Consider the following 72,089-nt stretch of genomic DNA (forward strand, 5'->3'; position numbering starts at 1 on the left):
TCAGAAGAGATCTCTACCCGTCGTATACTCTTACGGATTTATGGAGAGCCCTGTAGGATTCATGGTGTCAGTTCCCTCCAGCAGTCAGACACTAGTCGAGACCATGCCACGTCATGCTGCGGCACTTCTGCGTCCTCGCTGGAGTTTTACACAATATGAGGCATATGTACCAGTTTCTTTGTCTGTTCAGTGTACTACTTTTAGAGTCTCATTTTATAATCTAATTCACCTAGCATCACCTCATTTAATTCGGCTATTGTTGATTACTTCTGTTGATCTTATAACCTCTTATATAACTAGTCATTCCGTTCAACTGCTCTTTCAAGTGAGTTGCTGAGAGAATTAGAATGCAGTTGGCAAACTACGAAGTTTTCATTTCTTCTACCTGAGCTCTGACTCCTTCTTCAAATATCTACCTGGTTTTCTTTACAGCCTACTCAATGTACAGATGGAATAACATCGGAGACAGGCTGCACACCTGTCTCACTTCCTTATGAATGAAAGACTTCCTTTCATGTCGTTCGACTCATTAATGGAGTTTGGTTTCTGTTAAAGATAATCGATAGCCCTCTGTTTTCTGCATTTCAAAGCGTCTACTCTTGTCACTATTCAAATGGTGATTTTTTTTCCCAGTCATTAGCTAATTTTTTTTAAACGGTTGTTGGAAGGATTGTAACTATTATTGGTACAATAAATCTGGTTAAGTTTCTTGTAGATAAAACTGAAATTGTTTTTCTTGCTTAGTAATCAAGCCTTTTTTAATCAGAAGTCACGCGTACTGTTTATACTAGGAAAACAATTATCCATTTTATCTATAAGAATAACCATATGATACCTACAAAATGTAGGTGTCGTGCAGCAGATGCAGATACAAAATGATGAACGATTGGTGGGAATAGATTTATTGACTGTCGAAGTAAGCATGCTGTTAGGAAAATTGTTCCCATAAAAACATGAGGTCTGTGGAATACTGTAGCAACAAAGAATGTTCATACAAATGTGATACCTCTGCTGGTGGCCGCTTTCGCCGACTCACGGCACCGGCAGCCCAGCACGACGGGAAAGTCGAACCCCATAGAGTGCGCACCAGAGACGCATTCTGCAAACACGAATGGCGGTGGCCTGGTGGGTGCCCTAGCCCCACTTAAGAAAGTGCACCTCGTGAAGAGCATGAGAAGTGTGCGGAAAATTGATGGACTCCTGCAGCCTCTAGGATTGAGCATAGGCACAAAAGCGCTAAGAATGCACATGTGGAGGCTCGAAAATCTTCCGACTCGCAGCAAGAACGCCCACAGGCACTGAGACAGAGTAGCGACAAAGTACCATTGTGTGTGTGTGTGTGTGTGTGTGTGTGTGTGTGTGTGTGAAGTATAATGTTTGTGTTATATGATGATGATGATGCGAGAGGTAAGAACTTGCACAAGGAGTCATTTGAAACAAAAGAGCTACAGAAGAAATATCCCTGTTAAAAAAAAATGTTTGGTGGACAGTAAGGAGGTTAATTATAAGTAATGAATGGCAGCAGAGTCTTAGGCGAAGCACAAACATGAGACTGTCCAGGTCTCACACAGAGGTAGCAGTTGCCGGGAAGTGTCGTGTGGCTGCTGTCTCAGCAACGCAGGAATGCAGAAAACATCGCAGCAACGTGCCACCAACGCTGGGAACAGCCTTTACACTGAAAAAGTGAGAAAGACGCCCAGTCCCAAGACACATGACAGTACACAAAAGACAGAAAATTTCCTCCCTGCACTGGATGTGCAGCTTAGAGACGGGAGATAAATGAAGGAACGGTCGGATAAGACATTGCAGAAGCAAGAGGACATGGGGGCTCTCCCATCCACCTCTTACATCCGCCTTCCGACACCGCGATATCGCTGCTTCGGCTACTCAACGAACTGTCAACGTAGACGCCGCTGCAGGCCCCCACAGTAAAACCGCGCATCGTCCATGAGAGCGGCCGACTCACGCTTCACAACTCTGAGGCGACTCGACGTACCGTCCGAGCGCCTGACGCCGACATCGCCACATGACAATTAACGACGAGGAATGGTGAGATGATTAATTTCCCATCCTCCCCATTAATAACTAAATCGTGTCAATATCCAGCCAAACTGGTGTTCAGATTTGTAATTTTTTGGTTCTGCCTTTTATATGAAAGGTACTGAAATAAATGGAGTCATTTGTCTTATTCATCCAAACAATCTGCTCCATTCACATATCAACCCCTTAATCTCCTGAATTTTTTTTTTGCTGTCGAAAACAGTCTTGATCACAATTTATTTATTACGGTGACCGGTTTAGACCACTACTGTGGTCATATTCAGACCTACAAGTCGTATAGTGATTACCACCATGAGGAGGTTCTTACTCATTGCGTTGTATACGACTTATAGGTCTGAAGATGACCACAGTAGTGGTCGAAACCAGTCACCGTAATAAATAAATTGTGATCAAGACTGTTTTTCATAGTAAATATTTGTAACACATAGATCACTGTTCACTTCCACAATGTATTCAAAAGTAATCCTGAATTTTTGCTTTTTTAATTCACTTAATTACTGATGTCGCTTAATTTTTGGCGCCCAGTGTGGGGCAATATAAGTAATCTGCACGTCAATTTATTCAAGAGATGAAGGATCCTCAGCTCACTACGTTTTAGGCGCCCAATGTGGGGCGATTGCATTAGTCATCTACGCGTCATTTCAAGTGAGGGAAAATAATTTTTCTCGAGCACTACATTTTCGCGCCCAGTGTGGAGCCATTTCATTATTGATCTACAAGTCATTTCATGTTATAGAGGAGAATTCTCAATACATTACAGTGTCAACAAGAGCAAAAGGTGCTTCTCAGTATTCATCTGCTTGTAATATAGTGTCATGCACTGATCAAGTTGTATAGAACAGATATTTATCCTGAAGGAACTGACAGAACATAGGGCCTTAAAAAGAAAAAGACAGTAATAACCTTCGTGGACTTCACAAAGGCATATGACTCCATCGACAGACAGACTCTTGTTAGGATCCTGAAGAACAGAGGACTTGATGGAACCACACAAGAACTGATAAACGAAATTCTGACAGACACAAAAGCAAGAGTGAGATTCAGAGGAGCACTATCAGAAAAACATGAGATCAAGACTTGTGTTAAACAGATGGATTGTCAGCATTGTTGTTCAGTATATCACTGGACGAAGTGATAAGGCAGTGGATAGCAATAAACGAGGAAATGGGAATACCAAAGACCCATGTGGGGGACAAAAAGGACAACAGGGCTCAAGTGGATTGCCTAGCCTTTGCAGACGACATAGCAATAGTGAGACGGAAGAAGACGCAAAGACGCAACTCGACAACTTAAGTAAGGCAGCCAGAAAGGTGGGACTGAGGATCGCCTATAACGAGACAAAGACATTAAACACCACTGCAGACTGGGAAACACCAGAGGGCACTGTGCAAATGGTGGCCAAATTTAAATACCTAGGAGAATTTATAACAGGAAGGAACAGGAGCAATGAGGGAATAACAGAGAGGATAAAGAAGACGAGAGAGATATACAATAAAAAGAATATATCCACAGAGTCAAAGATAAGCCATTACAAGGCTACGGTGAGGAATGTAGTAATATATGCTGCTGACACGATGACACTAGGAAAAAATGGGGCAGAACCACTAGAGAAATAAAAATACTGAAAAAATACTAGGTCCCAAAAGAGGTGGAGAGAGGTGGATGCGAAGACCTAGGGAAGAATTGTACCGGAACATGAGAACAATATCCGGGGAAATCAGACTCGAAAGGGCAAGGTTTACTGGACATGTAGTTAGGATGAGTATGGACAGAATGACGAAGAGAGTGTGGGAAACAACAGGAAGGACAAGGGGAAAGGCAGGAAACAAGTGGGTTGTTGAACTTCGCAAGGACTGGTTGGAATTGGGGATCACGGTCGAAGGAAAGGAAAATAGGAGGAACAAATATACACTGACCAATATGCCGGAGATCAACGACAAAGAAGAATACAGGAAAAGATTAGTGTGTCACCAGTGGAGCCGACGGGAGAAAAGGACACTGAAGATCTCGGAAGAAGAGCTGGAGAGGAGAAGAGAAAGAATGAAGAGGTTCTTGGAGAAGAAGAGGAAAATGCAGTCCACGAAGGGGTCACCCGTGGTCCTACAGAGGCTGTAACGTAAGAAGAAGAAGAAGAAAAAGAAGAAGAAGAAGACATGCACTGATCAGTTAGAACACTGTGATCACCGACCTACTATCGATATGAATCCATCCAGGCGACAGTAGCACCCCCTGATGAGGAATGACTGCTAGCCAGCCACACCCAAGTTGCACGTATTTTATCAGTGAGCGTGTTGTCCGTGTGCAACATGGAGAAGGCGCGCGATCTGTCTGATTTTGACCGGTGTCTGAGTGTGATGGCCCGGAGCCTCGGCACGAGCATTTCAGAAACAGCAAGACTTGCCGGGTGTTCGAGGAGTGCTGCGGTGTCTTCAACACGTGATGAAACCAAGGTGAAACCATGTCCAGACGTGGTGGGGTTGGGCAGCCACCCCTCATGTCTGATGTCGATCGTCGTAGGCTGGGCAGAGTAGTAAAGTGGGCAGATGGCGGACTGTGGCGGAACTAACATCACACTTTAATTCTAGGCAAATTACAAGTGTGCTCAACACACAGTGCGCCGAACACTGCTAACGATGGCCCTCTTCATCCGATGACCCATGCATATTCCAGTATTAACACCATGACATAAATGGGCACATGGCCGTCGGCGCTGGACGTTGGCTCAGTGGCATGGTCTGATGAATTCCAATACCTCCTTCATCTTAGCGATGTCGTCTTCCAGGGGACCACCTCCTCGACACCTGTACTGCGGGACGGAGAGAGGCTGGCGACAGTTCCATTTTGCTTTGGGAAACATTTACGTGGGCATCTATCGGTCCACTGGAGCTTGTGCAAGTCTTCATGAGGGCCAAGTTGTATCGTACACTGGCTGCAGATCACCCCTTCACGAGGATAATGGTTCCCGACGGCAGTGACATTTACAACAAGATAGTGCGCCATGTCACAAGACCAGGAGTGTGATATTGTGATGGAGTGGTTCGATGAACACATCAGCGAGTTCCAATTGATCAATTGATATGCTACTCCCACCTCGCCCCCTCCTCCAATTCGCCAGATCTGAACGCGATGGAGCCACCCTGCGCCAGCCTTCCGTGAAATTATGGGAATTAGATGACTTGTGTGTGCAGATGTGGTGCCAACTCTTTCCAGCGGCTTACCAAAGACTCATTGCTTCCATGACATGACCGGTCGGCGCTATTATCCGTGCTTAAGGTGGACATAGCGGCTATTGGATAGCTGATCAAAATGTTCTGGCCGATCAGTGTACAAGCCTAGTAATACTGTGAAGAATGTGACATGTCTCTATGCCTATAAATTGTGTGAAGAGTAGGCCGTGTCTCTAAGTGTAAACGCAGGTTTGCCTAACTTATGTCTAAGCTAAGTCGTAGTGTTAATACTGCCTCGTGTATTCCTACATTTCTCTGGGACCTAAACCTGTCTTCACTGATGTCGGCATTTACTTGTTTTCTATTATTGAGACTGACTCAGTAGACACAGGGAAGAAGGCCGCACGAAACAAGAGGAACGATAACCTAAACAAGGTCTTATTACTTTCTCCGATGGCACTGAACCGGTCTGATACGAAGGCATATTTTGATGTGGTCCTTATTGGGAGTCGAGAACACAGCTAGGTGTCACCTGAATTGATTTACGTGCGTGGCACGCTGCCGGTAGTGACGTATTGACAAAGTGGCGGCGGACAGATGTCTAGGCTGTCGGTGTGTCGTTACTTGCAGCTGTGGCGTGGGCGGATTGCTGACACGAGCGTGTTGTGCGGGCTGCCTGCACTGAGGGGCAACCTCTACCCGTAGCAGTACTGACCGTCTCTTCTGCAGAGCTGCATCCGTTCCACTTTATTGCCCGGCACCATGACCTTCTTATTCCAAATATAAAACTTCCATCCGGCGTCCCAACGAGAATAAGAGATTTATTGTCAAATTTGCTGTTGTAGACATTGCTGATCTTTCTCGTCTTTCCTTACCATTTAGTTTCCACACTATTTCAGTTTCGTGTAAAAATGTAATCATTCAAAATTTCTTTTTTAAGACTTGTGCTCACCAGTCTCCTGACTGATTTGATGCCACTTGTCACTTCACTGTTAATAATAAAAGTGCGGACGTCTTACAATTGTGTTGGCAATAATTTCAGCGTGTCGCAAGCTTCCACTTCATCCTTTTGAATGAAACATATATACTTCAACTACCTTCGTTATTTAGTTAGGTATCTGCTTTTCCCTTGTATCATAACTCCCGCCTCGGGCTCTGATGCACAACAAACCATTTTACAATTCTACTATACCTATGCAGCGAAGAATATGGGTACCTTCTGACCACAGGCATATTTTGTTTTGTTAATTTACAGTTTTTGTAAAAGTATGCAGTGATTTATACTTGACTATGTTCATTTTCTCTCTCCCTGTTTTCTGTTTTAACCTTTTTTGTGTATATGCAATGATTTATACGTAACTGTTAACTACTTTAAATCTCTTTTTCCCTCGCCTGAGCAAACAAGCACACACACACATACACACATACACACACACATGCATACCATATTGCTGCTATACATGTAGAAATTCTCCTGTGGAGTAGAAAGAGGTCAGAAGCATACATGATTTCAGTTTGTATTTGAATGTCAATTTTATGAACTATGAGATGGTGTATATCACAGTATGTGTTCAAAGATTTTTGCGGCTAAATGCATACACTATTTCTGTGCTGTGCAACAAGAACTCTTTCAGAGATCAAGCTTACATTCGCCTCGCTGTTTTGTGGAATATCTACTGATAAAACAATAGCTCGACTTCACTGAAGTCAACGCTGTCTTTCTGCCAGGCTGAGGACTTGCCGAGTTGCACCATTTGGTTTGGAATTATGCTGTCGAAACTGTGAACAACAGCTTCTGAAACTTGTGGAATCAATAACACGAAATGAGAGTAAATTATTTCGAAGCAAAGATCATACCCTTCCATGCTTTTCACCTTTGAGGAAAACTTAGAATTTTTTTAAACGTTAGGTGTCTGACCGCCCTCATTTCATCGTATGTATACCAGAAGCAAACAAAGACTTCAATAATCAAGAGTAGTCGTCTTCGGTGGCATCATTGGGGAGTACCTTATGTAGAAACATAGCCTGACGTTAATGGAATCGGGGATTTTAGAAAACACCAAAGAAAAATGCAGAATATAGCTTACTAGGTCGAAATTAGGGATAGCAAAACGTCCATATCGAAAATTTACGTACTAATTTAGTGCAGATCTTGCGTAGTCATTTCAAAAAATTCTACACAGACTGTGATTTGTATACTTCTTTCATTACGAATGGTACAACTACATCAGGGATATCTAGTTAGTAGGCGAAAGCTGTCACATAATTAAAGACATGACAGTATAAAATGAGTGTATCTTGGTTATTACATTTACTGTTATCAAAAACGAATCCACTTGTTACATGTAGGAGGGGACAAACAGTCTTATCAGGACTTCAGCATGCACGACTTATTTGATGCCGTAATGTAGGAGGCATGTTGTAAATAGAAACTTCCAGTCGCCCCATAAACATGGTTTAAATATTGATCGACTCTTGAGGCTACAAGGATACAATCGCAAATCAACAAAGACTTTAGTACGTCACGTATGAAGCACTGCATTTACAAAACACACCGCCTCAATAATGCGAACATATTTATTATAATCCGACCAAGAGCAACTCATCATAATAAAGTAAGATATGGAACCTTGATGCGTCTACTTCACCGTATATGGAGGCTGGATGAGTAGGAGTAATTTGCTAAGAAAGAGTCTCTTTACTAGCATGTTTTGTCAGCGGCATGGTAGCGTTATCTTTTGTTTTGCCTTTACAGTGTAACATCTCTGAAAGTGGGAAACACTGCCGGCCGGTGTGTCAGTCTGCGGTAGATGGCGAACTGCAGTTTGCACGCAGTCCTCTTCTGAAACCGCGGCGGTACTTGTGAATATTCTTGAGTAAGCCTGTACGGGCCCATCCCTGCAAAACCGTACAGCCAGATCATCTAGCTAAAAGTCGGCAAATAGGCTCACCTCTGGTAAGATAGTTACCCAGACGGACAGTGCCACGTCGTGTGGAACAATAGTAACTGTCAAGAAGTCGGCTGTCGTTGCAACCTCTCTCGACGCAGCAGCAGAGAGGAGCGCGCCGACAGCATTACACCTGCCAACAACAGTGAACAAAAAAAGTGGTACAACGATACATAGAGGCTCCAAGGAGAACACATGTTACCAGGCTGCATTCGTCATCACCTGACGTGATATTGCGGGAGCAGTAGGGTGCACAAGACGTTCACATCCGGGCTGCGCAGCCGGTAATTTAGACGTGAGTAGTTACATTTACGACGTGCGACGATTGTAAAGTCTCCATGTCATTTTTGAATCAGGGAACACAAGACCACTTATTTGCCCGTGCTGTCCTGACCCACTTCGACACAGAGGGTGTTCGAGTGTTGCCCTGGCCAGCACATCCTCCAGACGTCTCTCCTGTTGAAAACGTAATGTGGTCATGTGTTGGCCAGAGATAGGCACGCCACCATTCGCCAGCAGTTACCATTAATGAACTCTGGCGTTAAGCTGAAGTAGCATGGAACGACCTACACGTAACTGACATCTAAGGCATCTTCGAAGTGATGTCCGTGGTAGTTACTCTGCGTATTACTTTTCGCGCCCTTTATCTCCACAAACCCCCTACAAATTTAATCATGAAGTATTAGCTCTATTCTTCACAGTTTCCGATTCTGGCCCTGTTCCATTGGATGTTTTAGATTTATTGAGAAGCGCGTAATGTACGTTTCAAACCTAGTGCACAGATAGTGATACTTCGACTATATCATTTTCAATCCTCAGTGTTATACGAATGTTGACAGACTCATCAGAAAAATGATTCCCTTTATTTCCCTAATTGTTTGGTCATGTATTCCACTGTTGTGCGAAACAACGCTATGATATGTAGTAGAAACCAGTTTATTAGATCTCTCATTAGCCAAACCTGTAAGTGCATACAATTCGTCGTCTGAAGTGGTGTAAACAATACTGACGCTTCTTGAACAAAGATAAGATAGATCGTACAGACATACCACTACCGGAGCCGTAGGTTCGAATCCTGCCTCGGACATCGATGTCTGTGAGGTTAGTTAGGTTTAAGTAGTTATAAGTTCTAGGGGACTGATGACCTCCGATATTAAGTCCCATAGTGCTCAGAGCCATTTGAACCATACCACTAACAATGACAAATTACGGATGAATTAACTAAATATTCGTTAAATACAAACTGATATGAAATTGTTCAATGGAGTCTAGGTCTATAAATACTATAAATAAAAGGCCACCAACGAGTTTTTCTGTCTATATGTAAAGGGTAATCCCAGGAACTACTATAGGTATTTTGGTGCGGTTTTCACTAATAGATAGACTGATTCACAAAATAGGTCTGTGTGTATAATTTATTACCGTTACGTCAGGTACTTAGTGCTGTCCATGTGAAGCCGGAGCGCCTCACTAGTCACTGTCTTTTACATCGCTGGTATCTCAAATGAAGCATTGTGGACCACTATTTACGTTCTGAATGTATTCCCCTCAGCAGGATGTTAAATACCGTGTTTCATCTGCACGCCTGGATCGTGATGTTTACCAGAATGACATCTGTCTCTTTTGTATCAGAGTATCTTGAGCTGAATTTGTGGTAAGGACTATGGGTTCAAATGGTTCAAATGGCTCTGAGCACTATGGGACTCAACTGCTGAGGTCATTAGTCCCCTAGAACTTAGAGCTAGTTAAACCTAACTAACCTAAGGACATCACAAACATCCATGCCCGAGGCAGGATTCGAACCTGCGACCGTAGCGGTCTTGCGGTTCCAGACTGCAGCGCCGTTAACCGCACGGCCACTTCGGCCGGTAAGGACTATGGGACCTAACTGCTTAGGTCATCGGTCCCTAGGCTTACGCACTACTTAATCTAACTTAAAATAACTTATCCTAAGGACAACACACACCCATGCTTGAGGGAGGACTCGAACCTCCGACGGCGGAAGGCGCGCGAACCGTGACAAGACGCCGCAGACCGCACGGCTACCCCGCGCGCCTCAGAGTATCTTCCCAGAGAAAGAACTCGATATTGTTCTACACCCTTCTCTAGCTAAAAGAGTATTCCCTAATGCTAACAAATATTTTCGAATGTTATAGAATACTCTCGAATGTCCTCGCACACAACCTGAAAGGTAGTGAAGACAGAAGAACACCTCACTGAAAACGTGTATCAGCTTATAGAGAGAAACTGCATAAATGGCTCTGAGGACTATGGGACTTAACATCTGAGGTCATGAGTCCCCTAGACCTTAGAACTAATTAAACCTAACTAACCTAAGGACATCACACACATCCATGCCCGAGGCAGGATTCGAGCCTGCGACCGTAGCGGTCGCGCGGTTTCGCACTGAAGCGCCTAGAGCCGCTCGGCCACAGCAGCCGGCTAAACTGCGTAAACAAAGAATACTTGTGTGAACGAATAGCTGTAGTAAGAAAAATGATGTAGTTAAAAAAAAAAATCTGCGAGTACAGAATATGATACCAAGGGAAGAAGAAAATATTTAAATTTAATGATGGATTAGGAACGAAGACAAAAGCGTAAACGTTCTAAATCTGCCCAAAGATCTCGGTATGCCCTCGTAAAAAAGCTTCGAATAATGTCATAGATTCGCAAATGGTAACCAGAAAGGAAACGGCAACTCAGTAATCTCACCACGAATTCCACTATTTAAACCAACTTACCATTACGCTCTAAAACGCATCAATTTCCAGTAACATTAAAGTACATTATGACTATAAATAAAACATTCCATTAGTGTTAAAAGACTCCAATGTTGCGGGGTCAATTTAAAAACCGAATTTTTCGCTCGGGTAACTATATGTAGCATGTTCATCTGTTGGACAACTACAAAGTTTATTTGTCTTTGCACCCAAAAGCAAAAGACCAAATTTAGTTTATAAGAGTGAAGTGCTAAGAATGAAGCGGTGAGGGTGGTGAGGGGGGGCGGGGAGGGAAAGGGGGTGTGGGGGAATGAAACCAGGCCTGGAAAGTGTTACAGCCTCCAGCCTCCTTAAGGGGCTCCGGAAAGGCTCAAAATCATGAAAAGTTCAATTTTTACTTTTTTGCGTTTTCTGAATCTGCAGACTATTACCTTTTAATAGATATATAATTTATTCAATTCCGAAGACTACAACTATTTTTAAATTTTTTTGAAATGTGTTCTACATGGGCGTGACCCACTGTGGCGCTGTTAAACTGCTGTCAAATGGTGTTATTATTAACGTCCGTGTTCATCAGGTACATTTTAGTGATGTGAGATAAAGTATGTGTTGTGGCTAACCTGTGATGGTTCAATATATATCGCTGGTGTGATTGTCGATTGTTTCATGTTTATTTACTCTGTCGTTATCTCGAAAATATTCGTAATTAATTCTGTTTCTTGAGTCTCTGTTTTGTTGAAGTATAATAATGAGTAAAAGTAAAGTTATTAGAAATCCTCTGAAGGCTTTTAAGAAAAGGAGAAATGTTGGAAAGCCAAAGGTATGTGTTATTACTGTAAACAATAAAGACGATGAAAATCCCCGACATAGCTTGTGTCCCAAAGAAGAAGACAGTTGGTGTAAATATAACAAATGATTGCTAACTGGTGAAGTGTACACTCATAAGCATAGTCTGCCTCATGCAATAATGGAGGTGATAAACCCTATTTTCAGAGACTTAGCAGCACCTGAACTGTTGAAAAAGTGTATTCACGGAAAAACTCAAAACCCCAATGAAAGTGTAAATAGTGTTATATGGTCGAGAATCCCCAAGACTGTATTTGTTGGAATAGAAACACTTCACTTTGGTGTGTATGATGCTGTTGCGACTTTCAATGATGGCAACATTGTAAGGTGCAAGGTATTTAGAAATATGGGAATGAAGATAGGTTCTAACATGGTACGAGCGATGCTTGCTTTAGACAAGGAACGCCTTCGGGCTGCAGACAGGGTTGTAAAGAGTCTAGAAATACAAGCAAGAGTAAACAGGAGGAGGAACAAGAGGAAGCTGGAGGAGGAGTTTGCAGAGGATGAAGATAATCCATCCTATGGACCTGGAATGCACTAAAAAGTTAATCCAATCTTTGTCGCTCGATTCCCAAAACTTTTATTTTCTCATACTAATTACATCTTTTCTAAGGATCTTCCAAACATATTTGTTTCAAACTTTCAGTAAATGTTACACAGTACCTTCTGCATAATTTAACACAGCCTTTTTCCAAAAAACTGTATAATTTTGAATATATAAATAAAAAATTGCAAAAAAATGTTGTGAATTTTCATTACAATTGAAAAAAAAATCATCTTTAATAACTGAACTAAAATTTTGTAAAATCCCTGTGTTAAGTTGTAGCCCATATTCCAATAAATAATCTGTAAAAAGTTCAACTTCCTACCTCAAATACTTTGTGAGGAAAGATGTAATTTATAAGCGTTATTTTAACATTGCAAGTATAGGGCGTTCCGGAGCCCCTTAAGACAGGCAACCCAACTTACACCTGGTTGCACATGTGTAGACCAACACATTTCAGAAAAATTGAGTGATTTATTCAAGAGAAAGAGCTTCACAAATTGGGTAAATCAATAACACGTTGGTACACCTCTGGCTCTCATGCAAGTGGTTATTCGTCTTGACACTGATAATTACGATATTGCAGTGCCTCTGTTGTTCAGAAATACGTTGCAAAGTTTCTTCGGACATGTAAGTGTTATAGTGGAAATGGAAGATTAGGGAAGGTAAGCCTTCCCTAGTGGATGTACACAACCACTAAAATAATCAGTAAGAGCTTACCATAAACTGAAAAAAACGCATCCACTGGTGAAGGTGAACATCACTGTACTCGGCTAGGGAAAGTGTACAGTAGCATATTATCCACTAGTGAAGGTGTATCATCGCTGATCCCAGGTTATTAATGGTGCGTCCAACAATGCAACCACGCATCACCATGACTGTAATTGTCGTCAGCTCATTGTTATACAGCAGTGCAGTTATGATTGACAGTAGTGCAGTTACGATTTACAGTAGTGCCACGGTGGTTGACAGTAGTGCAGTTATGGTTCACACCAGTGCAGCTATGGTTGAATCAGTGAAGTTCTATGAGCATCTTAGAGTGTAACAGGGAAATCTCAGTTATAATTCTGTTTTCATGGACAGAGAAAAGTGTGAGTCACGTATCCAGTAAGGCCAAATCACTAAAATCTGGACGAAAGAGGGACGGCAACTACTACAAGTTTTTGAAGAGATATGAAGTGCTGGAAGTGACTGGAATAACCAAATTAATACGACCTGTAACTGAATAAGGTAAGATTAAAAATTATGATGAAGAACTATGATATTGTGCATGATGCTCATGCAACGACTGGCCACAGTGGACGCGGCCGAATGATGAAATGCCTGAAGTCAAAGTTCTGTAATACAACATACAGAGATGTCGAAATTTATCTTAGTTTGTGTGAGCCTTGTGTGCAAAAGCAAAAAGGTTAGAAAAAAGGAGTAGTAGTGAAGCCAATGTTGATCAAGGAGCTAAATTCCAGATGTCAAGTTGATCTCATCGGCTTGCAAATTCGTAATTTGTTCATCAGGACCACGTCATTAAATTCGTCGTTCTCAGGCCACTGAAGTCCAAAACAGCTGAAGAGGTACGCGATACCATTAGTGACATTTTTACGTTGTTAGGCGCTCCCTCAGCATTGCAGTCTGACAATGGCAGAGAGTTCGTTAACGAAATAATGAGCAGCTTAACTGAACTACGGTCCAATTTTAAGATTGTCCACGGTAAACGTAGACACATTCAAAGCCAAGACAGCGTAGATCGAGCAAATCAAGACATAGAAAAAACTAACTACATGGATGCAGGAGCCATGCATTAAGATTTGTGCAGCTAATGAAGAATAGCGCTATACATTTTGGAATTAAAAGACCTCCATACGAAGCGATGTTTGGCTGCCCTCCTAAACATGGTTTGTCTTTAACAAGTTTACCTCCTGACGTAATGATGAATGTTCACTCTGAGGATGACCTTGAAAATGTAATTTAATCGAGTGAGTGATAGCAGTGAGACAGAGACTGAAAAGTTGCACGATAATGATCACAGTAAATCTCCATTGCAAGAGGATAACATATCAACAGAGAAAGAGTTTGAGAACAGAGAGAAATAAAGTATTCCTGACAATAATGTATGCTGCCTGACTGATTTAGACGAGTCAACTGGGGCTATTAAGAAACACAGACCTGAAGCGTAGAAGTGCTTAGAAGAACAAGCGCAAAGAATGCGGCAGTGTTCAGATTGCTGATTTTCAACGGAGGAAAAGGGCTGAACTGTGAGAGTTCCAGTTCCCGACTTCGAGAGGAGATACTAGGTCGACCTTGGGTGTCTACCGAACCTGGACGAGAGATGTTGTGCTGAGAGAACTACAAGCAAGGTAATAAATTGTTTGTTTTTAAATAATTATGGAACTGACGATACTATATGCGAGTACAAGTACAACATTTTTTTCAGGTCCCAGTTCAGTACTCTAAGAATAATCTGAGAGGAGGAAGTTCCAGCAAGGAAAACAGTTGTGACGTCACAGTCGATGGGAAGCGGCCAGGAATTCTTCAAATGCAACTTCCAAAAAAATGTCAGACTCAGAGATGCTTTTGCAAAAAACAAAAATATGTTGTGCCACTCAAAGTGGAGCACGTCCCTGCTGCAATAAATGACAATAAATGAATTTTGTATAATATGACTATGTTTTCAAACTACAGGTGATAAATGCAACTTTCGAAGTACGACTGTTTTGTTATTACAGCCATGATTCACATTCCTTATCTCTTGGCAGTGGAGGTATACATTCACTAGTGATATTGTACTATCCCTAGTCAATGTGTACTGTTAGACAGAACTGGAATCAGCAATCCACTTTCACTAAATGCGCCAGTGGAGGTGTACTGTCACCAGTGATGGTACACTTTCCCTGAAACTTCCACTTCCAGTATAACATACCCACGTATGCACCGTGTTTCTGAACGACACTGGCTCTACAATGCTGTTTTTATCCGCCGACGTTGGGAAAGCAACCTTCTTTTAAAATGTCTCCCCTGTATGGGAATATACATAACGACATCACCTTGAACGTAACTGATCTTTTGCGCTTCAGTCCATGCTCTTGGCAGTATTCCACGAAATCCTTGTATAAATACCACTGGGATTATGGATTTTCGGTCAGGTGAGAACCTCTGAAACTGTCTATGTTTCAACAATTTTTCCTCCATTAGTACTGCAGCGTACACATTATTAGCTTGCGGCTCTGCAGGCCTTCCGTTATAATCTATATTTCCCTCTGGCGAAGCATGTCCGTTACCATAACATGATACATGGCTTGAGCCCTGCGTTCGTTCTACTTCACGCAGCTTGTTTCTACAGTTTTTTACTGCCCCTCGCATCTGTTCCATATCTCTAGATATATTTTCAACAGAATGGACTGTTTTGTCCTTCCATTGTTTAAAATTCGCCACTAATTGTTTTTTTACCTCTTTAATGTCTTCTTTAATTTTATTCTGCAGTTAGTAAGCTGTCAATAGGCAATTTGCTTACCGCTTCTTTTATACTTGCGTCTACACATAGCATCACTTGGTTTTCTTTAGCAGATGCCCATTCATCTAATTTATTTGAGAAATCATGTTGACGTTTACTGAAATTCTCTCGCAGCAGTTGATTACATCCAGAAGCTATGGTAGTCACAGTTTCTTTTAATTCCACTACGGAATTTTCTACTTCCTCCTGCTCCGATTTTCATGTTTTGCATTTCTTCGGTAATCCTTTTGATTTCCAAAGGAAACTGCTTCTGCACATCTCGCAACTCGGTATCTCATTCAAGATTTGTTGTTGCTGGCTAACTAATGTCTGAATTGCAGCTGACATGTCTGTTTGCTTTTGACACAAGTCTGCTTTCTTTTCTCATACTGTTTGTGCCACCAATGACATATCAATTTGCTTCTGTACCATGTCTTCCTGCATTTGTGATACTGCTTGTACCGCAACTGACGTAGTCGTTACCAATACTGACAAAGTCTTAGTTGTTCTAAGGATTTGTCTCCTGTTGAGACGAAGATGCTATCTCCTCTACGCTCGTATTTTCACCAATTTTCTGAACATCTAACGCTTCTTCTTTATCTATTTTAAATTGCGATCTAATTTTGATGATAACAAAATTAGAAAACACAAAATACCTATATGTTTGTGTACACTTAATTGCACTATCTCATATAAAAATTCCTCCTGAAAAGAATGCACCAAAGAAATTTCTATGACTACTTCTGAAGAAAATATGGAAATGATGTGAAAATATATAACTATATTACACTATAAATATCGAGACTACTCAGGTTAAAGGACCAGATTGAGGTGAGATTTCTGATAGTTATATTTGCTTGCCCTATCCAGCTTACAGCGATGTCAAGTTCTGCACTAGTACAGGTTGTTGACACATGGAAGTTTGGGTCTGACAGTGAGTCGTACTGGCATAGCTTCCGACAAGCGGAAAATACGGGTTCGAGAACGGGTCCGGCACAAATTTTCTTTGTTGCCGTTCCATTATACAGTTGCTGGTTGTTCATATTCACAACTGCGAATACATTTCATGTGTGACGTTGGCGCGTTGTTGGATGTCCGCCTTAGTGATGTTGTTGTTGTGGTGTTCAGTCCTGAGACTGGTTTGATGCAGCTCTCCCATGCTACTCTATCCTGTGCAAGCTTCTTCATATCCCAGTACCTACTGCAACCTGCATCCCTTTGAATCTGCTTAGTATACTCATCTCTTGGTCTCCCTCTATGATTTTTACCCTGCACGCTGCCCACCAATACTATATCGGTGATCCCTCGATGCCTCAGAATATGCCCTACCAGCCGATCCCTTCTTCAAGTTATACCACAAATTTCTCTACTCTCCAATTCTATTCAATACCTCCTCATTAGTTATGTGATGTACCCATCTAATCTTCAGCATTCTTCTGTAGCACCACATTTCGAAAGCTTCTATTATCTTCTTGTCTAAACTATTTATCGTCCACGTTTCAGTTCCATACATGGCTACACTCCATACAAATACTTTCAGAAACGACTTCCTGACACTTAAATCTATACTCAATGTTAACAAATTTCTCTTCTTCAGAAACGCTTTCCTTGCCTTAGTGATACAGCGCCTAATTCTGACCAATTGGCGCCTTAGATCGTCAAAATCCCGATACGGTTGGAAGGCCCTGCCCAAATGTTCCATAAGTTCTCAACTGGGGAGAGATCCGGTGACCATGGTGGCCAAGGTAGGGTTTGGCCAGCACGAAGCAAGCCCCGCGTACGGGCGGGCGTTATCTTGCTGAAATGTAAGCTCACGGTGGGTTGCCATGAAGGGCAACAAAACGGGGCATAGAATATCGTCAACGTATTGCTGTACTGTAAGCGTACCGCGGCTAAAAACCAAAGTGATTCTGCCGTGAAATGAAACGACACCCCAGACCGTCACACTTGGCTGTCGGGCCATACGGAGCGCTACAGTCAGGTTCGTATTCCCATCTCTATTGTTGCGTCTCCAGACACAGCTTCGCACATCGCTGGTGCGCAGTTCGAAACGGGACTCATCAATGAAGACAGTTCTACTCATATCAACGAGATGCCAGAGCGAACGTGCCCAAAACCACTACAGGCGGACTTGTTGGTGTACAGAGTCAATGGTAGCAGGTGCAGGGGGCGCCTTTCTGAGAGCCGCCTGTTAACGGCCCCTGTGGTCACTGAAGCACCGGTTGCATTCCGGATTGATGTCAACCATGAATCCTGGGCTCTGAGTGCCCTGCTGATGACTGCTCGATCCCCTCGTTCTGCCGCCTCGCTCGGAAGACTGCAACCTTCTTGACTCTGTGTTTCGCCATGGTTCGGCCAATCCTGCCACCATCGTCAAATAACGGTATCACTCCTATTCAGATGTCGAGCGGTTCGTTGATTATTCCAACCGGCTTCTTCGAGCCGACTACACGTCCTCTCTCAAATGCTGACGTCTGCGTACGTTGTTCACGCGCCTGCCTGCGAGGCATATTTACTGTTCATCTGAGTTCGCAGAATGACATTCTTAAAGACTTTTTGTCCTGGTCTCGACATATCTCCTGTTTACTATCGTTGCTAGTTGCTAGTTGCGCGCTGAAATGGCGCCGTAGCGTCACACATTCATCCACTGGCTGCCAAAAATTTACAGATTTGCATTTTCCGTCGATAGCTGCATCAGTATCGATTTGTGCTGCGTCGTGTTTAGTATTTTCCAGGTTGGTTTTATTTTGCCAGCCTATACTGTAAGTAAGTTGGTTGGTATACAAATGAGATGATTAATAGCACATGTTTACGAATTCAGGAAAGTGATGGAAGAAGTTGATCAAACGAAGCCTGTCCTTTTCCGCTAGTAAGAAGGAAACCATTAATCAAGTAAACCTTTTGCCAGAGTGCATCATCGCTGAGAGAAATCTGCAGACACACTACAGTGCTGTTTTAGACTAGACTAGAGATCACTGCCACCAGTGTAGTCTACTGTGTACTAAGTATCAGAAGCCAGAAGGAAAAATCTGTGGACCCAGGAGGGTTGCTGGTTGAAAAGCAGAAGGTAAGAGATCTGGGTGATTAAACACAGCTAGCAGACAAAATACAGAAAGACATGGTTCGTTGAAAATTTAATTAGATAAGTATACTGATGACGTCTGAAGTATGATGTGGTCGGCAGAAGCTATAAGCTATGCACCATAAATGTATGGATTGTAAATTATGTTACTGTAACAACAAAAATAAGAATTAAATAAATAAATAAAAATATACTTACAAGTGAAATAGTTGTGGCGTTGTATTGATTTAGAATTACGTCGTTCGCACACCAAATTGTCGTTGTCCAGTTTGTTGTTGTGACAGACACAAATGCGCTAGGCGTATGTCGAATCATAGTCTCTGGTGTTATTTCAATACTGATAATTCATTAATCAAATGTCTGCAAACGCTTTGAGGGCAGAAAAGGTAAATTGATGGATAAGGACGCACATAAAAGAACTGTTATTTGTCATAAGAAAAGTGCTGCTACGATTTCCATTGCGGGGCTCAATATAGTTATCAGTAACACAGCTTCAACTGAAGGGGTGGTACGGGAAATGCACAAACAAAATTAATGGTGAATGAAGTCTGTTGCCAAGCGTCTTGTATGCAAGGTGAATATGGTGAAGAGGATTCCGTGGAGTACGAGTGCAAGACCTGGACACAGTAGAGTACCTCACACTTAGTTACGTTCACATAAATTATTTTACATTTGTTAAATAAGTATAATAATCAACCCCATTTTCTTCAGTTACCACGCTTTGCGCGAAATTCATAACATACGCGTTGGCATCTGTAGTTCGTCAAAGTAGCTGCAACTATATAGAAAGAAAATTTCACTAAAGGATAAAAAAAGCACTCCGTCTTCAGGCCACGAGTTGCCTACCAGGACCATCCGACCGCCGTGTCATCCTCAGGGGAGGATGCTGATAGGAGGGGCGTGGGGTCAGCACACCACTCTCCCGGTCGTTATGATGGAATTCTTGACCGAAGCCGCTGCTATTCGGTCGAGTAGCTCCTCAATTAGCATCACGAGGCTGAGTGCACCCCGAAAAATGACAACAGCGCATGGCGGTCTGGATGGTCACCCACCCAAGGGACGACCACGCCCGACAGCGCTTAACTTCTACATCTACATCCATACTCCGAAAGCCACCTGACGGTATGTGTCGGAGGGTACTTTGAGTACCTCTATCAGTTCTCCATTCTATTCCAGTCTCGTATTGTTCGTGGAAAGAAGGGTTGTCGGTATGCCTCTGTGTGGGCTCTAATCTCTCTGATTTTATCCTCATGGTCTCTTCGCGAGATATACGTAAGAGGGAGCAATATACTGTTTGACTCCTCGGTGAAGGTATGTTCTCGAAACTTCAACAAAAGCCCGTACCGAGCTACTGAGCGTCTCTCCTGCAGAGTCTTCCACTGTTTATCTATCATCTCCGTAACGCTTTCGCGATTACTAAATGATCCTATAACGAAGCGCGCTGCTCTCCGTTGGATCTTCTCTATCTCCTCCATCAACCCCATCTGGTACGGATCCCACACTGGTGAGCTGTATTCAATCAGTGGGTGAACAAGTGTACTGTAACCTACTTCCTTTGTTTTCGGATTGAATTTCCTTACGATTCTTCCAATGAATCTCAGTCTGTCATCTGCCTTACCGACGATCAACTTTATATGATCATTCCATTTTAAATCACTCCTAATGGGTACTCCCAGATAATTTATGGAATTAACTGCTTCCAGTTGCTGACCGGCTATATTGTAGCTAAATGATAAGGGATCTTTCTTTCTACGTATTCGCAGCACATTACACTTGTCTGCATTGAGATTCAATTGCCATTCCCTGCACCATGCGTCAATTCGTTGCAGATCCTCCTGCATTTCAGTACAATTTTCCATTGTTACAACCTCTCGATATACCACAGCATCATCCGCAAAAAAACCTCAGTGAACTTACTATGGCATCCGCAAGGTCATTTATGTATATTGTGAATAGCAACGGTCCTACAACACTCCCCTGCGGCACACCTGAAATCACTCTTACTTCGGAGGACTTCTCTCCATTGAGAATGACTTCGGTGATCTGATGGGAACCGGTGTAACCACTGCGGCAAACCATTGCCTGATAAAGCAGAAAGCGCTTATGAATATTTTTTTAGTGTTGTGCACTTTGACTAAACATTATTCTACTACTGTAACTAGAATATGTACAGGAAATTATAAGAAACCAGTGTAATGTGTAACAGTTGCGGCCGCTGCCTATGGAAGTTCCGTCATGGTGACGTAGCGAGACGGCGCGGTGGTGAGTCTCTGGATTTGCATTGAGGAGAGCGAAGGTTCGAACCCCTATCCAGCCGTCGAGATTTAGGTTTTAAAAGAAAACGCCGGGGTGGTTCCTTTGAAAAGAACACAGCCGATTTCAGCATCTGCAGCCTTCTCCAGTTCAAGACGCTAAACTCGAATCTTTCTTCCTTCCAGTTCCGCTAAACTGGTACTATGCAGTACGAGAAGAAATAAACGCGAAGAGGTAACCAAAACAGCAAGCGACAGAGGTACTGCGAATTTCGTTGCTGCAAGAAAAGCGCGACTCTGCTGTGTTGACGAAGTTGGACATGTTCTGGGGAACACCGCCGTATCGTGGAAGTGGATCGTGTGTGCAGCTAATGCCCTGAAGTAAATGGTCCGACAAGGACCGCTTGCTGACGGCCCAGCGCGGCGGAATGCCGCCGCTCTCAATGTGCGGCGTTTAATTTGTGTCGCGCTGAAGGCATTTACTTTGTAACGGCAGCAATATGTCAGCCTGGACAATCACACTCGTACATTTAGTTCTTATAAATGTACAGGGACTAAATGGACTTCATTCCTGCAATTAGTTCACGGTAAACACCACTGTGTACTTGACTTATGAAGGAATTCTGCCTACGTGAACAGATTTTAACTAGAATCGAGTCCAACAGTTGCAAGTTTCATTATCTTTCGCAGCAGTACGCACTGGTTGTCGTATACAGATACCTGTGTACCGCTTTTTAACAGAATGCGTTCATATCAAAATATGATGGCAGAAGCTGACTTACCAGCTGATTTACCGCTATTTTAGGAGACAATGAATCGAATGTAGTTCGTTTTTTAAGCTTCTGTGTGATATCTAACCTACTACATAATTTCTTAGACAGAAAATATTAATATAAAAGAAAATAAAAGAAAGGTTCAAGTGGGATTAAAGGGTGGGATTAAAGGTGAAAGGACATCAACGTTAAGATTCTCTGATGACATCGATATTCTCAGTGAAGGTGAAGAAGAATTACAGGATCTATTGATGTATATAGATTACGGTTTGAGAGTAAATCGAAGATGAAGTGTATAGACTATGGTTTGAGAGTAAATCTAAGAATGACCACAGTAATTAGTAGAGGCAGAAATGAGAACGTATAGAAACTTAACAACAAAACTGGTAATAATCAAGCAGATGAAGTTAGGGAATTCTGCTATCTAGACAGATGGGGCAAGGAGGACATAAAAAGCAGAGCAGCACAGGAAAAAAGGGCATTCCTGGATAAGACAATTCTACTAATATCAAAGAAAGGTCTAAATTTGAATAAGAGTGGACTTTTAGAGTTCAATAATTGTATAGTAAGGAGACAGAGAGTGGGGAAACTAGAAGAGAACAGCATCGAAGCGTTTGGAATGTTGTGCTGCTGAAGAATGTTGAAAATTAGGTGTGCTGATAAGGTGAGAAATGAGGAGGTTCTCTACTGAATCAGCGAGGTAAAGAATGCATAGAAAACAGTGACAAGAAGAGGGGTCAGGATGTTAGGACATCTGTTAAGATATCAGGTGTGGTACTAGAGGCAGTTGTAGAGGGTAAAAACTGCGGAGGAAGGCAGAGACGGGAAACATCCAGCAAATAATATCAAAGATGTAAGCTGCAAGCGCTACTCTGATGTGAAAAGCTTGGCACAGGGGAGGAATAATGGCGGGCCGCATCAAACCAGTTAGAAGACTGATGACTCGTCAGAAAAGTGATTATGTGATAGCATACAAGCAAATAAGGTTTTAGCATGATTGAGCAAATGATAACAATTACACTGGTTAACAACGAATCTTTTTTGAGCACATTCAAGGAGGAATCAAAAGGTTAATGCGTTCGTGCAGTGTAATTAGGGTACAGGCTCATATGAAGGAGAGTAACCATTCACTGTATGAAGTGAAAATATTAGATAAGCACTCTTTACGACCATCCACCTGCTGCGGGGCGGGGTCGGTCGTCTGCGTTATTGCTAACGCTATCGTTCAGTCCTCCTGCCTCGATAGGATTCTTGCGGATATCCCTTCACTCTGTGGTAGCAGATACATCTAGGCAGTGTAAAGTAGCGTTGATGAAACCACCACCTAATACCTACCACAGAGAGGCCACGTAACTCTAGTTGAAAGTCAGTTCCTGAAAGTTCACGATTTAAAAAATCGGGCGTTCGGGATCTTCAGTCTACTTACAGAAAAGCGTTTGAAATTAGATTAACTCTACTTTTTATTCATAATGAAACACTTGAAATGGCTATCAAATCCGTATTTAATATGGTAAAACGTTATCATTCAAAGTTCACAGTCTTTATAACAAATATTCACTCGAAAAACAGCCAGAATTGTAGTAAGTCAGACCCGACTAATTTTCACGTTCTACCAGTCACAGACCCACAACTATTCGCGAGTTAAACATTCGGTCGTTTCGGTGGTCTTCTTCGTAAGAGGTGCTCGCCAAAATATTCCGTACAGAGCAGTAAACACGCCACGCGGAGTTGTTACTACGACCAGAAAGTGCACACGCTCATGTCTATCGAACTATTTAATTTAGAAATACCAAACTTACATTAAAGTTGCAACGGCCTTGCCGCAGTGGCTACACCGGTTCCCGTGAGATCACCGAAGTTAAGCGCTGTCGGGCGTGGCCGGCGCTTGGATGGGTCACCATCCCGCCGCCATGTGCTGTTGCCATTTTTCGGGGTGCACTCAGCCTCGTGATGCCGATTGAGGAGCTACTCGACCGATTAGTAGCGGCTTCGGTCAAAGAATACCGTCCTAACGGTCGGGAGTGCGGTGTGCTGACCACACGCCCCTCCTTATCCGCATCCTCCTCGGAAGATGACACGGCGGCCGGACGGTCCCGGAAGGGCCACTTGTGGCCTAAAGACGGAGCTTTTTTTTTTTTTTTTTAAACTTACATTAAAAAGTTCTTAAGTCCAGTCTCTTCAGTCACGAAATGTTCGAACCGAAATTAGCTTAGAAATTCCTAGTTTTACAGAGTATTTTAAGGAGCGATCTGACACCATGTTATCCGTAGACCAGCTAGCAAGCGACTCTCTCGAGGTACCCTCTTATATACCCAATCCTCTTTTCGCGCGGGAACAGCTTAATTCTGATTGGCTGTTGATCTAAACGACCAATCAGAACGTACCTTCCAGACCATTCTCGCGGCAAACCTTGCCTTATCCAATCACTAATTTGATAATAATTAATGTCAGCAAAAATTCAAATTCTTGTATTTTCTTTACTCAAAATAAACGAAGTGCGAAATATTCTAAAAATTGATAAATAAACTTATTCCGCCTGTAACTTCCATTCTGGCTGCTTTTATACAAAAGCAAGCACACACCGACATACGCCACCTGAATCGTGGTTCCAACATACCATTCCCACGGTTCGTTTGTACAACGTTTTACGTAAAATGAAATATTAAATTTTAATGTATGTCCCACATACACTCTCCCAATCATTCTAACGCACTCACGCGGCAAAATCTAATAAAACAGTAATTTTCACCGATTTTTGTATTACGTAATGCACAGTGACTAAAGTTCAAAAAGAGAACTCTAATTAATTGATTTTTATGGACTTATAACTTTTGAATGGCTTCAAATGATAATGAAAGTCAACCTGTTATTGTTCCTAACTTGGTTTCAAAAATCAAGCGTAGGTTTTAGGTAATTGTCTTTATCTACAGAACTATAATAAATAAAAATATGAAATTTTGACAGCATCATTCTATTAATAACAAAGGGCTGTGTACCAAATTTGAACAAAATCGGGTAATAACTAATATGGATTATTTAGATTCGTAGAGGGTACGAATCTTCGTATCGACTGAATGTTACGCTATGCAGTTCTCACTGCAGGCAGCGTCGGCTGTGCTGCGAGCAAAGCGAAAAGAAAAACACAGCCATCCTGCAGCCACAGTAGTAGACGGCAGCGTGCCTTACTGCAGCGAATGTCAACTCGTAACAACTAACTGCGTTACCACCGACCATCGTCAGTGGACAATCGATACTTGCAAGAAGGTTTTTTGTCTGCTCTTCTTTGCGAACAGCTAAGCGTTAATTAGTGCTCTGAAAGCTACGTGCTGATGTTACCGACCACGTTGTTAGCTAAATCGTATCACTCTGAAAAACCCGTATGTCATTTGCAAGAGAATTTAGCTAAATCTTGTCACTCATAAAAAACACTTGTGTCATTTCCAACTGAAGTTTTTTGAATCATCTGTCATCTTTAGTGGCTGAGCATTATTGCTATTTTCGTCTTCTGTCCGAAGACTGGTGCACCTCTCAGTGCTAGTCCATTCTGTGCAAGTATCTTCATCTCTGAAAAACTACTGCTGCAGACATCCATTTGAAACGGGTTGCAGTGCAGGTCTCAAACTTTGGACTCCTACAATTTTCACCCACAATACTTCACTTCATTACCAGTCTGACGAACCCTCATTTTGGTCGAGTTGTGCCACAAATGTCTTTTTTCCTCAATTCGGTTCAGAAACTCCTCATTAGGTATTCGGTATACTAGTCAATTTTCACCATTCTTTTCAAAAGCTTCTATTTTCTTCTTGTCTGACCTGCTTCTCGTCCACATTTCACACCTGTACAAGGTTATACTCCACACAAGTACCTGCACGGAACAAACGTAACAATCGAATGTGTATTGGATGTTAAAAATTTCCGCATTTCTTGCTGTATCAAGTCTACATTTGATACCCCATCTTCTTCGTCCACGGTCATTGTCTTGCTGCCGAAATTAAAAAAAGTCGTCCGCTATTTATAGTGCCTCATTTCCTAATATTCCTTAGCACCCAGTGATTTAATTCGACTACATTCCATGATGCTTCTTTTCTGCTATCGACGTTCATCTCATAATTTCTTTTCAAACTGATATTCATTCTCTCCAAAAGTTTTTTCAAGTCTCTCGCTATCTCTGGGACAGATTGCCAAGAAAGGCAAACGACCTAAAACAGAACCTTGTGGCACCGCACCCTTTACTTGAACCAATTCATATGGTCCCTTACCTGTTTATAGACTCTAGAGGTCAAAACTCTACTGTGTACTACCAAGATATGAGTCATTATTGACAGTTTCATCACAGAACATGCAACTAATTTTTCGAATATAATATTTAGTATACTTCAAACAACATTCAACAAAATTCAAGACTGGATTATGCAGACGTGCTGTGAACAAAAGTTGGTAGCAAATGATGGTGTATGTACTTCTCTGTGTTTAGTGACTGGTTAATCCAAAAGTGAGCCAGAGCCAATGTTTAACTATCTCTGGGACAGATTGTCAAGAAAGGCAAAGAACCTAAAACAGAACCTTGTGGCACCCCACACTTTACTTGAACCAATTCATATGGTCCCTTACCTGTTTATAGACACTAGAGGACAAAACTCTACTGTGTACTACCAAGATATGAGTCATTATTGACAGTTTCATCACAGAACATGCAACTAATTTGTCGAATATAATATTTAGTATACTTCAAACAACATTCAACAAAATTCAAGACTGGATTATGCAGACGTGCTGTGAACAAAAGTTGGTAGCTAATGATGGTGTACGTACTGCTCTGTGTTTAGTGACTGGTTAATCCGAAAGTGAGCCAGAGCAAATGTTTAACTAGTGAAATAGTGCGACGCGGTACGTATAGTTTCCCCATCACACTAGCCGTGTTGCCTCCGATACAGGCGATCAGCTGTCTGCGAGGCGCGTGCGGTCAGCTCTGCAAGCGTACCGTCACGCACCAGCCACCAGCCGCGCCGCCCACACGGCTCAGCTCTCGGCCCTCGGCTGCAGACACGCAGCGGCCGCAAGAAGCCGGCAGGCACGCGCCTCCGCTGCCCACGCCGACACTCCTCCGTTGCTCGCTGCCCGCCTCGTCACCTGCCAGACACCTCCATCAGCACGTCGGCCTCACTCGGAGTTCTTGCCCAGCGCGACGACTATGACAACATATTGGTTATAGAAATTGTCGAAGTAAAAACACCGTGAAACTTACAGCAAATTGCGCTTGTTCTCAACGCAGTAGTTCCTCTTCTCTTCTTCTTGGCTTCGAAGGGTCTCGAACCTCCCGTTCAGTCTTACATGTGGCCATCAAATTCTTTTACTGGCAGTACTTCCTGAAAGCTATTTACGGCCATTCTATCGCGTATTATTTTAATCACATTTACCCACGTGCTCCTGGGTTTCTCACTTAGTCCCTCACCAAATGGATTCTTCGTGAATATTCTTGGAGCGACTTGGTCCTCTTTCATTCTCATCCTACAGCCTGTCCGCTGAAGTCTTCTGGAATTTATTCTTATTATTGTTACTTGTTGTGGTAGTATTTGGATTTCTGTCTTGTGTCTTCTCTTCCAGTTTTCCGATTCATTGTCATAGTAGGGACCAAGTATTTCATTAAAAGAATTTGTTTTCAAACACTTGTAACTTGTGTTCTTCCCTTGAACTTAAACTATGTTTTTGTTCTGCTACGTTAGGGCTGATCTGATGATTGTATTAAACAGTTTCAATTGAGTTTTCATTGTCAGTAGTTTAGACCCTAGAAGTTTCTGTATGGAGTAGTAGGCTCTGTTATCGATTAGCAATCTCTTTTTCACTTATGCTTCTCTCAGAATCTTGACATGATCAACACATTGGAATCAATGTTTGCCAATTATTCGACACGATTTGTTGTCTTCTTCATCCCTACATCATTGAACTATCGTCTATTTTCCTTTCTGGTCGTTTACTTTTTGGGCATGCTTGGACGCTCCTTCAACGTGGTCCACAGATAAATGTTTGATCTGTGTTTCACCTTTTCCAATGAGCACTATATCATCTGCATGTCCTAAATCCTCAACTTTAGTTCTTTGGAGGCTTCAAGAAGGTACTAGTTTGTTTTCTCATAACCATCTCCAAGGTTACATTAAAGAGAAGAGGGCAAGATTTTTTTCCATTCAGCAAAACTGTTCTTTCATTATCATCTATGCACATTTTACAAAGATTTATAAGTTTAATTAAAAAAACCCAGATTCATCATTATATTCCATGGGCTTTGCCTGTGAATGGAGTTACCACATCAGTACGTAACTGAAGAAATGTACAGCATTGGAAATTAGTGCCACTGAAACTTCGTCGTGTCGTCTATGCACGACAGATAACTACATTGCTCCAAAATCATTTTCCATCATCTGCATTTCTTCGAAAGTGTGTGGGGTTAGATTCAAAGGAAGGAAGGAATGAAACAAACTAAAAACAAAAAATTACCAAAATAAACGTAGTCACTCGGAAAGCGCTCATATTTGCACAATTGGGAAGTCAAAATCTACTGCTGAGTATCATTCAGTAGCGCGTTGCTCCACTTCTGCTTTGTAACATGATTAGATGCTACGTTGAAAGTACATTGATCGTCATGTCATTGTTCAGTGCTGTACAACAACACATCGACTACTTTCGAAGAAGTAACGTGCCACGATGCACAGTAAGGTTCAACTGATGACGAGCGTGCTCGGTCAACTCCCTGTCGGCAGGGTATTCCTTCCGAGTGAATACTGCATCCTGCAGGAAGGTGTTCGCAAGGTTGGGGCAGATTCCTCGTGAATTGTCGTTTTTAAAGACGGTGTCACCGGTGGAAACTTTGGTTGAATAGCTGGACCCTAGGTTGGAGGGACTTGTCCCAAAACTGCACACACGTCAAATATCCACCAGTAGCGATGGGAGGCGTCCGACATCCGTACCTGTTACGGACCTAAAAGATGGATAACTTACTTCTCTGTTTAAACCCGAAGGACTGCAGGCAACACAGGCATCTACTCCCATCTATGGCACTCAGCAGGAGTCAGCCAAAACTCGTCAGTTAGTGCGAACCTGACGCTATTGATGCTTAATTCCAGTCCATGTGTTTCCTTGCACACATTCATCGCATACTGCGGTGCTGAGGCTGATCTGTTGTACAGAGACCATACCCCTTATATGAAGACGGCAGCCTACTGTCTGGAGTGACTCAGACCTCGCAGCTACTTTCGATAAAGCTCTGGGACCGACTGCCGAGCCATCCTCTTCCATTGCCGTCATTGGACATTCTGTTGGGTGGGAGGGGGGGGGGGCAGTACACCGCTCTGCCGGCCATTGTCGGCTTTCTTGTCATTAGAGCGTCTATGTCTCCCCAGCAACTTCTCCATTGGCCTCTCAAGGTTGAGTGCACCCCTTTACACTGCTCCCATCAAGAAAAAATCCCAAGCAGGGTCGGGAGTCGAACACCCTTCATAAGCATAGAAGCTAAACACGGTATTCGCTGGGTTATGAAGGCAGTCTCTATTCAAAAAGACAGCTCATAATTCTGCGTCTTTCTGTGGGTATTTGCGGTCGATAATCCGTCGGAAGCAGTTATCAGTTGGCTTTGTTGAAACTTCCTGGCAGATTAAAACTGTGTGCCCGACCGAGACTCGAACTTGGGACCTTTGCCTTTTGCGGGCAAGTGGTAGAGCACTTGCCCGCGAAAGGCAAAGGTCCTGAGTTCGAGTCTCGGTCGGGCACACAGTTTTATTCTGCCAGGAAGTTTCATATCAGCGCACACTCCGCTGCAGAGTGAAAATCTCATTCCAGTTGGCTTTGTTGTTAACAGGCGAGTACCTTGAGATTCGAATTCTTACATTTGTACGAGTTAATCCTATGTGCTACTCTCATATTGTAAAAAGTGACTATTTAAACAATATTATGAAATAAAAATTTCACATAATGAAACAATAAAGAAATGTGGAACCAGCTTCTAGAAGGAACATGAAATTTAAATGGTAACTAGACTTGACAATTGCAGCATTCATAAAATACAGGCTCACACTGAATTTCCCAAATTGCACAAAGAAAATAATTGAATAATAAATAAATCGACTTTTTCTGTGGTCCATGTATCGTCACTGTCATTCCAAAGAATGTGAAAAAAATAATGTACGAAACTGATAATTTCAGCCATTCGTAATGCAATAAGTAAGAAGGAGTCATATACTTTGTTGGCTGGGGGGTTGTTTGGCCGCCTAATCGGATAGGATTTTCTTCCTCTGTGCACACTGTCCCCTTTCCATGCTGTGCATCAAAGCTGTGGTTCAAATGGCTCTGAGCACTATGGGACTTAACATCTATGGTCGTCAGTCCCTAGAACTTAGAACCAATTAAACCTAACTAACCTAAGGACATCACACAACACCCAGTCATCACAAGGCAGAGAAAATCTCTGACCCCGCCGGGAATCGAACCCGGGAACCCGGGCGTGATCAGAGCTGTGTCATCAGCATATCTGCTGGGTGTATCTGTGATGATGAGGGATGGAAGAGGATGACACCCGGTGCTGTCAACGAGTATCTCGAACAGTAGCAAGGAGGCTGCCGAGCTCAGCGTCCCCACCCGACAGACGAAACATCATCATGTCACTATAGTGAGGTCCGAAAGTTAACTTCGAACTCTGGCGCAGATTGTATTGACGAGCAACTTCCCACCATCTGCTTTCCCGTTTGCCGTCCAAACAGTGACTGTGAAGTCCTGCACCGTGCGACAATTCGCTGCAGATCCTCCTGCATTTCAGTCCAATTTTCCATTGTTACAACCTCTCGATATACCACAGCATCATCCGCAAAAAGCCTCAGTGAACTTGTGATGTCATCCACAAGGTTATTTATGTATATTGTGAATAGCAACGGTCCTACGACACTCCCCTGTGGCACACCTGAAATCACTCTTACTTTGGAAGACTTCTCTCCATTGAGAATGACATGCTGCGTTCTATTATCTAGGAACTCTTCAATCAAATCACACAATTGATCTGATAGTCCACATGCTCTTACTTTGTTCATTAAACGACTGTGTGGAACTGTATCGAACGCCTTGCGGAAGTGAAGAAACACGGTATCTACCTGGGAACCTGTGTGGATGAATAGCGCGAGCTGGGTTTCACACGATCGTCTTTTTCGAAACCCATGCTGATTCCTACAGAGCAGATTTCTAGTCTCCAGAAAAGTAATTATAGGCCGTTGTGAACACCCCTGTCTCCGCCTCTCTCTGCTGCTGCATCAGGCGAGACCGAACATGGAAGCCATGACCTCTGTTCTCTAGGGTGATGTTCTCATGGACCTGTTTAGACAGTAAATGTTGTTGGTTATATTCCTGAAGCTATCGATTCCGTAATCATATCGAAGTCATGAGATCCCAACCACAGCGAATACTGACATTATGCAACAATGAACTGGAATCTCTGCAGTCTCTTCAGTCCACGAGCCTCTTGCTGTCGATTTCTGACATGTGCTGGTAGATTTTATACTTCTTTGACAAGGAGTAAGACGATCTGCTCACAAACATCCAACATTCAAATGCGACTTCTGAACCAGAAATCTGCTGTTTAATCTTTTTTCACACACAGCGATAGTAGTGGAGCAAAGCTTGTATGACACCACTTGTAATTTAATCAAGATGGAAGACCCCCTTACCCTGCCCACTGGTGTAGAGGTGACAACGATGTAATTTGGACATCAAATTAACTAATTTAACTGATAAATTAATTACCATCTTACGCTCCACACTCTCATCAGCCTTCCACTCCCATCCCACCCTTCATCTCCCACCTGGAAAAATGGTGGAAGATTCAAAATAGTTGGGAATTTCAAAATCAATGGCAAATCCATAATGAGCAGGACATTCGAATGCTAATTACAGTGATCAGCCAGAACATTATAACCACTGACCTACCGTCAGTATAAACCTGTCCAGGTGATAGCAGTGTCACCTGGCGAAGAATTACTGCTAGTAAGGCACACGCAGATTGTGTGTAGTATCAGTAAGTGTGCTGGCCATGTGTAGAATGGGAAAGGTGCCCAATCTATCTACGTCTAACCAAGGGAAGATTATTACTGCCTGGAGACTTGGCAGGTGTTTGAGGAGTGCCATGGTGAGTGTCTTCATCATGTGGCGAAACCAAGGTGAAACCACGCCAAGACGTTGTGGAGTTATAACAGACGTCTCAAGCTGGGCAGGCTTGCAACACAGGACAGGCGGTGGAACGTGGCGGAACTAAGATCAGAATTTATTGCTGAGCAGAGTAAAGTAGTGTCTGAACACACAGCAGTCTCGTCGATTGTGGCCCATATAGAACCATCCTGAATTGCGTCTCGAATCAATGGCAAAGAATCCTCGTAAATGCTGCTGACATATTTTTTTCTGTGTGTAGATTCGTTAGGAATATATTCGCTTGGATACTTCCTAGGATGCGTTTAAACACTGCTTATTTAATTTCCATAAAGGTGTATCTGCACATATCATGACGTAATACAAATCTTTCGAGAAGGTAGAACTTTGGGAGCCACCTGCCATTACACCAGAAAAAATTGTTTTTTGAATATATTCTTCACTGTAATATTTACCTCATGTTTTGTAGAGATATGTGCTGTGAGACAAAGATTTTTCACAAGGATTGCAAAACAATACTTTGTAAGGTGCGATATTTGTGGTTTACTTATTTTAGGATTGAAGACAGCTGTGTAAGTTGAAATATCATGTTTAATGTCGCAATATTATCACAAAAATACACACTTTTACACAGTTTTCAATGTGACAACAAAAAACAGTTGTCAGGATAACGCATCTCGTCAACATCACAAAGTGGAATAATCCTAAACACAACAATATTAGATATTAACACTCAGAAGGTTAAATTTTCTTAAATACGACAATATTAAACTTTAACTAGAAGTTTCTCTACAAAATTGTTCCTACACTTACGGTTTGATGTTTGTCAGTACTGCGAAAATCGTCCGATTCCAGTTCAAAGTTCGGTGCTATTTTTAGGATGACAATAAAGTCTACAGTGGATGGTTAGTTATGTGACAAATTGAGCTAAAGATTACCCAAAGTCGCTCGAGTTTACAGTGGACCAACAAGTTTACACCTGTGCATGCAGTATTTACCTTAAGCTGCGATGAGCTATTGCCTTCTAGTCTGCTCTCTTCCGCTGAAATTCCTATTAAATTAATTACACCTTTGCTGAATTTTCCAGCAGACACTTTCCTTATGTTTCTCGTTATGCAAGAGAACATGTACTCATCCCTAGTCTTAGAATGTGGCGATTTACACGCGCATGGTTGGAGCAGCATGCATATTATCATGCCCTCTCAGTTCTCGCAAGAACAATTAACTAATTGGCTGGTTCGTTTCTTCACAGCTGGAGTTAAACAATGCTGTAGCTGATTTCTAGCTGGATATCAGCCGCTGTGTACGCAGTGTTCGCACAAATTACTCCTCTGCATCGTACAGAGCATTATGCACTCCATGTTGCACCTAACGCCAGTTCAGAGAAGAGTTCCCGAAAATTCCCGTCTTGTCTTATTCATAGCCGAACTGTCTCCCCACCTGGGTTCTTTCGTTCTTCACCGCACAGCTTCTCTCGACCAATAGGAGCGTTTCTCTTATTTTGTGGAAACTCTCTCTACCATTCTCAAGGTCCCCTCCATTTAACTGCGTCAAAACTTCGGCTCTTTTCTCCTTCCTAGCGCGTTTCTTCTAATTGGACGTTTTGTGCACGTTCCAGACGCCTAAATCCTTACATTGACGCTCTCACATGTATACCACTCGCTGGACACGTGATCGAAAATGCGTCAGTGGTCTTGTACGTATCCATTTGGAATTCCAAAGCGCAGTTTTTAAAAGCTTTCTTTTCTGTCCTCCCTCAGATGGACCGTCATACTCGCTCTCCACGTCTGAGTCACCTGGTCAGTCATTGACTTTCGGCGTGGGACACCCCTTTAAGTGGTTTCTGCGGCATCCCCTGTAGTGTGGCCTTAACTCTGCCCTCATCCTTCTGAATTCCAAACTAAAACACCTCTCACTGCTTGTTTCACCTTCTGCTCAAACGTGCATTATAGTAACAGCGTGTTAATTACTGTCAATTGAATGTCTTCCCTTTTTGCATTACATACTGATAGGCAAATTTGCTCATTACTGCCGAATTAAGTTAGGTGTTATATTAACCTTCCCGTTGCGATGTATAAAGCTCTCATGTAAGGTGCGAATCTGAGCTTCATTTATTCTGCCACCTTACAACTTTACCATCTGTACTCGAAGGCTGGTTTTTCAAGCCCCAATATATTTTTGCAATCTGAAACACAACCCTTGCTTATTGTTCAGCTTTCTTATGGGACTTACAGGGTGTTTCAAAAATGACCGGTATATTTGAAACGGCAATAAAAACTAAACGAGCAGCGATAGAAATACACCGTTTGTTGCAATATGCTTGGGACAACAGTACATTTTCAGGCAGACAAACTTTCGAAATTACAGTAGTTACAATTTTCAACAACAGATGGCGCTGCGGTCTGGGAAACTCTATAGTACGATATTTTCCACATATCCACCATACGTAGCAATAATATGGCGTAGTCTCTGAATGAAATTACCTGAAACCTTTGACAACGTGTCTGGCGGAATGGCTTCACATGCAGATGAGATGTACTGCTTCAGCTGTTCAATTGTTTCTGGATTCTGGCGGTACACCTGGTCTTTCAAGTGTCCCCACAGAAAGAAGTCACAGGGGTTCATGTCTGGCGAATAGGGAGGCCAATCCACGCCGCCTCCTGTATGTTTCGGATAGCTCAAAGCAATCACACGATCATCGAAATATTCATTCAGGAAATTAAAGACGTCGGCCGTGCGATGTGGCCGGGCACCATCTTGCATAAACCACGAGGTGTTCGCAGTGTCGTCTAAGGCAGTTTGTACCGCCACAAATTCACGAACAATGTCCAGATAGCGTGATGCAGTAATCGTTTCGGATCTGAAAAATGGGCCAATGATTCCTTTGGAAGAAATGGCGGCCCAGACCAGTACTTTTTGAGGATGCAGGGACGATGGGACTGCAACATGGGGCTTTTCGATTCCCCATATGCGCCAGTTCTGTTTATTGACGAAGTCGTCCAGGTAAAAATAAGCTTCGTCAGTAAACCAAATACTGCCCACATGCATATCGCCGTCATCAATCCTGTGCACTATATCGTTAGCGAATGTCTCTCGTGAAGCAATGGTAGCGGCGCTGAGGGGTTGCCGCATTTGAATTTTGTATGGATAGAGGTGTAAACTCTGGCGCATGAGACGATACGTGGACGTTGGCGTCATTTGGACCGCAGCTGCAACACGGCGAACGGAAACCCGAGGCCGCTGTTGGATCACCTGCTGCACTAGCTGCGCGTTGCCCTCTGTGGTTGCCGTACGCGGTCGCCCTACCTTTGCAGCACGTTCATCCGTCAAGTTCCCAGTCCGTTGAAATTTTTCAAACAGATCCTTTATTGTATCGCTTTTCGGTCCTTTGGTTACACTAAACCTCCGTTGAAAACTTCGTCTTGTTGCAACAACACTGTGTTCTAGGCGGTGGAATTCCAACACCAGAAAAATCCTCTGTTCTAAGGAATAAAGCATGTTGTCTACAGCACACTTGCACGTTGTGAACAGCACACGCTTACAGCAGAAAGACGACGTACAGAATGGCGCACCCACAGACGGCGTTGTCTTCTATATCTTTCACATCACTTGCAGCGCCATCTGTTGTTGAAAATTGTAACTACTGTAATTTCGAAAGTTTGTCCGCCTGAAAATGTACTGTTGTCCCAAGCATATTGCAACAAACGGTGTATTTCTATCGCTGCTCGTTTAGTTTTTATTGCCGTTTCCAATATACCGGTCATTTTTGAAACACCCTGTATAAAAAAACACACGTACACAGAGTGAGATACGCAACTTTTATTCTTCGAAGAATGTAGATACGTAAATAACAGAGTTGGTGTAGCAGCAAACTTCATCACTATCAACAGTGAATGACACAGACGTGAAGCTATACGTACGGCTGTAGTGCTACTTGTGGAGGCGTGCGTCAGACGTTGGGCTTTGAATGAAAAACCTGAGTTAACGCTGCAGCCTCATTGTTTGCATCGCTGGTGTGAACCTGACCACTTCGTTGTAAGCCCTAATCGTTTTGCATTCCACGCGAATGGCACTCGAATGAAGAAACAGAAAACTTGGAGGAGTAGAAATCATGTATCTACGATGCGGACGGCACATAAGCTACTGGATGTAATCTTCTTAGTGAGCGCTTGCATCCTGGTTTCGATTGGTCGATTTCACGGATGATGGGGGCACCAAAAACCTTTACCATCGAAACAAATTGAGTTTTAGCTGCTTTAATTTAATATCATATTGACTACTACAAATAAGTACCATATTAGATAATAATGTGTTTATAAATATGCTTGCATGAAATCTTGTAAACTTTGGTGAGTCATTTTCACTACGTGAGATGACTGGTAGAGAAGGCTATGTTGACAGCAGTGGAAAACATGTGAAAAACTGCTCCCTCCTCACCACCACTACGAAAACATCTTGTCAGCTGCTTTTCAGATGGTGAAATTTGTGTATGCGGCTCGTCCATTCTGAGGCCAGGAACAGGGCTTTAAAGTTCATTTAATGAATTTGCTAATGCTGTTACGCTTTGAGATGTTCAGATTTGTACAACATAGGATTGAGAATATGGATTTATGCAATTTTGGCATAAAAATATGAACTCCGAAATATGGAAAAATATGGACTAAACTTTCAAATATTGAAGAATATGTGAAATGGAAGCTAGATTTCCAGACTCCAAATGTCATGATTTCTATAGAAAACTACAAAAGCAATGAAAATTACTTAAAACGAAAATTTGTATTTATATGTCAATCCGGGACCTATTCATTACAAAGCTATTTGCGATTCAAGAAATACCTTGAAATACCAATTTTTATCATCGAAATTAATTACAGTATATTACTTACACAAAAGTACTTTGTGTGTATTCGGCTACGGCAAATGTTAAATACCTCAAGATAAGGTAAATTACGCGCATCTATGATCGACGCACAATTACTACACACAAACAAATATTTTTACCCAGAAGATGGAAAAAAGCAGCAGGCCCGGATATAGGGGTGAGGAGGCGGGGGGGCGGGGGGGGCGGGGGGGGGGGCAAACATGGGATCTACCTGGGTGGCAGTTTCAGGCGGCGCCCAATTTATACTCGTGAAGAAAAAAAAAAACTTCGCTTCACAAAGCGCCTAACATCCTGCACACGTTGGTGTGCCGATTATTCATATAATTTTGAAACGCATCCCTGCTGGTTTTTGAACACATTCTAAGTTGATCTCTGAACAAATCACAAGTTGATTTTTGAATGCGTGTGTAGTGTAGGTGACGGCTCTGCCAGGGGAGTCGCTGTCACAAATAAAAAGCTTTCCCGCAGACAAAAGGGGACGGGGCTATTCGAGCTGAGCCGAATAAACGCGAACGGCTGAATCGCAATCGCTGACTGATTGGGTGTCCGAATGATCAGCGTTGTTATAATTATTAGCGAAATCCGTAGATTCAGACTAGCAGATGGCTTCACTACTAGGGGCCTGTTGTACAGTCCCCCATTAGCAGCCACTTAACTCTATTCTCGGAATAGCGCGGAAAACGCGTTGTATATACACGTAATAATGCCTAACCGGAGATTAAATGCGGGATAGCTAAAGAGGCGATTTTGGCAGGGTTAGTGAAGTTAACTGGAGAATACGTTTTGACAATGGCAGTGATAGTTACAGAGTTAGTGATGAGAAGATTGTTGCAACGAGCAAAGAGAAGAAACCGAAACATCACACAAATTATATGGAAGAATACGGCGATTCAAAATTTATGTGAACAATTAATTCTACTACTTTACGATCTCATGCTTGAGAAACTGGAGAGTACGAACATAACGTGAAACTATTTCCTAATATAAAACTTTTCGCTTTTAGTAGACCTAATAGGCATTTAATATTGCTACTTCGTGAATTATATTCTGTCCTGTTATTTGTGTAAATGAGGTAGATAAAAATGACCATTTGTACCAAAACAGTCTTGTTTATTTGGTGTGTGTTACAAAAATGGTTCAAATGGCTCTGAGCACTATGGGACTCAACTGCTGTGGTCATAAGTCCCCTAGAACTTAGAACTACGTAAACCTAACTAACCTAAGGACATCACACACATCCATGCCCGAGGCAGGATTCGAACCTGCGACCGGAGCAGTCGCACGGTTCCGGACTGCGCGCCTAGAACCGCGAGACCACCGCGGCCGGCGGTGTGTGTTACAATTGCTGCAATATTAGAAAGGCCTATTTCGTTCAGACAGTGACAAAATAGACGTAATAAAATCGAGAAATCACACCAGTTTCATGTACTATTCTTAGTAACAGCTTTTTCAGTATTAGACATCCACATTTTGATATTTCATGTACAAAAACGTTTTATGAACTTTGATAAGGTAATAGATTCTTTCACAGAAAGGAAACCACCCCGTGTAAAGCTGTAGCAAGATTAGAGAGAAAGAAAACGGTGGGACCTAAAGGGGGGTAGGATGTCAAGGAGGTCGACTGGGAGTAGGAGAGGAACCAAAGGACATTTTAATTTCCACTGTCCTGAACATAGGTTTGATGGCTTCCATTACAGAATATACAGGTTTTAATTCCCCAGAGTAAAATACAAACGATGTGCGATAGAAGAATGCTATGTCTTCACATAGCATTCTTCGTGGCACTACTCTTTGCCACACTAGAGATAAAATAAAATGCCTCACGTTTCCTCGAACATATCTATCAAATTCTTCAGAAAGGTGTGCACAACAAAATGCTTTTTTTAAATTTTTTACGTCCAACTCAACGCTCGAGGCGTGGGCGGGCGAAGGGGCGAGGAGGGGGCACTGTCAAGTTATTGTCCCGGTTCGGAAGAATCGTAGCTCCCGGGCTGGAAAGCACACATCGTTAACGTTTACAACAAAGGCAGCGGAAGTGATACAAAAAACATCCGTCCAGTATCCTTGGCATTCATATGTTGTGTAATCTTAGAACATATTCTGAGCTCAAACGTAATGATATATCTCGAACAGAATGACCTACATGCCAACCACGTGTACATGGGCGGGAGAGAATAGGGCTTTGTTGCATCTGGCTGCTGAGAACAATGTGTTGACGCGGGGAGAGAAGGATGCTGTTGCATTCCGCTTATGACGGCAGTGTGTGGGAGGTCGAGCGGTCAGGAATTATCATGTGGGGGTCTAGGGCTGGTGGTAAATGACAAAACAGGGAATTAGATAAAATGAAGAGGATATAGTTCAGTGTGCGGGATGCAAGGAGCGCGCCTGTTTTCAGAAGTTACCCGATGTAGGCCAGTGTAGGAGGTCGAACAACTAAATAAAGTGGGCAAGGGAGAGATGGTGGTTAATGTTAAGTTGTGTTGGTGACCAGTCATGGGGCACAGAGGCAGAGGGTCTGCCTCCCAAGAAAGACGTCTGTTCTGCTAGAGGTCTGAACACCGAAGAGAGACAAGCAACTGTGTTCTGCCCCGCAGGACCGTCCACCTTTCACACACGTGACCTCCTCCGACGGGCGCTATTGGCTGAATTATTTCGAAAGACAGAACAAAATACTTGGCAACAAAACAATACGCTGAATACGCAAAATGCCTAGTCTCATCAAACGACAAGGGCCTATACAGGAGATGAGAGAGGGCACTTCACCTCAAGATCTTCAGAAATACAAACGCACCTCATAATCTCTGTCGCGGGTAAAGCAAGTCGCAGACCTCGGTTTAATAGTAGAATACTAGGAAAGTGTCACCAGTTTACCAAGCAGACTGGCCACAGAACATCCGTCCGACTCATCCTAGAATGTTTCTCTAGTGCATGGGACTCGTAACAGCGGTTATTGAATATGTACAATGTAGGGCTGCACGTATGTTTGTTCGTTTGTTTGACCCATCGGAGAATGTCACCAAGGCATTTGAAGTTCGAAAATGGTAGACACTGCATGAAGGACTGTCCAGTGAGAGGCTATTTAGTAAGTTTCGAGAAGCAAGTGATGAATCTAGGAGGATAGTACAACCCCGTCCATATACCTCCCATAGGTATTGCGAAGGCAAGATTAGACTAATCATTGTGTGCAGAGAGGCGTTCAAGCACTCATTCTGCACTATGTACGCCAATGGAATGGGTAGAAGCCCTAAAAACCGCACACTTAATAGTGGTATGCAGGGAATGGATGTAGATAATACAAAAGTAGATCTGAAGACGCAGTGTCATTGGGATTGCAGGGGATTCCACCCTTACCACTGATATCCCAATGTTGTTGCTGAGAGCAGCAACCTGCGGCATGTCCACGGTTGACCGACACAGCTTCTGGTTGTTTCTACAGAGGGCAGGTGACGTACTGTCTGCAAGCTACAAGCGCACTCCACATCCATTTGTAACTGCTAAACAAGGAAAATAAAAGTGTAAGTATGGTGTCTTTTACACGGTGCAGAAGGCTATATGGCTGAACAATGTTACGAAATTAGAAGCTCGAGGTGCAATATGAGCACTGACTCAGAGTGCGAGTGCACAGCTCACAGACGTAACTGGCGTTTCTTCCCTTCCATTTTGGCCGACTAAGACCACGTACATGTTTTAGATTCTTCATCTTAGCTTCTGTCTGTTCCTTTTTCTTTCCTCTACAGCACTTGAAAAATACTCTTACTCACTGCTTTGGGATTCTTATAACATCTTTCTCCTAAAAACATCTCTTTCTGTTGCTCATTTTTCTTTTATGTCATACATCTCAATTTTTCGAAGTGTTTTGGGTACAGCTAGTGAAATTATCGCTCTACCACTCCTTATTAATTCTGCATCTTTGTCTATACATCAGTGCTTCCAGATTTCTTTGGTTCTTACTGTACGTTGAAGTTTCTTCATGAACCTTTCCTCCTTAAATTTTCTTAATTTTTCTCCTTGAATTTTCCTTCTTAATTTGCTTTGTGTCTTCCCGAGTTTACCTTTACAGAGCCTCCACCGATTTGAAGAACCCCTGCTGACATGCAGGGTCCATGGATTCATGAGTTTGTCTCCATACCCGTCCACGTCCAACCGCTCGATATCATTTGAAATGAGACTCGCCCGATCAGGCAACATGTTTCCAGTCATCAACAGTCCAATGTCGTTGTTGACGCACCAAGGCGAGGTATAAAGCTTTGTGTCGTGCAGTCACCAAGGGTACACGTGTGGGCCTTCGGCTACGAAAGCCCATATCGATGATGTTTCGTTGAATGGTAAGCACGCTGATACTTGTTGATGACCCAGCATTGAAATATGCAGCAGTCTGAGGAAGTGTTGCACTTCTGATCACGTTGAACGATTCTCTTCAATCGTCGTTAGTCCCGTTCTTGCAAGATCTTTTTTTCGGCCGCAGCGACGTCGGAGATATTACCGGATTCCTGACGTTCCCGGTACACTCGTGAAATGGTTGTAAGGGAAAATCCCCACTTCATCGCTACCTCGGAGATTCTGAGTCCCATCGCTCGTGCAGCGACTATAACACCACGTTCAAACTCACTTGATCGTTCAACTTCTGTAGACCTGTCTTCCTCATTTGCATGTAATATTACGGTACATTCATAATTTTTACTTTATGGACCGTCTGACAGCAACTGAATGAAACATTGCAAGTGTTCAGTTCATAGTGCTGTGAAATGTGGGAAAAACCGCAAACTGGCATTTATGAGAAGAAGAAGAACAACACCAAAAATGCAACAGGAGTTAATATTTAGAAAACGTCCACACAACCTGGCACTGAAGATGCCTTGCAGGAAATAAAGGCGAAACGTGTATGGCACGAAAATTGTGTTGCTGTCAGACTGTCCCTAAAGTAAAAATTATCAATATACCGTTACTTAAATCTTGATAACCCACCTTTGCAGCTGCAGTAACCGATCTAAAAACTGTGCCAGACACTTGTTGTCTTACATAGGCATTGCCGACCGCAGCGCCACCTCTTTACTTATCTCTGTATTTGAACATGCATGCCTATACAAGTTTCTTTGGACCTTCGTTGTAGGTGATCTAAATCTTCCTAATTCACTTGTATAGTTCCGTCCTATAACTTGTTATTTCACAGCTTGGCAATAATATAGAAGCATGGTGTGATGCGGGAACTAAAATTACATATGCGAAATGAAGGCGTACGTGCATTTGAATCAGACTGGCTTATAAAAGTCATTCTCTTCCTTGTATAATATTTTGTGAAACTTGATCTTTGGTTCAAATGGTTCAAATGGCTCTGAGCACTATGGGACTTGACATCTGAGGTCATCAGTCCCCTAGAACTTAGAACTACTTAAACCTAACTAACCTAAGGACATCACACACATCCATGCCCGAGGCAGGATTCGATCCTGCGACCATAGCGGTCGCGTGGTTCCGGACTGATGCGCCTAGAACCGCGTGGCCACAAAGGCCGGCACTTGATCTTTGGTTTCAGTTCTGTAGCCATCATCAGATCTAAAAATGTGAAAATGCAAACAAAAATATATGAATATATTTGCCAAAATAATGCCTTTAATGCCTATTAATGTACGAATAAAGTGAACAAGTGATATGAAAACATAGCCGCGTCATGTAGGCGCATCGGTAGTGAGTTAAAAGAACAAAGGCAGTGAGTGCACAATTATGGACAAAATAATGTTTCAAATGATTATTTCCAGTGTCTCCAGTAAACTACTTGCTACAGACAAATTGAAATACATATATAGTGTATATTAGATGCAGAAATGAGTACTTTTATACTTTAATCTGTATTTTTAAAAATAGATAATAAATTTAATACACCTAAAAACTACAGATTAGCTCGTATCAGATATATAAAAGAAAGTAATACACTATGTCAGTTAAACGTTAAAAACATAAAAGCAATTTAAAATGCACTTGAAGACTGCATCTATGTAGTTGGATAACAAAGGCATTATATGAATAGTTGTACATAGCACTTCAAGCACTGCAACTGTACACATGATACCAAATAGCGTTACGACATCCCAACAAGCACAAGGACGATTCTAAAAACTTAACTGGAGTCGTGAACTTACGGTGCCTTAAATGAGAATTTAATAAAGCAAATAGAGATAAAGCAGTCGGATGAGTTCAGGGCACCACGGCCCCTCAATGGATGCCGAATGAGCTCCTTCAACGTACTGAATGAGGCACCCAGGCAAGCCCACTGAGTGTACCTAATTTCCTTCCCATCTCTTGCTGCTGTTTCCCTACAAGGTAATTTTATTCAGTGCAGCTTTGAACGGCTGACTACTGACCCCTGCCACTTTGCATTTGCCTATTATTTACGCCTGACACGCAAAGGTAAATCTCACTGCTTCAGTTTCGGTATCAGTGGGAGACAGCACCTTGAACTTGTTGGTTGTGTGCCCTGTCTGCCCTGTACAGGACACAAAGGACCTATCATTGAAACACGACAGGCAGTCAAGTGGATGAGTACTGATGGATCCTGTATTCCCTGTAGAAGAGACAAGATCCACAGGAGAGGATAGTACTTGTGGTACCTTTGATATCTCAGATATATGACTCCCAGTAGTACTCTCAATACCCCTATTCACATCAGCTTGCAGTCGCTTGACAGTTAACAGGGTGATTTTCAGCTGAGTACAAATGGCGAGCAACTCATCTACTGCCCAACAACAGTAAAAGTGGGACTACATTATGCCTGGTGCGATATTTCCTAGAGTAGTAAAGAGATAATTTATGCCTGGTGCAGTATATTACGGAAAAATAAACAAATAACTTTAAACTAAATTTGTAAATCCTCTTTTAATTTATGAGTCTGATATGCTACAAATACTACGAGGTTTTTAAAGCTGAAAGGATTAGCACATACAACGAGGTATGAATTACGACGGCAGAATACTCTTGTTACAAGCTTTATTGTTTCTCTGAAATGTTTTTCAGATAATGGTCACTATCAAATTCGACAAATGCAATAACTTTCAATGAATGCAGACGATATACACTCCTGTTAAAAGAGGAAACTAATGTGACACGATTTGTTACTTATTTAAAATAAACGTAAAGCAGAAAAGCCTATTTACTACCTAGGAGACTATGTAAAACGCTCGTAAATTACGAAAATCTTTGCAAACCTCTGAAAACTATATAATGAAGTTAAGAATCTGTTGGTTTTGAACGGGGAAACTGTGACGAAAAGTTTCTGAAAGTTACAGTCTAAATTTGCAATTGATATTATAATGCTGAACAATGTATTACTCTCATGAAAATATGTTACATTTACTGTTGACGATACAGTAATACACAATATATTACGACACCGGCCCGAGATTTGATGAAATTAACTTGAGAAACACATTTATGTTTTACGCAGTGGCGGCTCGTGACCAAAGAAGATGGTGGTGCACTTTGGTGACGAAGGAAAACAACAAAAGAGAGAAAATCAGTACACTGCTCTTGTTTTTGTAGTGCGTGATATAAACAGACCGCTCGCTCGTGTCACTCCTGCATCTACTCGTAATAAAACCAAAAGGTGTACCCAGAAAAAAGTATTACTTTTGCAGAATAAAAGAAATTAAAATCAACTGCAGCACTATGTACTCAAAAAGTGGTAGGCATGCCTTACTAACCTTTTTCAGCAGGCCCGATGTTAACGCCGTTCGATTTTATCTCTGAATTCGGATGTGGTGGTGATCACTTTGACAGGAACTCTATTCTTATTTCATTCATATTTGCAAATCTTTCAGTCAGTCTTTGACTGAAGTCTGCAATTCCTAAACCGAGGTCTCGTTCAATAGAGAGCATCGCGAGTGCTGATAGTCTTTCTTGGTCCATAGTATTCCCTCAAGAAGGTTGTGATGCTTTTCGAAGAAGAAAAACAACTTTCTGCTTCTGATGTGGTCATTGTAATTGTAATTATCGCTTTCTGGAGCTTCACATATTCGTTCAGTGTATCACAAAGATTGTCTGTTATGTAATCCAGAAAGCTCAAAGCTCAAAAAATGGTTCAAATGGCTCTGAGCACTATGCGACTTAACTTCTGAGGTCATCAGTCGCCTAGAACTTAGAACTAATTAAACCTAACTAACCTAAGGACATCACACACATCCATGCCCTAGGCAGGATTCGAACCTGCGACCGTAGCGGTCGCTCGGCTCTAGACTGTAGCGCCCAGAACCGCACGGCCACTCCGGCCGGCCACTCAAAGCTCCACTCATGCTTTTGAACTCCTCTCTTCCATATATAACAGAGAGTTCTGTTAGAAGTTTATTTGCTTCCAAAAAAGAGTAGCATTCAATAGCAGCTCTGAAAGATGTTTCTGGAAAACTGGAAGAGTAAGTAGCGAATTTCTCTGGTAGAAACAGAGAGCCTGCAACTATGTGTCCAGTGAACTTTAATCTTTCTTTTGCCTCGTAACTTATGACATCACATACCTCTTTCCCTCCAACAGTAGATTACACGTCGCTGCGCCATCTTCAGTTCTCCCTCTTTTATTGTACTCTTGTACACCTGTTGAATTTTCACTCACTCCTTCCCTAATGTCCACAATTTCACGCTCAAAAGCTGTCAGCTTATTTTGTGCGTAAGTTGGGTCAAAACCCCTTTTTTGTATCTGGTTATACAAAATATCCACATGGATCATGATTTTATGAAAAAATGAAAGCCAGAAAATGAACTTTTCATCCTTCAAAATTGTTACTAAGCCACAGGCTTGCAGGATCGTGTTCTCATTACACAGTTTTTCCCCCTGGCTCATATTATTCACGCACGTGATAATATCTTCCCTATATTCGAGAACGGTATTGACGCTCCTTGAATGAAATTTCCAACGAGTAGGCACTGAACGTGGCAGTCGTTTTCGTACTGTTTCGTCGAGAACTGCTGTTCTTTGAGGAGATGCTGAAAATGAGCTGCAAAGTCCCTGAACTTTAGTGAAGAAATTCGTACATTTTATTAATGGAAGCGGCTTTAAGCATAATGAGATTCAACTGGTGGGCATAACAATGAATGTATGAAGCATTGGGAAACTTTTCCTTAACAAGAGCCTGCACCCGACGTGACGAACCACTCATACTGCTGCACCATCATATGTTTGCGCTGTTAGCTTACGTGGACAATTTCCCAAACTATTGTTCATCTGTTAGGTGATGGACACCATCATATGTCTGCGCTGTTAGCTTCTACATCTACATCTACATCTATACTCCGCGAGCCACCTTACGGTGTGTGCCGGAGGGTACTTATTGTACCACTATCTGATCCCCCCTTCCCTGTTCCATTCACGAATTGTGCGTGGGAAGAACGACTGCTTGTAAGTCTCCGTATTTGCTCTAATTTCTCGGATCTTTTCGTTGTGATCATTACGCGAGATATATGTGGGCGGTAGTAATATGTTGCCCATCTCTTCCCGGAATGTGCTCTCTCGTAATTTCGATAATAAACCTCTCCGTATTGCGTAACGCCTTTCTTGAAGTGTCCGCCACTGGAGCTTGTTCAGCATCTCCGTAACGCTCTCGCGCTGACTAAATGTCCCCATGACGAATCGCGCTGCTTTTCGCTGGATCATGTCTATCTCTTCTATTAATCCAACCTGGTAGGGGTCCCATACTGATGAGTAATACTCAAGAATCGGACGAACAAGCGTTTTGTAAGCTACTTCTTTCGTCGATGAGTCACATTTTCTTAGAATTCTTCCTATGAATCTCAACCTGGCGCCTGCTTTTCCCACTATTTGTTTTATGTGATCATTCCACTTCAGATCGCTCCGGATAGTAACTCCTAAGTATTTTACGGTCGTTACCGCTTCCAATGATTTACCACCTATGGCATAATCGTACTGGAATGGATTTCTGCCCCTATGTATGCGCATTATATTACATTTATCTACGTTTAGGGAAAGCTGCCAGCTGTCGCACCATTCATTAATCCTCTGCAGGTCTTCCTGGAGTACGTACGAGTCTTCTGATGTTGCTACTTTCTTGTAGACAACCGTGTCATCTGCAAATAGCCTCACGGAGCTACCGATGTTGTCAACTAAGTCATTTATGTATATTGTAAACAATAAAGGTCCTATCACGCTTCCTTGCGGTACTCCCGAAATTACCTCTTATGTGGGCAATTCCTCAAATGATTATTTATCTGTTAGATGATGGACGTTGCCAAAGACTGTGCATCATGCTTTTCTGGTGCTATGAAGTCTCAAAATTTTTCAACTAGTTTTCCGTTAATGATGTACGTATATAGTATAACCATTTGGAAAATACAGGCTACGTCACTGCTTTCATCAGCTATTGCGGCCAAGAACTCAGAACCCTTAATTTCCTCTTGGCAGACTTGAAGCATGCACTGGAGGAGTTAATTCTGGATGATTTTTGAGGTTCCTTTGCAAACTGTAGCTTTCTCTAAATGCGATATTAATACAGTCAAATTCTGCACTAAAATTAATCAACGAACGAAATACACCAGGCCTGGAAGATGATTCAGTCTCATCATGTCCTCTGAGGGCAAGTTTCAACTTACCACAGAAACGAATACAGTTAATAATTACATCCATTATGTACCTATTATCGATAACTTTTTAGTTGTGTAATGCCACGGACCTTCTGTACCCACTGTCTAATTGGGTAGCTATATTTACATTGCCTAGACTTTCCCTATTCAAAACGTTATTTACATGGACTGAAAAAAGTTCGTGTTTTCTAATTTTGTCACGGAGGTGTTGAATGTCACAGACTCCGTGTTCAGACCATGAAAGATCTCCTCCAAATAATAAACAAGGATAACAAAATAAGGCATTTTCCAAGTCACAACCACACAGCCATTCATGCTTGCTGTAAAATTCAGAGTTAAATTTCCTATTGAATTGGCGACTTCTCGTTTTAACGGTCAGTGAAATTGTTAAAGCAGGAATCGGCCTACTATCCTCTTGATTTCTAATTTTTCTTCAAACTTCCGTGAACTGAAGGGTTCAGAGAGCAATGAAATTACATGATTCATTATTTCACGTATTCACTTGTCATTTGAGCCTCAAAAATCATTATTGTACACGCTAAAATGACTAAGACAACGCACAGGAAATAGCTAGTTCGCTCGTAGCTACACCTGAACTGGTAAGGTGGCGCGAGAATCCCACTTTGTTGGAAGATCGGATAGTTCCGTTTCCCTTCGGAAGAGTTCGCGCCCTCTTCCTGCGGCTGGCAGGGTGGCCCGGGTGAGGTGTTTGTACACACAAGGCCCGCATACGAGTACATTGTTGCCAAGCGTTGGCCCCGCACCCTGCACCCCCTCTGAGACAGCCAAGTCCTCGTTTGGAGTCACAGTGCAAACCCGCGGTCGCTGTTGGCGCGTTCTGTCCAACTCCGCTGCGTTCGGCGTTTGGAGCCTGGGCATTTCAAAAGAGATAAACGGCGCGCTACTTCCACACTAGTATAGAACGCTCAGAATTCAAACACAGTTGAACAAAATTATTCCTTGGGGGTAGTGCAAACCCGCAAACCTATACAGGAGCCGCTCCTGGTTTTACGCCACGATTTCGAACCTAAGTTTCTGAAACGGTTGTAACTGATACACGTGCTTTTACTCAGAGATGGATCTTAAAAGTAAACAAAAGTGCGCAAAGCATGGATTTTGCAACGTTTAGGTTGGTGTCCTTCATTGTTGATCTTCGGGAGGCATTCAGTGCACGTCAGCATAGGCCTTAAAAAACAAAAAATGCTATCTAACTTTGTATCCAAACAGATTTGTGACTAGATTCAGAATTTCACATCAGGGGCACTCTTCTTAACTGGACTAAATGGATAAATGCAAAGGTAATATCGTGGTTGTCCCCAGGGAGTCTTATATGAGTAAATCATCAAGCGGAAGCGGAAGCTCCAAGGGGCTGTTTGCAGGCTATTCGCTTGTATATAGGAGCGCTGCAAATGCCAGAAGATTGTGGCGAAATGCAAGAAGAGCAGCAGAGGATCAAAAGAGTGGTGCGGGGTCTGACGGTTAACCCTGTACGTAAATAAAAGGGACAAATATTAATTTTCCATTAAGCTGATGGCTATAAGCCACCGAATACAGTAATAGTCCTAGGATCGTTAGAAATCGCCTGTGTGGAGCAAGGTGAAGAGGAATGACCGCATAAAACAAAAGCCAGGCTAAGATTAACAGGAAGAATATTAAAGATATCTAACTCTTCCACGAATGAAGTGGCTTACAAAACACTTGTAATAACTATATCTTAGTATTGTTCTTCGATGTACGACCTTTACTCTGTTGGATTAATACAAGAGACAAAGAAGATCCAATGACGTACGGCTTGTTTCTTCAAGTAATTTCTAATGAGCGCAATAGCGTTTCGGACAAACTCCAGTGGCATATGTGACAAGAGAGGCGTTCAGCGACACAGAGAGGTTTACTACTGAAATTCTGAGGGCATGCCATACATTCTTCATAGGTCTCAAAGAGTAACCATGACAAGAAAGTAAGAAAAATTGGAGGTTATATAGAGGATCCGGGAATGGAGCAGGGAAGGGGGAATCAAATGATGCTATCAGAAGTACCCTCCCCAAACAGTTGATTTGCGGAGTGTGGATGTAATTGTAGAAGTGGCTGGAGCCATAACATTAAGCCGTGTCGGCTGTTATCGATATCTCTTCTGGGTGAGTTCCTCTGCTTGATTTCTCCTCTGGTCATCCGGAGGGGTGGAGGCTGGGGCCTTCGCGCCGCGGCCGGTGGGCAGAATTTTCGTGGTGTGCAAGTCTCGTTTGTGTCAGCACTGGGAGGAATTTGTGGCTCCGAGCTGACGCAGTCGGGACGAATCTTGTCCTATTGCGCGTGAAGTGGCCGAAGGCCGCCCTCCGCGAGAGGTTGATGACTTTGGGTTTTCCATCAAAAGTACGTTGCTGCTGCCCCCATTGTGTTCCCGTCCATCGAACAACAAGCTGTACGTTGGTGATTCGCTTGCAATGTATTCCTTTGCCAGTGATTTAATTGCAAACGACTGTTGGTCGTTCGGTTCGTGTCAGCGGACGACGCGTATGGGGACTTTTGATGGCTTCTGCATTCTGCGTGTCCCTGATTACTAGCAGTTCGTTCCTATTGCTGCACAGTGCTTAGTTTTTATTATTGTATGAGTTGCTTGTGGTACTGTTTTTTGGTGCCTCTGTGAAGGGGTCCAACTAATAGGAGGATACATAAGGCAATTACTGCGCTGAGTTGTTAAACTATTTTTTAAACTGTTTTAGAATTGCATTGGCCAACCCATGGGGTGTCCGTTAGCCCTAGCCGCACAGGGAGATGGTTATGTAGCGGACACTGTTGGCTGTTGATGAATGCCCTGTATTGGTAAGGTGCAGTATTTGTGTGTAGTGAAATTTTTGAATAAGGTGTCAGTCTTAACGGTGTCAGAGTACTGAATTTGTCTAGAGAATGTGCTGTTATTACCTTTGATTAATCTTGTGATTAAGTATTAGCCTCTTGCTTAAATGATATACCGGGTGATCAAAAAGTCAGTATAAATTTGAAAAGTGAATAAATCACGGAATAATGTAGATAGAGAGGTACAAATTGAGACACATGTTTGGAATGACATGGGGTTTTATTAGAACAAAAAAATACAAAAGTTAAAAAAATGTCCGACAGATGGCGCTTCATCTGAACAGCAATAATTAGTATAACAAAGTAAGACAAAGCAAAGATCATGTTCTTTACAGGAAATGCTCAATATGTCCACCATCATTCCTCAACAATAGCTGTAGTCGAATAATAATGTTTTGAACAGCACTGTAAAGCATGTTCAGAGTTATGGTGAGGCATTGGCGTTGGATGTTGTCTTTCAGCATCCCTAGAGATGTCGGTCGATCACGATACACTTGCGACTTCAGGTAACCCGAAAGCCAATAATCGCACGGACTGAGGTCTGGGGACCTGGGAGGCCAAGCATGACGAAAGTGGCGGCTGAGCACATGATCATTACCAAACGACACGCGCAAGAGATCTTTAACGCGGCTAGCAATATGGGATGGAGCGCCATCCTGCATAAACAACATACGTTCCAACAGGTGTTTATCAGCCAGGCTGGGTGTGATGCGGTAGCAGCTGTCACGGTAGCAGCTACAAAACCAGAATCACGCATTTCCTCGAAGAAAAAAGGCCCGATAACGGTAGATGTGGTAAATCCAACCCATACCGTGACTTTCTCGTCGTGTGATGGAGTTTCCACGACAGTTCTAGGATTTTCGGTAGCCCCAATTTTGCAGTTGTGGGCGTTGACAGACCCTCGGGACGTGATATGAGTTTTGTCGGTGCACGTTACTCAACCAATCGTCATCTTCCGCCATCTTCTGAAACGCCCACACCGCAAATGCCTTCCGCTTCACTAAATCGCCAGGTAACAGTTCATAATGCCGATGGATTTTGTACGGATAGCATCGGAGTGTACGCCTCAGTGCCAGCCAAACAGTAGTGTGTGGAATGCCGGTGCGACGTGCGACTGCACGAGCGCTGACGGCCCCGTGCATAGACGAACCCGCTACAGTCTCCATTTCTTCCTGAACTGTCTCAGCAGCATTACGCCTTGTGCTCGGTCGGCCACTACGGGGTCTATCGTCTAAACAACCCGTGGCTTCTAACTTCGAAATCATTCTCGCATTTGTCAACGGACCTTTACCCATTCGAATCTCCTTCCTATGGCGATAGGATCGGAACGCTGATCTAGCACATTCCCCATTCTGATAATACAGCTTCACTAAAAGCGCCTTTTCAGCTAACGTCAACATGCTGCGACTGCTGGCGCATCTGATTCTCTCTCTCATTACAGCTCCTTTTATACACGATTGTGATGCGCAGTCAGTGATGTTTTGCTGTCCAGCGCCATCTGTCGGACATTTTGTTAACTTTGTTTTTTTTGTGTATGTTCTAATAAAACCCCATGTCATTCCAAGCATGTGTGTCAATTTTTACCTCTCTATCTACATTATTCCGTGGTTTATTAAGTTTTCAAATTTATACTGACTTTTTGATCACCCGGTATATATCTCATGGAGATATGCGTTGTCACTTTCTTTAAAAAAAAATACATAAGAATAATTCTTCTATTTTACGTGGTTACTGATTGATTGGGCACTAATGTCAGGTTGTCAGTCATGCAGACGGGGCTAGTAAGCCACATTTTATGCTGACGCAGCTTCTGGTTGTCCGACTGGATAAGAAACTATTCCGATGTGCCTCACCAGCCGGGCGACGACGACGGGACGGGAAGTGGGAGCGGTCCTGGGCGGAGGCCGGTACTTCGGCCTCACTCGGACCGTCACTCCGTGCCGAGTTGCGGTTGCGGGTCGTCGGGCGCTGAAGTTTTGTTCTTGTGCTTATTAAGACGCTCTTTCGCGGCGCTCTACTTAATCCTTCCCGGCATCAAGCTTCAAAATAGTGCAAGCAGTAAGGTTTCAAGCCATCAGACAGTTACTAAATTTCAGCAAGTTAAACTCTATTGCGAATTTAGTTCACCACAGACACAGAAGCGCGCTCGCGCTCACGAACACGCACGCACACACACACACACACACACACACACACACATTATTATTATTATTTGCTTTTACGGCCTCATTGGACCAATTCAGTCAATCATTTCCTGGTCGTCTTCTTCAGTAAGCGCATGTTTCGTCCTTCATTAACTGCCCAGTATCTTTTCATTCGTTCTGATATTTCCTGTCTTTCCTCATCTGTAAATACCCTTTTCATGTGTGCCGTTTGAATCTTGGTTTAAATCTTATTTTCTTGTCTTTCAGTTTCTTGAGATTTTCTGTCTTGTTCTGCAGATCATCCAAGGTTATATCTATTTCTCCCATATCCTCTTTAATTTCCTTGATCAATCCTACTTGTTGCTTCAGATTTCATAGTTACTGTATAATTTTTCTTGCTAATCTGATTTCTGGTGTCCTCATTATGTGGCCAAAGAAAGAAATCCACTTTTTACGTATAGTATCTGTGATGGGCTCCAGTTCCCCGCATACTACTTCATTCGGCATTATCCGCCATTGTCCTTCCATCTGGTATCTTTTATTTATGCATGTTCTAGCTGTTCTTCTCTCTACTTTTAGCATTTTGTCTACTGTTTATCTGAGTTACTTTAAAAAGAGTCTCGCTTGCGTATGTTACCTCAGGCTGAACCACCGTCTTGTAGTTTGAGGATTCTCTCATCAACGACATCACAGTTTAATTTCAGTTGTCTTAATCCTGTTTAATCGTAAATGGCTCAGATAGATCTCCTCTGAATTTTACTTTGGACTTGGTGTTTGTTAGGGATAATTTTATCATTTTTATTAATTTGGGATAACGTCCAAAACTTCTTAATATGTCCAGCATGGGAACGTTAATACCACAATACAAACGGTTATGTGTGGCACAGTGTCGTTGAAGCACGGACGGTTGATGAATGGCGTCGCATTGTGTTCAGCGATGAATCATGGTTCTGCCCTATCCCCGATGGCTGCCGAGTGTGTGGGATTCATGTAGAGAGTCCTATTATTACAATGTGTGGGAGAGGCACTGTTGTGTCACTCCTGGTGTGGTGTGAGGCGCTGTCTGGTACGACTTCAAACCAAGGAGGGCAGTGACTGAAGGAGGGCTGAGTGGACGGTGGTACCTTACGGACATCCTGTATTCTCACGTGTTACCTCTCATGTGACGATGTCGTGGTGTCACTATTCAACAGGACAATGTTCGTCGACTCATGGCACGTGTCCTAATGAACTTATCTGCCTGATGATGAAGTATTCTCGTAGCCAGCAAGATCCCCATACGTCTCCTATAGAACTGAGTGGAACCAGATGCGGCATCAACCACTGTCACAGTTCCAGTATCCGGTATATCAAGGACCAACACAACTATGGAGCAGCTTGCCCTGGGGAGGATAAAACACCTTTATGACCCCCTTCGCATCCAAATCAGTGAATCTGTCCAGACTAGAGGGGCTGCAACTTAATACCGATAATGGGTTCATACTGACAAGTCAGTAAATTTGACTAGATTTTGCGATGGCTGAAATGACACATACTCACAACCCGAAACGTTTCATTTCGTTTTCCCCATCACTTCTATACTTCACTTTTTTTTGTCTGGTAGCATAGTTCCCATAGCATATTCGTACGCATTTAACTGAAAAATGAAAGGGAAGTAACGCCTTGAACACTGTGACACGACCTCTTACACCACTGGCCATTGCCGGCGAGGGTGGCCGAGCGGTTCTAGGCGCTGCAGTCTGGAACCGCGCGACCGCTACGGTCGCAGGTTCGAATCCTGCCTCGGGCATGGATGTGTGTGATGTCCTTAGGTTAGTTAGGTTTAAGTAGTTCTAAGTTCTAGGGGACTGATGACCTTAGAAGTTGTCCCATAGTGCTCAGCGCCATTTGAAACATTTGAACTACTGGCCATTAATATTGCTACACCACGAAGTTGACGTTCTACAGACGCGAAATTTAACCGACAGGAAAAAGATGCTGTGATATGCAAATTATTATCTTTTCAGAGCATTCACACAAGGTTGGAGCCGGTGGCGACACCTACAACGTGCTGACATGAGGAATGTTTCGAACCGATTTCTCATACACAAACAGCAGTTCACCGGCGTTGCCTGGTGAAACGTTGTTATGATGCCTTGTGTAAGGAAAAGTAATGCGTACCATCACGTTTCCGACTTTAATAAAGGTCGGATTGTAGCCTATCGCGATTGCGGTTTATCGTATCGCGACACTGCTGCTCGCGTTGGTCGAGATCCAATGACTGTCAGCAGAATATAGAATCGGAGGGTTCAGGAGGGTAATACAGAACGCCGTGCTGGTTCCCAACGGCCCCGTATCACTAGCAGTCGATATGATAGGCATCTTATCCGCATGGCTGTAGCGGATCGTGCAGCCACGTCTCGGTCCCTGAGTCAACAAATGGGGACGTTTGCAAGACAACAAACATCTGCACGAACAGTTTGACGACGTCTGCAGCAGCATGGACTATCAGCTCGGAGACCATGGCTGCGGTTACCCTTGACGCTGCATCACAGACAGGAGCGCCTGAGATGGTGTACTCAACGACGAACCTGGGTGCACGAATGGCAAAACGTCATTTTTTCGGATGAGTCCAGGTTCTGTTTACAGCATCATGTTGGTCGCATCCGTTAGGCGACATCGCGATGAACGCACATTGGAAGCGTGTATTCGTAATCGCCATACTGGCGTATCACCCAGCGTGATGGTATGGGGTGCCATTGGTTACACGTCTCGGTCACTTCTTGTTCGCACTCACGGCACTTCAAATGTGTTACGACCTGTGGCTCTATCCTTCATTCGATCTCTGCGAAACCCTACATTTCAGTAGGATAATGCACTACCGCATGTTGCAGATCCTGTACGGGCTTTCTGGATACAGAAAATGTTCGACTGCTGCCCTGGCCAGCATATTCTCCAATTGAAAACGTCTGGTCAACGGTGGCCGAGCAACTGGCTCGTCACAATACGCCAGTCACTACTCTTGATGAACTGTGGTATCGTGTATACCTGTACACGCCATCAAAGCTCTGTTTGACAAAATGCCCAGGCATATCAAGGCCGTTAGTACTGCGAAAGGTGGTTGTTCTGGGTACTGATTTCTCAGGATCTATGCACCAAAATTGCGTGAAAATGTAATCACATGTCAGTTCTAGTATAATATATTTGTGCAATGAATACCCGTTTGTCATCTGCATTTCTTCTTGGTATAGCAATTTTAACGGCCAGTAGTGTATTTCTTTTACATATATATTCAAATGTGACCTGAGTGTTGAGACTGTATATGCACTGTAGACTCTAATGTGGGTGTATAAGCACTAATATGTAGGCTAGGGGTTGGTGTGGCATTCGTGTTTCTCTGATGTGCTGGCGGTAAATGTGGAAACGTGAGCTGCGGCAATGTTCTTACCAAACGCGTAAAAACAGGACCAGCGCGCTGTTATTCTTGGCTGTAAACTTCTAATGCATGCCTCTAAGTAATAAAAGGGCGGGCTCAGTAAAATAAAATAGAAGGGCAGTGTAATAGGCAACCGGTGGCGTGTCGGAACCTGTGCCCTTTCTGATGAGCAGGCGCAGCGGCGACGCAAGGTGATCCTTGCCGTAATGCCTGAGGCCACAGGGAGCGGCCCGACTCCCTACCGATGACCTGCTAGCCACGACGGCCTTGGCGGTCGGCTAGCAGGCCACCAAACAACGCCAACGGGCTGCCTTGCCTCTTTAGCACGAGAAAGATGGCTTCCAAAAGCCTGAGGCTCAATCTGGGCGAGGATGTGCACCAGTCTCATGAATAAAATTGAAATAATTGTCCAAAATGAGATGCCTCTACCGATAATCATCGTCAGAGCTCGTCACGACAGCGTACGTGCCTCCGCAAGTGTGTTGGATACTTACAGCAAGGCCAATTTAACCTCAGGAAGCTCGAAGGAGAGTGCAGAGCGGGATACTACTAAGATTTACAGGTGCGTGAAAATCCACCTCCGCAGGTCAGCTTAGCATAATATTAGGAATAGACCCGGTAATTACGAAGATGGGACTGCAGTACTAATTACAAAGAGGATATCTAGAAAGAGTGACCGGTATATTGGGGCATAGATCAAAATCCAAGACAGAGATCGCTACGTACGTAATTCGTGAATGGCAGGAGAACTGGGATGCAGGTACGACAGAACATCAGATCTGTTTCTTTCTCAGAGGGGCCAAAGACTTCAGAGGGAGCACAGTCTGTGTATAGAGATCTACTGTCATTTCAAACAATCGTAACGGAAAATATTAGAGATAGAGCTTCGCGGTTTGTTGTAAAATGTTCAGCAGCTCTCAGAAGTATTTTTCTGTTATGCCAGAATTTCACTGCATGGCCGACTCGTCTCCCGCAGGCAGTCAAGGCGATAGAGTTCTATCCATATTCGTGTTAGCATTGCAGCATCAACAGTTCTGATTAGCTCACTGATTCGTGCACGAAGGGTGGCAGTGTCATTGACTGGTGCTGAGCACTCGCTGTCCTCGACGAAAGCACCTGAAAAGAAGTCTAATGGCCTGACATTGGCAGAGAGCGGGTGGATCATCGCATTTGAATGTGATGGACGCCCGCAGCTCTTCGATCTACAGTGTCAGCAACTGTTCAGTCATCTCCAGGTAAACATTTCCCACGAAGAAAACTGCTGCATCACCATATCGTGCATGAGACCAGCACACCGAACACAACACTTCTAGCTGTCACCGACATGTGACGAGTTTTGTGTGTTTTCTTCGGAGTCAAAAATCCTAATGTTGTGGTGGTTCACATGTCTAGAAATAACGAACGTTACTCCGTCTGGAAACAACCACTTTCTCAGGTAGTTATTGTCGGGATCTATGGAGAATAACATGGAATACGAGGACGCATACCGCACTGGACGGTTTTTTGGCTACAAGTACTGAACCATTTCCACTTTGTGCACAGAAAACGTAATCGTTTATGTAAAACTTCATGGCCAGTTATTCTTGTTTGCCCCGTTCGCGTGATGTATGGCGCATCGACTTCTAGGGGCTGCCTTGAAACGCAACTATTGTTTTTGTGGTGTTTCCCTATCGTATTTTCATTTTACTTGCTGCTTTATTTTTGATGATCTCCTTCCTGATTTCATAAGGTGGATACTGAAGTGATCATTTAGCCGCCACATCCGGTTGAGGAGTCTGGGTGGCGAGGGGAGGTGGGAAGGGCTGATTACAGCTCCATCAGGTTTCTACCTCCGTACGCACCGTTACCCAAGTTTCTGCAGCATTTTAAACCACATACAATTAGGAAACGGAGGCATAAGTAATGTTTTGGTATTTAAGAAGAATAAAAGGAATACTTCATACATGACAGATGAGCCGGCCGAAGTGGCCGTGCGGTTAAAGGCGCTGCAGTCTGGAACCGCAAGACCGCTACGGTCGCAGGTTCGAATCCTGCCTCGGGCATGGATGTTTGTGATGTCCTTAGGTTAGTTAGGTTTAACTAGTTCTAAGTTCTAGGGGACTAATGACCTCAGCAGTTGAGTCCCATAGTGCTCAGAGCCATTTGAACCATGACAGATGAGTCAATATCGCCAGCGTTGTGACTTAGTGGTGGATACCTCCGAATTATTGTCGCTGGTTGTCAGTCACAATTCTTACAATGGTGTGAATGGTCGTAGATGCATTGCGTAGTGGTTATATGATTGACACTACAGCCGTTTAGTTGTTATTCTATTATTATAGCACTGGCGTCGGTAACTACGCAGTACAATTGTCAATGATCTGAATTCTACCTACGAGATGACACATTGCGCCTTCCCATGGTCTGTCGCAATTTTGATGGACAAATGTGCAATGTCAAATGTGCAACAAAGGACAAATGAAAAATATGAGAGCTTCTAAACGTTTTACAAGAAACGACGGCTCTCTACCTCTAATGTTTCCAAGTTACGATTTTTTTGAAAGTGTAGTGGGACTTTATATCACCCTGTACATCGTAATTTCAAGAGGTGTGATTTATTTTCCTGCATCACATGTATCTGAACAATGACGAATTAAAGGTAAATATTAGCATGAGAAAGCGGAACACCAAACGATGTTGGTAGGTGCTGTATTCAATTCAGAGATATGAGCGAATACAGAAAGTTGATATAGGGTGGAAAATAATATACAATATCATTCGGGACAAATAATTATGGTATAGGTTAAATGAAGTAAAGGAAACAGGGCCCAGGAAAGAGCTGGAGAAGACACAAGACAGAGCAATGTGTGAATCACCATAAAGAACTAAATATACACTGCTCAGCAGAACTTAAGGATTAGTTAAATAAAGTAACATAATATATTAACTACTAGGTGGAAATTAATGAAAGTGCAGGAGTATGTTGCTAGATATGTCCCAATCGTGCTCAGATAGTTGGACATCACAGGGCATCAGCTGAGCGTGATTATAGCGACAAATAGGGCTGGCCTAAAAATACGGGGCAGCTGAAAGCGTGCTGGCGTAAGCTGGCGCCAGCACACCATACGGCATAGAGGTTGTGAGAAAATCGATAGAGGCCAGTGACAGAATCGCAGGAAGAGAGCCGCCAGCGCCCTCTCGGCGCCAGTATTTAGATCGCTGCTGCGAACTGGAGAGCCAGTCTGTTACACTGAGTGAGTTCGATTTTGAGTCGCAATCTCAGCCTTTAGCTCAGAATCAGGCAGCACATAGCCACCAGAACAGTGTACACAGCGGACTTTCACTTCACCAGCAAAGGGGAATGTAGTCGAATTAAGTCGGGTGATGTTGAGGGTATTAGATTAGGAAATGAGACACGTAAAGTAGTAAAGGAGTTTTGCTATTTGGGGAGCAAAATAACTGATGATGGTAGAAGTAGAGAGAATATAAAATGTAGACTGGCAATGGCAAGGAAAGCGTTTCTGAAGAAGAGAAATTTGTTAACATCGAGTATAGATTTAAGTGTCAGGAAGTCATTTCTGAAAGTATTTGTATGGAGTGTAGCCATGTATGGAAGTGAAACATGGACGGTAAATAGTTTGGACAAGAAGAGAATAGAAGCTTTCGAAATGTGGTGCTACAGAAGAATGCTGAAGATTAGATGGGTAGATCACATAACTAATGAGGAGGTACTGAATAGGATTGGGGAGAAGAGGAGTTTGTGGCACAACTTGACCAGAAGAAGGGATCGGTTGGTAGGATATGTTCTGAGGCATCAAGTGATCACCAATTTAGTATTGGAGGGCAACGTGGAGGGTAAAAATCGTAGGGGGAGACCAAGAGATGAATACACTAAGCAGATTCAGAAGGATGTAGGTTGCAGTAGGTACTGGGAGATGAAGAAGCTTGCACAGGATAGAGTAGCATGGAGAGCTGCATCAAACCAGTCTCAGGACTGAAGACCACAACAACAACAACAGCGAAGTGGCAAACGTGGAAGACTATCTTAAGATAAGTAACTTTCTATTTTTACGAAGAAAGAACACTGTTAACATATGCATGCAGTTTGTGTTATAGAAAAAGGATACTGGCCACCAAACGACATCCTCCCCTTGCTTCCATGGCACACTCTACAGAAAGAGCTGGGAAACGCAGTGTGTGTCAATCAGTGAGGCGTTATGGGGCACTGTGGAGGTGTTCTTCATTCCTTCGCACAGAAAGAATCATTGAGGAATGGGAAGAAGGACAGAGCATGATGAGTGCATCACAAGAGTATGGTTTTCTTCACAGCATTGTTTCGCGTCCATGGGGCTGTTCCGAATCAGACGCACTGCTGCCCGAAAAAGAGGAAATGGCCGACTGCGACCAGTGACAGTGGTAGATGAGCATTACATTGGGCATCAGGAGGAAGAGAGCCATATCAAATAGCGGTACGACTGCAATCACGTTTAGCAGGGCTCCAAGGCACGAAATTTCACGTCCACAGTGGCACGGCGACAGCACGAGGGAGGTCTCTTTAGCCGACGATCAGTATGTGGTGTCCCGATGACACTCGCTCATCAGTGGCAGTGTTTGGGATGGTGCCAGGAGCGTAGGGACTGGACCAACGAGAAGTGGGGTCGTATGTTCTTCTCGGATGAGATTCAGTCTAAGTAGTGATTCTCGATGCATCCACAGACAGTGAGAGGTAGTAACATGCAATGCACCCGTAAACATGGCCGAACATGATTTTTCTGGTGGTCCAGGTGTTGTGGGGTGCCATAACGTTGTGTTGGCGTACTGACCTTTGAATATGGCATACTCACCTGTCAATGTTACTGTGACGCTGTACACTCACCCCATGTGTGTTGTAACGGCGACCGGAACAGTCGCGGGGTTGAAGTAACTGAAAACGCGGAGGACCCGCGGGTCGGCCCGCGAACAACAACACAATGGAGAGGACGGACACGACCAGAGAAGGACCTCACGACAAAAACAAGAACGAGACAACAAAGTCAAGAAAACCACATCCATTCGTAAGCAAAACACGAAAGTAAATATGCTGTCCAAGGCGAGGCGATATGTCAAGAGATGCACACAATGCTAGACTGACTGGCTGAGCAAAAGGCAGCCACTTAAGTACTCTGTCAGGGACGCCGCTATTGGCCGCTGCAATCCAAGTGTTCCACTGTGGCTCCCTCACGCTAAAGGCGGGCTAGGAGGCACGCGCCGACACAGCTTGTAGCGCGATGGTGCAGATACCTCTAGGGGTCTTCGACGTCCATGACGTCTGGCGGGGATTCAAATTCCGAGGCGCACGATGCCAGATCCTTCCCCCCTGAAACTTGCTCTTAGGGGCAGGAAAGTCCTGGACGGTGCCGAGGTGGGCGGCAGTGGGAAGAGGAGCTGGGCTCATCAGCCGACAGTAGTGCGGAGGAAGGGACACCCGAGGTATCCGTGACACCCGATCGAGAGTGCAGGGCGGGAGAGGGAGCCGCCGATCCACCCGGAGGCGGAGACGCCGGCGGCAGGCCGTCGTGGAGACGCAACCGGGGACTGGGACGGTGACTCGAGGAGGTAGGGAAAGAGGCGGCGGTGCGAGTCCCGTGGTGGCACGCGGGCGGAGCTGATTATGATGGCGGCGCTCCAACCCTTCCGACGTCTGCATCAACGTCACAGACCGCCCATGGGCCGCGACGACCGCGGCGGGTGTCCGACCCACCTTGCGCCCGTACTCACGCGCCCTACGGTCGTGCCAGGGGCAAGCCGAGCACCCAAACCCGCAATTCTCGAGGGACGACCACCCGATGGGCATCTGACTCCATGGCCAACAGAAGGACATCATCGACCACGGAGAGTCGGTGGGACAAGTGCCGCCAGGGGCGGAAATCGGACTGCATCCGGCGAGTGACGTAGGACGGCCACCCGTGGACCACGTAGTTGAGAACCTGTCGCAAGACAAGATTGCGGCGGGTAGCCGCAGCAATGTGAGCATCCGTAAGAGGCAGACCGTCCAGCACATCCCGCGGGTGGAATCATTGTAAAGCAGAGGACCTCCTGTTGGTCAAAGGCAGTATCGGGGCCCGCTGGGAGACGTGACAAAGCGTCTGCGTTAGCATGGTGGGCGGTGGACTTATACCGGATGGTGTAAGCGTAATTACATAAAAACAATGCCCAACGCTGGAGACGTTGAGCTGTCCGCTCTGGAAGGTGACTGTGGAGTCTGGAAAGTGTAACCAATGGTTTATGGTCGTCAGGAGGGTGACCTTTGACCCAAAGAGATAGGTGCGAAATTTTTGGACAGCGAACGCGATCGCCAGATCCTCCTTTTCAATCTGGGAGTAGTTCCGTTGTGCCGGGGTCAACGTCTTAGAGGCATAAGCGATGGGCTGTTCGGAGCCATTGACATCCCGGTGCGCAAGGACGGCCCCAATGCCGTATGCCGACGCATCAGCAGCCACAACCAAGGGGCGGTCCAGAGAAAAGGGAGTAAGGCAAGTGGCGGACTTTAGCATCGCCTTGAAATGGAGAAAAGCCTGGTCACAGGCAAGACTCCAATTAAAAGGTACCCCTTTGGACGCAAGTGATTGAGGGGTTGAGCAACGGAGGCAGCCTGGGGCAATAACTTTAAGTAATAAGTAACCTTGCCCAAAAACTCCTGGAGTCTTTGGGGCGAGGAAGGGCCTTAATGGCCATGACATTACCACCCGAAGGGCGAATGACATCTTTGCTAAGCCAGTGGCCTAAGTATTGCACCTCCGTTTGAGAAAAAAAAAAAAAAAAAAAAAAAACTTGTCCAGCCGACAGCGTAAACCAGCAGACTGCAGAGCGTGAAATAAGGCGCTGAGGTTTTGCAAATGCTCCTGGCGGGAACGCCCGGTGACCAAGATGTCATCCAGATAATTCACACAGGCAGGGACAGGCTGTCTAAGCTGCTCCAGGAATCGCTGGAAAATGGCCGGCGCCGAAGGGACAACAAAGGGAAGGCGCTTGTACTTATACAATCTGAAAGGCGTGTTTATAATCATGATGTTCTGAGATTTGGCATCCAAGGGCAACTGGTGGTATGCCTCAGCCAGGTCGATCTTGGAACAATACTCTCCCCCAGCAAGTTTGGCAAGAAGGTCTTCCTGTCGGGGAATCTGGTAAGTGTCAACGAGGGACTGACTGTAGCGGGGAAGTCCCCACACAGCCGAAGGGACGCTTTGAGTTTCCGTATGACCACCAGTGTTTTCGACCATGCACTATACGTGACAGGCTCCAGTACGCCAGCGGCCTGCAGCCCATCAAGTTCCTGCTTGACCGCTGGCTGTAAGGCCACCGGAAGGGGCCGGGCCCGGAAAAAGCGAGGTCGTGCATCCGGCCGTAGGGTGATGTGCGCCTGAAAGCCGGAAGCACATCCGAGATCCGGTGCAAACAACGACTCGAAAGCGGAGCACAGATCGTCCAAGTCCTGAAACGGAATAGCCGTGGAAACGACCTTAACTTCGTCGGAAATTGAAAAGCCAAACAGTTGAAACGCATCCAGCCCAAAAATATTCGAAGCCGACGGATGGTCGATGACAAAGAGAGTCAGGAGCCGGCGAACATGCTTGAACGTCGCCTGGACGACGAACTGCCCACAAAGGGGAATGGAACCGTCTCTGTAGGCGACCAAACGGCGAGAGGGAGGCGACAACACAGGAGAGCCCAGCCAGGTACGTGTCGCCATATTAATCAGGGAGACGGTGGCCCCAGTGTCGACCTTAAAACTGACATCCTCTGTGAAAATGCGGAGCGTGAGGAAAAGTTTCCGTGCTGACGGGTCAGCCTGTAGGACGACCGATTGCAGAGCATGGACTTTATCTTGAGACCCAGGAGGGGCAGGACCGGAGCGAGTCGAGCGACTACGACAAACCGATCGTATGTGGCCCTCCTTGCTACACAGCGTGCACGTTTTCCAGCGGTAGAAACAATCTGCCCGCGAATGTGTGGTAAAGCACTGTGGACAAGACGGAAGTGGGCCGCGCGGCCGGCGACGAGGGGCGACCGAAGGCGCAGATGCCACAGAGACGTCGGACAACGAGGAGTCCCAAGGCGCTGGCCTCCGTCGGCCGGGCCACATCGACGTCGCGTGGGCGGGCCCCACCGTGATGCCGCGATCGCCGCCACCTGCGGTCGCTCCAGAAGACGCTCGTTAGCCGCTTGAGCAATTTCAAAGGAGTGCGCAATGTGGAGAGTCTCTTCCAAGGAGGGGTTGAGTTTCAACGCCGCAGTACGGACCTCAGAGTCGGGAGCCAGCTGAACCACCACATCCCGGATCAGGGAGTCCGCATATGAAGCCTTACACTTCTGATTGGTGCACCGTAAAACGGCATCGACAGCTGAGATCCTGCAAGTCCGTGTCCCAGGAACGATACGACTGACCAGGCTGTTTATGGTACTGGTGGAACTCCAGCCGAGAGGAGACCACATGGTAGCGTTGGGAATAATAGTTTGTCAGCAAAAGGCAGATCTCCTGGAAAGAGAGAGCCATAGGATCGGACAACGGTGCCAACTTGCAGAGAAAAAAGAACGTGTCCAGGGAGGCCCAAGACAAAAACAACGACATCTGCAAGGAGCCGTCTGTGACTTGAAAAGCCATGAAATGTTGTTTCAGCCGATGTAAGTAGGTTTCCCAGTCCTCGTTAGCGTCATTGAAGGGTGGAAACGACGGCGGACATGGGAAAGCATTAGACACCCGAGGACTCTGAAGCTGTTGTGGTAACGTGTCCCAGGCATCGACTTTGTCCATTAGCAACTACAGCGACTGCATGAGCAGTTGCTGTTGCTCCAGCAGACAGACCAACTTCGCCTCCATACCAACAACGACCACCATTTAGCTCGTCGCCAAAAATATTGTAACGGCGACCGGAACAGTCGCGGTGTTGAAGTAACGGAAAGCACTTCGGACCCGAGGAGCGGCCCGCGAACAACAACACAACGGAGAGGACAGAGGCGACCAACGAAGGACGTTACGACAACAACAAGATCTAAACAACAGAGTCAAGAAAACCTAACTGGACAACCACGTCCACTCGTAAACAAAACATGAAAGTAAATACGCTGTCTAAGGTGAGGTGATATGTCAAGAGACGTACACAATGTTAAACTGGCTGAGCTTTTTTTTTTTCCCCTTTATTGAGTTTCGATTCCCCCCCGAAGGGGGCGGGCTGGCAGCAGCTTAGTACGCTGCTCTGCAGCCTACAGACTTGTTTTAAAAACGTAAGAAGAAAAGAACAATAAAAGCAGGCGATAAAACGGTGACTTAAATTGTAAAACGGCCGCAAATTGTGGAAAGTTAAAACGTAAAGCAAAGGGGTTGGCAATGCTAAGAAAATACACATGAATCAGACAGGTAACATAGTAGACACACAATAAAAAAATAAAAAATAAAAAAACATGGATACAATCTGGTTTCTGTTCGTAAGAGATAAAAAATCACACCCAGTGACAGTATGATAGCCGTTCTCAACACTTCCCAAAAGACACACAACACTGACACTCACTGTAAAACATTGCACGAAAATGTTGGCACAACACAAAGATGACACTCCCTAGCCAAGGGCAGATGGGGGGGGGGGGGGGGGACCTGGACAGATGAGGGGGAAAACAAGGAGGGAGGAGAAGAAAAAACGAAAAAGGGACGGGGAACCAAAGGAGGGAGAAGACTCATAAGGGGGGGAGAGGGGCAGGGCAGACGCGAGAGGGAATGGGAAAAGGCAGAGGAGGGAAATGCAAAAGGACTTGGGGGAGAGAAGGGGGGCAGAGAGAGGGTAAGTGCGGAAAAAAGAGGATGGAAAGGGGGGAGAGGGAGCCCAAGAAAAGGATAGAGGAAAGGTGGGGGTGGGGGGTGAGGATCAGAGTTGATAGGAGGGATAAATGGAGGGAGAGAGGGCATCATCCAGGAGGGGGAGTTGATGGAAGCCACCTTGGGAAAGGAGATGAAGGGTGTAGAGATGGAGGGTAGGGGGGACACAACAGTGGTGGCAGGGGGCGGGGAGGGGAGAGGAGAGGAGCAACCAGGGGGTGAGGGGGATCAAGGCGGCGGGAGGTGCAGAGGGGGGAAAGGAATGAGGTCATAGAGGATCCGCGTGGGGGACGGGAGGCGTATATGGAAGGCGAGGTGGAGTGCATGACGCTCAAGGATCTGGAGGGACTTATAGAATTTGGGGGGGGGGGGGGCAGATATCCAGGCAGGACTGGCATAACAGAGGATGGGACGGATTAAGGATTTGTAGGTGACCGGCTGAGCGAGAGGCAGCCGCTTAAGTACTCTGTCAGGGACGCCGCTATTGGCTGCTGCAATCCACGTGTTCCACTGTGGCGCCCTCACTCTAAATGTGGGCCAGGAGGCGCGCGTCGCCACAGCTTACGGCGCGATGGTACAGAGACCTCTATGGGTCTTCGACGTCCATGACGTCTGGCGGGGATTCATATTCCGCGGCGTGCGGTACCAGAACATGCGTCTTTTCAGAGGCGCATTCGGCTGTGGCTTCATTTTCATGAGTGACAACGTGCGAGGGCATGGAACAGCTCTTAGAAGGAGAGGGTATTCGGCGAATGGACTGGCCTGCCTGTTCCCCCGGCTTAAATCCCAGCCAGCATGTATAGCGTGTATTGGGGAGACGCATTACAGCGTGTGGACATACACCAGTGAGCATCCACCAGTTGTCAGCTGTGCTAGCGGAAGAACGGGAAACCTTAGCACATGAACTGCCAGTGTGGGAGCAGTTGTTGCATGGTGACACAAATCTAATTGAGGACCATGTCTTGCCTTTTGTTAAATGGTTCAAATGGCTCTGAGCACTATGGGACTTAACATCTGAGGTCATCAGTCCCCTAGAACTTAGAACTACTTAAACCTAACTAGCCTAAGGACATCACACACATCTATGCCCGAAGCAAGATTCGAACCTGCGACCGTAGCGGTCGCGCGGTTCCAGACTGAAGCGCCTAGAACCACGCGGCCGCACAGGCCGGCCCACCTTTTCTAATGCTCAGGGGTCCGTCATAAATTTCACTCACTTCGGTGTAATTATTGTCTTAGAATAAAAGAATCATTTCTGTTCGTCTCACTGCGTATTACTTTCAGTTACCTTGTGTAGTATACTGTTGTAGTTCCTTCCAAGTAGGCCTATGGAGCAAGTTTCAGCGAGCTATGTTAGCTGACAGTAATACAATTTGACACACCAGTAGAGATCCCGGGGAAGGCACCTATTGAAGTGCACGTGTTGCCATGATAGCGGGTGGAGGGCTTTGGACCAGATAGTTGCCGTCAGCGACCAAGGACACGCGGGGAAGAGTGCCCGAACGCCCGTGAGCGGTGCAGCATCTGTCCTTCCTGGAGTCATGGCGGCCACCACGTCGGAGGACATTCAGCGATGAATGGCAGAAAGTGGAGACTTCTAAGGAAACACAATTACTGGAATGTTTAACCTGATGAAAGTTTTGCGGATTCCAGGCACAATATGCGGTAAACTTGCCGGTTTCTGAGATACAGTCCAGTTAAATATTTAAAACTTGTTATGCAGAAGGCAATGATAATTATTATGTATTGCTATTGTTGCCATGTCCTTTTCCTCGTTCCTAAAGCCTCAGTGGCTGTTTGCGTTACAATTTCTTTAATAGCATTCTGTTCTCCATTTACGTTGTTGCTTGTTTATTTTCACAAGAACTTTCAGTTCATTGAACTGTGGACAAAGCCCGACCAACAGGCATTACATGGATTGACCAAAAATGATAGTGCATTGAGAATGGCTAGTTTCTAGCTGAAATCTAGATCTGCGAATAAAAATTCCAAAGCACGACTGATAGCTGAAATCTATTATTTACAAGACAAAATAACAGTCGCTGCGTGCAATAGCCTACGAATGGAGGGTAACCTGATAACTTATGGAAATAAACCTTAATTAAGTCTTACAAAGTTATAGTCTTGACTTTTCTGCAATATGGTAGCGAATGTTCGACCTTAACGTCAGATCAAATGCGACAGATCATCGGAGATGAAGTTCCTCCGATTTGTAGTGGGACCTTTATTTTGAAAAGTGACAAACCACATGCCCCATTCTATTTAATATCAGAATAACGTACTATGGGATAATGCTACAACGGACTACAATAATAATGATTACAGTGATATGGATTACAGTGGCAGTACGTACAGGCTTCTAATTAACTTCACATCAAATAAATGTAACATGGTGCTAGTCTTCCTTGTTTCCCTCTGTGTTCTCTGTGAGTCCGTGGGAACGGGAGGCACGCTGGATCTGGGACTGGCGAGGCAGTGACCGACGTAATGGAAAAAGCAGAACGCTGCTAATGAAGTCTTTGGTTTGCCATCCCCACAACATCATGTATGTGATCGTTCCAGTTTAAGTTGTTCGTAATTGTAATTCTTAGGTATTTAGTCGAATTGACAGCCTTTAAATTTATGTGATTTATTGTGCAACCGAAATTTAATTTTTGTATTCATGTGGATGAACTCACACTTTTCCTTCTTAAGAGACAATTGCCAGTTTTATCACCAACGTTTCGTGTCTAATTGTTGCAATTGTTTTGATGTCTTTAGTAGACGGTAAATGACAGCATCGTCTGCAAACAATTTAACAGTCTCCTGATTCGTTAATATATGCAGATTAGGAACAGCAGAGGGCCTATACAAGTTCCTTGGGGCACGTAGGTTGTCACTGCTGTTTAAATCGATGCCTTTCCGTCTATTATTATGTACTGTGACGTTTTTGTCAGAAATCACGAATCCAGTCGCACAACTGAAGCGATACTCGATTGGAATGCAATTCGAATAGAAATCTCTTGTGAGGAACGGTGTCAAAAGCCTTCTGGAAATATAGACGTATGGAATCAATTTGAGATTCGCTGCCGTTAACACTAATTAAATCGCGCTTATAAAGAGTTAGTTGTATTTTATAAGAATGGTTCGTAACTGTCTGTTAATGGACCGTTAGCTTTGAAGTAATTCGTAATTTTCGAGTACAATATACACTCCTGGAAATGGAAAAAAGAACACATTGACACCGGTGTGTCAGACCCACCATACTTGCTCCGGACACTGCGAGAGGGCTGTACAAGCAATGATCACACGCACGGCACAGCGGACACACCAGGAACCGCGGTGTTGGCCGTCGAATGGCGCTAGCTGCGCAGCATTTGTGCACCGCCGCCGTCAGTGTCAGCCAGTTTGCCGTGGCATACGGAGCTCCATCGCAGTCTTTAACATTGGTAGCATGCCGCGACAGCGTGGACGTGAACCGTATGTGCAGTTGACGGACTTTGAGCGAGGGCGTATAGTGGGCATGCGGGAGGCCGGGTGGACGTACCGCCGAATTGCTCAATACGTGGGGCGTGAGGTCTCCACAGTACATCGATGTTGTCGCCAGTGGTCGGCGGAAGGTGCACGTGCCCGTCGACCTGGGACCGGACCGCAGCGACGCACGGATGCACGCCAAGACCGTAGGATCCTACGCAGTGCCGTAGGGGACCGCACCGCCACTTCCCAGCAAATTAGGGACACTGTTGCTCCTGGGGTATCGGCGAGGAGCATTCGCAACCGTCTCCATGAAGCTGGGCTACGGTCCCGCACACCGTTAGGCCGTCTTCCGCTCACGCCCCAACATCGTGCAGCCCGCCTCCAGTGGTGTCGCGACAGGCGTGAATGGAGGGACGAATGGAGACGTGTCGTCTTCAGCGATGAGAGTCGCTTCTGCCTTGGTGCCAATGATGGTCGTATGCGTGTTTGGCGCCGTGCAGGTGAGCGCCACAATCAGGACTGCATACGACCGAGGCACACAGGGCCAACACCCGGCATCATGGTGTGGGGAGCGATCTCCTACACTGGCTGTACACCACTGGTGATCGTCGAGGGGACACTGAATAGTGCACGGTACATCCAAACCGTCATCGAACCCATCGTTCTACCATTCCTAGACCGGCAAGGGAACTTGCTGTTCCAACAGGACAATGCACGTCCGCATGTATCCCGTGCCACCCAACGTGCTCTAGAAGGTGTAAGTCAACTACCCTGGCCAGCAAGATCTCCGGATCTGTCCCCCATTGAGCATGTTTGGGACTGGATGAAGCGTCGTCTCACGCGGTCTGCACGTCCAGCACGAACGCTGGTCCAACTGAGGCGCCAGGTGGAAATGGCATGGCAAGCCGTTCCACAGGACTACATCCAGCATCTGTACGATCGTCTCCATGGGAGAATAGCAGCCTGCATTGCTGCGAAAGGTGGATACACACTGTACTAGTGCCGACATTGTGCATGCTCTGTTGCCTGTGTCTATGTGCCTGTGGTTCTGTCAGTGTGATCATGTGATGTATCTGACCCCAGGAATGTGTCAATAAAGTTTCCCCTTCCCGGGACAATGAATTCACGGTGTTCTTATTTCAATTTCCAGGAGTGTACATTCCAGAATCCTTCTGCAAATCGACGTGAATGATATGGGTCTGTAATTCAGGTGCTTACTCCTATTTCCTTTCTTCAATATTGGTGTGACCTGTACAACTTTCCAATCTTTTGGTACGGATGTTTCATCAAGCGAGTGGTTGAATATGACTGCTAAGTATGGGGCTATTATATCAGCATACTCTAAAAGTAGCTATATTGGTACGCTATATGGACAGGAAGACTTGCCTGCTAATGCGTAAAGTCATTTACGTTAGAATAACAACGAAGTAACATCATTACAGCCGATTTCCAGTAACGTCACAGCACGTGGATAGATGAGATATGCCACGCGGGGTAGCCGCGCCTTGTCACGTTCCGCGCAGCTCCCCTCCGTCGGAGGTTCCAGTCCTCACTCGGGCATTGGTGTGTGTGTTGTCCATAGCGTACGTTAGTTTAACTTAGATTAAGTAGTGTGTAAGCTTAGGGACCGATGACGTCAGTTCGTTCAGCTGAACTTCCAAGTCCTTTGCTGTCTCTGAGCCGGCCGGAGTGGCCGAGTGGTTCTAGGCGCTACAGTCTGGCACCCCGCGACCGCTACGGTCGCAGGTTCGGATCCTGCCTCGGGCATGGATGTGTGTGATGTCCTTAGGTTAGTTAGGTTTAAGTAGTTCTAAGTACTAGGGGACTGATGACCGCAGCAGTTAAGTCCCATAGTGCTCAGAGCCATTTGAACCATTTTGCTGTCTCTGACAAAATAACAGTGCCATCAGCAAGCTGCAAAGTTATTATTTCTTCTCTCTGAACTTTCATTCCTTATCAAATACTTCTTTGGTTTCCTATACTGCTTGCTCAATGTACGGATTAAAATAATATCCGGGATAGGCTAGAAACCTGTTTCACCCCATTTTCCACCACAGCTCCCCCTTCATGACCCTCCAGTGTTACAACTACCGCCTGGTTTCTGCAGAAGCTGATAGTAGCCTTTAACTACCATACATAGCCTCTACTAGCTTCAGAACTTCAAAGAGTGAACTCCTGTCAACATTTACAAAAGCTTTCTCTATATCGACAATTACATAAACGTAGGTTTTCCTTTCGTTACCAGATATCCTCAGAGATGTCGTAGGTTAAGTACTGCCTCGTGTGTTGCTACATTTCACCGGAATTCAAAATGAGCGCCCCCGAGATCGACGTCTACCAGTTTTTCCATTCCTTTATAAATAATTCCTATCGGTATTTCGCAACCATTTCGGTAATATTCACATGTTTCAGCACCTGCCTTCTTTGGAAATGGAATTATTAGTCATGGTTGCCTCTCACAAGGCTGTCCTTGGTTCGGAAGGAATGTCTTGTACTCCAGGGGCCTTTTTTCGACTGTATACGACAAAGTAATAAACGAAAATCTAGGAGAAAGCGAGGTTTATAAACCACTTGCAATATAACAACAGGATAACAGCGACAAAATGAGTTTTAATGTTCCATCCAGTTTGACTACAGGTGAAGCCTTCGAAGGCTAACGCTGTAACTAAGTACGAACAGTAATGAGCTGGCAGTTAGGAATGCGGTGGTGCTGCCCTGGTTTCAATCGTTGCGTGTGACCGCCGTGGCCGGACTGCGCCTCCGATGCAGCAACAGCCGCACGCCTTCACTCTACTCCAGCAGGCGCAAGTTGTCCTCTCTCCACCAACCAGTCTTTAGTAACGGCATTGTAGCACCCTCACGCCGCACTTCATGTTTGCGGTTGC

This window comes from Schistocerca nitens, chromosome 8 (assembly GCF_023898315.1).
Source record: "Schistocerca nitens isolate TAMUIC-IGC-003100 chromosome 8, iqSchNite1.1, whole genome shotgun sequence".
Classification (NCBI taxonomy): domain Eukaryota; kingdom Metazoa; phylum Arthropoda; class Insecta; order Orthoptera; family Acrididae; genus Schistocerca; species Schistocerca nitens.